Source organism: Arachis hypogaea, chromosome 12, assembly GCF_003086295.3.
Source record: "Arachis hypogaea cultivar Tifrunner chromosome 12, arahy.Tifrunner.gnm2.J5K5, whole genome shotgun sequence".
NCBI classification, from domain to species: Eukaryota; Viridiplantae; Streptophyta; class Magnoliopsida; order Fabales; family Fabaceae; genus Arachis; species Arachis hypogaea.
Genome location: NC_092047.1, coordinates 68,575,808 through 68,647,896, shown reverse-complemented (window position 1 = coordinate 68,647,896; position 72,089 = coordinate 68,575,808). Strand labels below are relative to the sequence as shown.

The 72,089-nt window shown below is 38.0% G+C and overlaps 1 protein-coding gene across 1 annotated transcript; it reads left to right on the top strand.

Annotated features, from left to right (window-relative positions):
• Nucleotides 1–27,847: 27,847 nt before the first annotated feature.
• On the top strand, nucleotides 27,848–42,048 carry LOC112727476 (protein BLISTER). The gene is made up of 13 exons (XM_025777221.3): nucleotides 27,848–28,354; nucleotides 30,363–31,092; nucleotides 31,206–31,693; nucleotides 32,849–32,968; nucleotides 33,914–33,979; nucleotides 34,885–34,995; nucleotides 36,228–36,304; nucleotides 37,238–37,305; nucleotides 38,010–38,114; nucleotides 38,548–38,705; nucleotides 38,863–38,931; nucleotides 40,759–40,914; nucleotides 41,329–42,048. Exons 1-13 carry the CDS (start codon nucleotides 28,277–28,279, stop codon nucleotides 41,407–41,409), a joined length of 2,307 nt encoding a protein of 768 aa, XP_025633006.1. The 5' UTR covers nucleotides 27,848–28,276; the 3' UTR covers nucleotides 41,410–42,048.
• Nucleotides 42,049–72,089: the final 30,041 nt, after the last annotated feature.

Genomic DNA, 72,089 nt, shown 5'->3' with positions numbered 1-72,089 from the left:
AAATAAAAATAGGGCAAAATGCTTAGAGGATTGATGCCCCATGGCTGGGTTGCCTCCCAGCAAGCGCTTCTTTATTGTCTTTAGCTGGATCTTGCTGAGCTTTTAGTCTAGCTTCAGCCTTGAGCACTCTTGCTCAACGTTGTCTTCAAGATAGTGTTTGATTCTCTGTCCATTGACAATGAACCTCTTATCAGAATCAATATCTTGAAGCTCCACATAACCATATGGTGATACACTTGTAATCACGTATGGTCCCCTCCACCGGGATTTCAATTTCCCGGGGAATAGCCTGAGTCTAGAGTTGAACAGCAGAACCTTCTGTCCTGACTCAAAGATTCTAGATGACAGCTTTCTGTCATGCAACTTTTTTATTTCTCTTTATAAAGCTTGGCATTTTCGAAAGCTGTGAATCTGAATTCCTCTAGCTCATTTAGCTGGAGCAATCTTTTTTCTCCTGCTAATTTGGCATCAAAGTTTAGGAATCTGGTTGCCCAATAGGCTTTATGTTCCAGTTCCACGGGCAGGTGACATGCCTTACCATACACAAGTTGGTATGGAGATGTCCCTATAGGGGTCTTGAATGCTGTTCTGTAAGCCCACAGAGCATCATCCAAGCTCCGTGCCCAATCCTTTCTACGGGTACTTACTGTCCGTTCTAGGATTCTCTTTAATTCTCTGTTAGAGACTTCAGCTTGCCCATTAGTTTGTGGATGATATGCAGTAGCCACCTTATGGCGAATTCCATACCGAACCATGGCAGAGTAAAGCTGTTTATTGCAGAAGTGAGTGCCCCCATCACTGATTAGTACTCTAGGGACACCAAACCTGCTAAAGATATGTTTCTGGAGGAACTTCAGCACTGTTTTAGTATCATTGGTGGGTGTGGCAATGGCCTCAACCCATTTTGATACATAGTCAACTGCCACCAGAATATAAGTGTTTGAGTATGATGATGGGAAAGGTCCCATGAAGTCAATTCCCCATACATCAAACAACTCAATTTCTAAGATTCCTTGTTGAGGCATGGCGTAACTATGAGGCAGATTACCAGTTCTTTGGCAACTGTCACAGTTACGTACAAACTCTCGGGAATCTTTATAGAGTGTGGGCCAATAGAAGCCACATTGGAGGACCTTGGTGGCTATTCGCTCACCTCCGAAATGGCCTCCATATTGAGATCCATGGCAATGCCACAGGATCCTCTGTGCTTCTTCTCTAGGCACACACCTATGGATTATTCCGTCTGCACATCTCTTAAAGAGATAAGGTTCATCCCACAAGTAGTACTTTGCATCAGTAATTAATTTCTTCTTTTGTATCCTATTATACTCCTTGGGTATGAACATTGCAGCTTTATAGTTTGCAATATCGGCAAACCATGGTGTTTCCTGAATGGCAAATAAATGCTCATCCGGAAAAGTCTCAGAGATCTCAAGAGAGGGGAGGGACATCCCTTCTACTGGCTCTATCTGGGACAGATGATCAGCCACTTGGTTTTCTGTCCCTTTTCTGTCTCTTATTTCTATATCAAACTCTTGCAGAAGCAACACCCATCTTATGAGCCTGGGTTTTGAATCCTGCTTTGTGAGTAGATATTTAAGAGCAGCATGGTCAGTATACATAATCACCTTTGATCCTACTAAGTATGATCTAAACTTGTCAATGGCATAAACCACTGCAAGCAATTCTTTTTCTGTGGTTGTGTAATTTTTCTGGGCATCATTTAGAACGCGACTAGCGTAATAAATGACGTGCAGAAGCTTGTCATGCCTCTGTCCCAACACTGCACCAATGGCGTGATCACTGGCATCACACATTAGCTCAAATGGTAATGTCCAGTCTGGTGCAGAAATAACTGGTGCTGTGACCAGCTTAGCTTTCAGCGTTTCAAACGCCTGCAGGCACTCTGTGTCAAACACAAATGGCGTGTCAGCAGCTAGCATATTTCTTAGAGGTTTTGCGATTTTTGAAAAATCCTTTATAAACCTCCTATAGAATCCTGCATGCCCTAGAAAGCTTCTGATTGCCTTAACATTGGCAGGTGGTGGTAATTTTTTAATTACCTCTATTTTTGCTTGATCCACCTCTATTCCCTTGTTTAAGATTTTATGCCCAAGAACAATCCCTTCAGTCACCATGAAGTGACATTTTTTCCAGTTTAATACTAGGTTGGTCTCTTGGCATCTTTTCAGAACAAGTTTCATGTGATCAAGACAGGAGCTGAATGAGTCTCTATATACTGAGAAGTCATCCATGAAGACTTCCAGAAATTTTTCCACCATATCAGAGAAAATAGAGAGCATGCATCTCTGGAAGGTTGCAGGCGCATTACACAGCCCAAATGGCATCCTTCTATAAGCAAACACTCCAGATGGACATGTGAATGTTGTTTTCTCTTGATCCTGAGGATCTACTGCAATCTGGTTATAGCCTGAGTAGCCGTCCAAAAAGCAGTGATAATCATGACCTGCTAGTCTTTCTAGCATCTGGTCTATGAATGGTAAAGGAAAATGATCCTTTCTGGTGGCTGTATTGAGCCTTCTGTAGTCAATACGCATGCGCCACCCTGTAACTGTTCTTGTAGGAACTAGTTCATTTTTTTCATTATGAATCACTGTCATGCCTCCTTTTTTTGGGACGACTTGGACAGGGCTCACCCAGGGGCTATCAGAAATAGGATAAATAATCCTAGCCTCTAGTAATTTGGTGACCTCTTTCTGCACCACTTCCTTCATGGCTGGATTTAGCCGCCTCTGTGGTTGAACCACTGGTTTGGCATTATCCTCCAATAAGATTTTGTGCATGCATCTAGCTGGGCTTATGCCCTTAAGGTCACCTATGGACCACCCAAGAGCTGTCTTGTGTGTCCTTAGCACTTGAATAAGTGCTTCCTCTTCCTGTGAATTTAACGCAGAGCTTATGATCACTGGAAAAGTGTCACCTTCTCCCATAAATACATATTTCAAGGATGGTGGTAATGGCTTGAGCTCGGGTTTAGGAGGTTTTTCTTCTTCCAGAAGAATTTTCAGAGGCTCTTTCATGTCCTCTGAATCCTCTAAATCAGGCTGAACATCTTTAAAGATGTTTTCCAACTCTGATTCGAGACTCTCAGCCATGTTGATCTCTTCTACCAAAGAGTCAATAAGATCAACTTTCATGCAGTCTTTTGATGTGTCAGGATGCAGCATGGCTTTGACAGCGTTCAACTTGAACTCATCATCATTGACTCTCAGGGTTATTTCCCCCTGTTGGACGTCAATGAGGGATCGTCCAGTTGTTAGGAAGGGTCTTCCTAGAATGAGAGTAGTACTCTTGTGCTCCTCCATTTCCAGCACAACAAAGTCAATGGGAAAGGCGAATGGCCTAACTCTGACAATCATGTCTTCAATCACGCCTGATGGGTATTTAGTGGAGCCATCAGCAAGTTGGAGACATATCCGGGTTGGTTTAACTTCTTCAGTTAAGCCAAGCTTTCTGATAGTGGATGCATGTATTAGGTTGATGCTTGCCCCAAGATCGCATAAAGCTGTCTTGGTGCATTGACCTTCTAATATGCATGGTATCAGAAAACTCCCAGGGTCTTTAAGCTTTTCAGGAAAGCTTTTCAGAATGACTGCACTGCATTCTTCAGTGAGGAGAACTCTTTCTGTTTCTCTCCAATCCTTTTTATGACTTAAGATCTCTTTCATGAACTTGGCATAAGAAGGTATTTGCTCAAGTGCTTCTGCAAATGGAATCTTTATTTCAAGAGTCCTGAGGTAATCTGCAAAGCGAGCAAATTGCTTATCCTGCTCCTCTTTCCGGAGTTTTTGAGGATAAGGTATCTTGGCTTTATATTCCTCAACATTAGTTGCTGTAGGTTTATTGCCTACAGAAGTGGTTGAAGAAGCCTTCTTAGAGGGGTTGTTATCAGCATTTGTGTGTGTCTGATCCCTCACTGGCAATTGAGTGCCAGGGTTAGAAGCTGGAGTGAAATTGGACGCCAGCTCCTTGTCTGTTCCTGGCGTCTGAACGCTAGAACTGTGCCCATTTTGGGCGTTCAGCGCCAGATCTTTCCCATTTTGGGCGTTCAACGCCAGATCCTTGCCTATTTTTGGCGTTGAACGCCAGTCCTACCTTGTTTTTGGTGTTGAACGCCAGTCCTGAGCATGGTCTGGGCGTTCAGCGCCAGCCTTCCACCAAATTTCTGGCGTTTTAGTTCCAGAATTACTTTTCCCTGGGCTCTTACTGTCTTCAGGTGAATTTCGGGTGGTTTGCTCATTTCTTAGCTTTTTGCTGCCTTGAGGTGGGGTATTTAATGTTTTCCCACTTCTTAATTGAACTGCTTGGCATTCTTCTGTTATTTGCCTTGACAGCTGCTGCTTTGTTTGCTTAAACTGTTCTTCTATATGTATATTAGCCATCCTTGTCTCTTGTGGTCTATCTTTGAATTCGGCTAAATGCTTTGTTAGAAAGTCCAATTGCTGATTGAATTCAGCAGCTTGTTTTACAGGACTGAGTTCAGCAGTTGCTGTTTTAACCTCTTCTTTCATGGAAGGGTTACTGCTTAGGTACAGATCTTGATTCCTGGCAACTGTATCAATGAGCTCTTGAGCCTCTTCAATTGTCTTTCTCATGTGGATAGATCCACCAGCTGAGTAATCTAGAGACATCTGAGCTCCTTCTGCAAGCCCATAATAGAAGATGTCTAACTGAACCCACTCTGAAAACATTTCAGAGGGGCATTTTCGTAGCATCTCTCTGTATCTCTCCCAGGCATCATAAAGAGATTCATTATCTCCTTGTTTAAAGCCTTGGATGTCCAGCCTTAGCTGTGTCATCCGTTTTGGAGGAAAGTATTGATTCAGGAATTTTTCTGTCAGTTGTTTCCATGTCCTTATGCTGGCCTTAGGTTGGTTATTCAACCACCTCTTAGCTTGATCTTTTACAGCAAATGGAAACAGTAATAGTCTGTAGACATCCTGATCTATTTCTCTAACATGTACTGTGTCAGCAATCTGTAGAAACTATGCCAGAAACTCTGTAGGTTCTTCCTGTGGAAGACCGGAATACTGGCAACTTTGCTGCACCATGATAATGAGCTGAGGATTCAACTCAAAGCTACTGACTCCAATGGAGGGTATGCAGATGCTACTCCCATATGAAGCAGTAGAGGGGTTAGAATATGACCCCAGAGTCCTCCTAGACTGTTCATTTCCGCTTAGGTCCATGATGGAGAAAGGGAGATGATGTAAAATAGAGAAAATATTTTTTATTTATTTATTTATTTATTTATTTCGAAAATAAAATAAATTAATAAAATAAATAAAAATAGGTGGAGATTTTCAAAAAAATGAGGGGAGAGAAAGTGGTGAGGAAGTTTTGAAAAAAGATATGATTTGGAAAAGATTTTAAATTTTGAAAAAAAAAATCTGAATTTTTTTTTTAAAAATAATTTTCGAAAATTTGTTTTAAAATTAGAGAGAAAAGATATTTTTAAATTTAGTGAGGAAAGAGAAAAACAATAAAATAGCGCAAGATTTAAAATTTTTAGATCTAATGCTCCTTGTTTTCAGAAAATTTGGAGGGAAAACACCAAGGAACACCAAACTTAAAATTTTAAGATCAAGACACAAGGAAAACTCAAGAACACTTTGAAGACTCACAAGAACACAAGAACATGAATAAGGAACACCAAACTTAAAATTTTTAGAAAACCAAAATAAAATTTTCGAAAATCAAAGGGAAGTCAACAAGAAAACACCAAACTTAAAGTTTGGCACAAAATTTAATACAGAAAATATTATTTTTGAAAAAGATTTTAAAAAGAGTGTACCAAACTGCCACGGACTTAGACCAACGCTCTAGCCAATTGGGCAGTAAATGTAACACTTGTTTTAAAGAAGGATATTTTTAACCAAGAACAATAATACGAGACTCTAAACCAAAAAGAAAAATTTTCCTAATCTAAGCAACAAAATAAACCGTCAGTTGTTCAAACTCAAACAATCCCCGGCAACGGCGCCAAAAACATGGTGCACGAATTGTGAATCACACTTTTCACAACTCGTACCACTAACCAGCAAGTGCACTGGGTCGTCCAAGTAATACCTTACATGAGTAAGGGTCGAATCCCATGGAGATTGTTGGTTTGAAGCAATCTATGGTTATCTTGCAATTCTTAGTCAGGAAGTCAATTATATTTATCAGTTGAATTGCGAATAAACAAGAGAGCATGCGTTAAAGGTTACTTGTTATGCAGTAATGGAGAATATGTTGGAGTTTTGGAGATGCTTTGTCTTCCGAATCTCTGCTTTCCTCTGTCTTATGATTCACACACGCACGTCCTTCTATGGCAAGATGTGTGTTGGTGGATCACCGTTGTCAATGGCTACCATCCATCCTTCCAGTGAAAAAGGTCCAGGTGCGCTGTCACCGCACGGCTAATCATCTGCAGGTTCTCAGTCGTACCGGAATAGGATTTACTATCTTTTTGCGTCTGTCGCTACGCCCAGCACTCGCAAGTTTGAAGTTCGTCACAGTCATCCAATCCCAGAATCCTACTCGGAATACCACAGACAAGGTTTAGACTTTCCAGATTCTCATGAATGCCGCCATCAATCTAGCTTATACCACGAAGATTCCGATTAAGAGATCTAAGAGATATTCATTCATTCTATAGTGGAACGTAAGTGGTTGTCAGGCACGCGTTCATGGAGGAATGATGATGATTGTCATGTTCATCACATTCATATTGAAGTGCAAATGAATATCTTAGATAGGAACACGCATGTTTGAATGGAAAACAGAAATACTTGCATTAATTCATCGAGACACAGCAGAGCTCCTCACCCCCAACAATGGAGTTTAGAGACTCATGCCGTCAAAGAGTACAAAGTTTTGATCTAAAATGTCATGAGATACAAAATAAGTCTCTAAAAGTTGTTTAAATACTAAACTAGTAGCCTAGGTTTACAAAAAATGAGTAAACTATGATGGGTGGTGCAGAGATTAACCCCAAAAAGCGTATAAAATATCCGCTCATCACTTCCTCCACAAATTTTCAAGAACAACTACAAAGGCCCGCTCAACCTCAGTAAGCATTTCCCATGTGTAACGTGGCACTCTTACATTCTTTTGCCACTCCAGAGAAAAAGCAGGCTCATCATTTTCATCAAGAAAAAGGGGCAAACCCCCTCAATGGCACGGACTCGGAAGAAATAGTTCTTAAAATCTTTAAACGACTCATCATACATGGCAAAAACTTTATGCCCCTGGGCCGACCTGAGAGAAACCCAGGAAGCTTTCTTTTTAGAGGAACCTCCAGGTTTGGCCGAGACAAAAAGATAAAGGAAAAGAGTTTCAGAAGGTGTTATGTCTAACTCCTGACAAAGAAGTTGAAATATTTTGATAAAACCTCAGGAGTTTGGATGAAGCTGGGACGGAGCAATATTGCAGGACCACAACAAGTCAGTTTCAAAAGCAGTAAAAGGGAAAGTAACGTTTAATTGGCTGAAGAAGTATTCATAAGCATAGAAAGGGGGACGCTCCCCCTCGACGGAAGTCGGAAAACAAACTCTCTCATCGGAATCAGGAGCAACAAGCTCATAATCCCCCTCGCGGGCACTGTTATCACAAATCCTATGGCGCTTCCTCAGCTCTGTGCAAAATTCAGCATCTACAATAGAAACACACAACAAAACAAGGGAGTCCAGCCAATCGGACATCCCCTCAGAAACTCTGGAAGACATCTCTACAATGTTATTGCGAGAGGACATGAGGCCAACTAATCCTACAAGTAAGAAAAGAAGATGGGATTACTAAAAACATCTCGGACAAGGGAGAAAACAACTCAATACGATGCAGGCGAACACACAGAAAAGGAAAACCCCAAGACTCAAACCAAAATCTTGGGGCATCCTTTGGAGGCAGTGACAAAGCAAGGTTTCTAGGAAAATCTACAGCTCCCACCCCAGCATTTTTCAAACAAGAAAAAGACTTTAAACAGCAAGTAGTGTCAAAAGAAAAAGTCATCACAATCTATCAGCAAAAGCATTCCCAAAATCAAGTACGCCAAGAAGAAACCATCAAAGGTGCGAACTTTTTCAGAATCAGGCAAAGCAACCGTCAAATAAAGCAAGAAACAGATACAGGTTTTTTCTGGATAAACGGCATCAGAACGGAAACAACAAAGAACATGCAAAACCCTAAAAGCATTAAGCAAAGGCAAAAAAGGACCATGTAGAAAATGAAAAAACTCCCAGAACGCACAACAATAGGGCATAACAAAACAAAAGATCCAAACTTTCTCTAAAGAAAGGGTCAAAATCAAAGCAAAACAAGGAGAATATATGAAACGGGACTAACCTGGAGACGATGAGAAACTTCGAGGAGAAAGACGGAAGCGCAGAAATAAAAGCTGCCCAAGAAAATCACCAAGCAACGCCGCAACGCAAAGAAGCAGAAGAACAAAATAGCGAAGAAAGCAGAGAAAGAAGTTACGAAAAGGGCGAAGGAGAGAAACCGTTTTTGGGGTTTTCAAAATCAAAATGAAAGAGCCAAAGGGAAACGAGGCAATTAATGACAAAATTAATGAAAGCATTAAACCCTTGCACGTTCCCAAAGCTCCGATATAAAAGCGCGCGCTTTTAGAGGAAACGTTCTACATTCAAAAGCTGTTTCAAAGGAATCGACAAAATGCTTGAGTTCGGCCCCACTAGACCAAAGTCAAAGAACTCAACCTCAAAAGAAGACCGAGCTCAAGCAGGGGCACTGTTCATACCATGGGTCGAGCTATCCGACCCGGGATGATCGGCGACACAGCGACCGACTTCTTCAGGTCAGACTACCCGACCTCTTCTAAAAGAGCTCGGCCAAATCGACAGGAAAGCCCAATAAAGGGCCCAAATAGAGGAACACGACCCAAATCCAAAGGCAATCTCAGCCTATAGAGATAAAGGCGGTTCTCTTGAAGATAAGTTGACTTCATCCAAAATAAGATAAGATAAGATAAGATAACTAACTTATCTTATCAGAAAGGTCAGCCCACACTACTATAAATACACTGGAGCACCCAGGTATAACTCATACTCTGATTCTACAAAAAAACCTGTTTAATACCCATGCTAACTTAAGCATCGGAGTCTCTTGCAGGTACCCCCCACCCTCCGGTGGCCAAGGATCAGCAGTGCAGCAAGTCCAACAAGTCGGACACAACAACTCCGGCCGCCACCAGCCAGCCGGATACGTCATCTCCGACCAGTATAGAAGATCTCATCCGAGATCGACCTCCAGTTTCAGGTAACCCTCGGAACAGTTATAAAACAGAACAAATGGGGATTAAAAGGCTCAAAGTGGATGACAAGGGTGATTTAAAGGGTAGGCTTTATTTGGGATAAGTGAGCTAAAATCAAACAATGGCCTCAATCATATGCAAGCATGTAACACATTAAACATTGGACATATAGAATGGAACAAAGCAAAGATTGCAATTATAGTCATAGAGAAGAAAACACACAAGAATAAAAATTTATGGTTAAATAATGTAACCATGTAAATAAGCTCAAAATCTCACAGGTTGTGTGTTCTTTAGCTCAAAAACCATGTTCCAATATACAACTTCCAAACAAGTTTAACACAAAAAATTTTTAAATTAGTGAAATACTATAAAAATTTCTTGAAAAAGAAAATATTACTTCAACCAAGTAGTAACTAAATGTATAAAATCAAACAAATATGCAATTAAATATGAAAATGCAGCAATTTAATAAAGAAATTAAAATATTGGTATTGATAAGAAAATACTAACCCATGGAGATCGGTATCGACCTCCCCACACTTAAAGATTGCACCGTCCTCGGTGCATGCTAAGATGTACAAGTGGACAGGCTGCTCCAACTGATGTCTTTCTCTATAGATTGTGCAGATGGACTTGTCTTGTTTCCCCTTTTAGAAGTTTCTCCCTTTTTCCGTCTTTGGTGGCCAGCCTGAAAGAAGAGAAAAAGAAGAACAGTAATACCCAGAAGTAAAGATAAGAAAATAAATGAAGTATGGGTGGGTTAATACCAAATGATAAGGGTCTCATTTACATGGAAGCTTCAACATATACGTGAGAAAACAATAGAAGCCATGGAATACCAGTGGTACAAAATTTGTAACATAGGAGAGGAGTGTGGGTAATGGAAGTATCAATACAAGCTCATGTTAATGCAGATGGAATGTAAGTATCATAAAATATTGGCATTGATTTAAATAATGTTACCCAATCAGAATAAAACAAGTCATAAGCACTAAGATAATACCAGAAAAGATATAACAATTGAATAAGAACATTTGAACACCAAAGGAAAAATAATGAATTTAGAAAAGAAAATAAAAATATACAAAATTAAGATGCAATGAATAAAATATGCAAATAAATTAAGTAAAATAGAATGAAGGTGAAAAGGAATGAGAAGTGAAAGAAATAAAGTAAGAAAGAAGGAAAAAAGAATAAGAAAAGATAGAAAAATTATGATTAGAGAAGAAAAGATAAGATAATTGACACTAATCTGGATAAGTTGTGCGGCGCAGGCGACGCGGTCGCGTGGGTGACGCAGTCGCGTGGTGCGCGATAAGGTTGGGTGACGCGGATGCGTGGGGACGCGATCGCGTGACTCGATTTGTGCTAGTGGCGTGAGTGCAGCCTCGCAGTCGCACAACTCTCTGTTCAAACTCTTATTGCGCCAAATGTTGGGTGACGCGATCGCGTGGTTGATGCGATCGTGTGGATAGTCTTTCTTTTAAAATGACGCGGCCGCGTGGGGCACGCGGTCGCGTGGTAGGGCTTGGGCTTCCAGCACGAGTCCAGCCCAATTCCAGCTCAACTCTCGGCCATACACCCTTTTTACGTCGATTTACAAGGCCACGCGGTCGCGTGGGTGACACGGACACGTGGGGAAGCTATTTTTCAAATGACGCGGTCGCGTCGGCGACGCGGTCGCGTGGGTCAAATTATGCTAAAGGCAGGCCTCCAGCCACGCTCTCGCATGACTCTCTGTTCAATTCTTTTCTTCCCAACGCACTAGTGACGCGAACGCGTCAGCAACGCTGCCGTGTCGCGTGCGTGTTTTTTTTTATATGTAATTATGCATTATGCAATGCTAATGTAGATGCTATGAATAATTCCAGGTTCAATTAAAATAAAATAAAAACAAACAACATGAAATAAAATTGAAAAAGAAATAATCATACCATGGTGAGCTCCCTGTTATGGTGGCTTATGCTTGTATTCATCCAGGAATCTGCACCAATGTTTGTGATTCCAATGGCCTCCAGGGTCCCAAACTAGGCGCAAAAAGCCTTCAAGTAAGTTAAAGCAAGTGACAAGGCCCCAAGAGTGTTGATTTTTAGACTGAATTCCGGGGTCCTAAATCTTGCTTTTGCACCCGTCTTCTTGTTGAGCAATATTGTTTCATCCGGGTGGTTCAGCTTTAGAATTCTCACTGAAGCGTCCAAACAACTTCCTAGACCCATCCAATTGAGCTTTACACCAACCTTTGCGTTTAAACTTAAAGCTTCCAACCATAATGAACCTTGTAGGACAATTCTTACCACTGGCCATCTTCCTCTTACTCTTAATGCCACAAATAGCTCTAAGTTGACCATCCGTCTCCAGTAGCCCATATTCAAGTGGGATTAGAAAGCTAAGGGATATGAATTTTACCCACTTGAATGTTGTGAAGGATGATGGCAACTTAGGGGGAGGTATTTTTAACGATTTTGCAAGCTCCATTCCCTTGTGCTCTTCTCTGACAACTTCCACCTCTTTGCAAGTTTCTTCAATATCAACCTCTTCCTCTTGGTAGCTTTCTTCCAATTCAATCAATTTTTCATTGCTCACCAAGGGCATGGGAGGTTGTGCTTCTTCTTCTTTAATCTCCATCTCTTGATCGACCTCTTCCAAGTCCTTAGTCATGATATGCATTAGAGGTTGTACACCCTCCTCAACATCAATTGCAACCGTCTTGAAAGGAGGTTCTATGTCTTGACTTTCCCATGGAGGTTCAGCATCTCCTAAGTCTTCAACCACTTCTTCCTCTACAACTATTATGGCTTCCTCCACTTGTTCCAATACAAAGCCATGTTCCTCATTGTCCACCGAAGTTTCTAGTGTCTCCTTCATGCTTTGCTCTTCTTTTGATTCTCCACATGTAGCCATGGGAGTTCTTTGAGTGCTCAGATATTGGGAAGCTATTATATTTACGAACTCGCCTAAGGCGGCCGCGAAATTTAGCACACTCTTATTCATCCTTTCTTGCCTTTGAAGAATAACACGAAGTCTGTCATCCATTGGAGGTTGGGGTGGATATGAGGATTCATTGGTTGGGAGAGAAGGTTCATAATAGGAATGTGGTTCATCTTGATAATGATATGGAGATGGTGAATATTGAGGTGGTGGTTCATGAGAGTAGTTGTGTTGAAATGGTGGTGGTTCTGTGTATGGTTCATTTGGCTCATAAGGTGGTTGGTATGGTGGATGTGGGTTAGGGTCATATGGAGGTGATTGGCGGAAAGGGGCTTGTGAGTATGGTGGTCCAAAGTCATGTTGAGGAGAGGGTTTATAGGCATATGGTGGTGGTTGTTGATAGTCCATTGGAGGTGGTTGTTGCCATGAGGGTTGATCAAATCCTTGTGGCTCCTCCCATCTTTGATTGTTCCAACCTTGATGCCTGTTCTCATTGTAATTTCTTCTTCCTGCAACATAATTATAACCAGACTCATAGCCAAAGGGGTGAGAGTTCATAGTATCAAATAAAAATTAAAAATGAAAATAAAAATAATTTTTAAATTAAAAGGTTATTTAAATTTTGAATTTGAAAATTAAATTTTGAAATTTGAAATTTGAAAATTTTTAAAATTTGAATTTTGAAATTTGAATTTTAAATTTTTGAAATTTGAATTTTGAATTTTGAAATTGATTTTTAAATTTTGAATTTTTTTGAATTTAATAAGGAAAGAGAAAAATAATAAAATGACAACAAACTTAAAAATTTTTAGATCAAAACGAAGAAAACAACTAAGAACAACTTGAAGGTCAAGATGAACACGAAGAACAACTTGAAGATCAAGATGAACACCAAAAACAAATTTTTGAAAAATTTTTAATAACTAAATAAAAACCAATAACCTCTTAATTTACGAAAAAAGCAAAAATAAAAACAAAAATAAAAACAATAAAACAGGTAAAAAGCAAATATTTACAATAACCAATAATAAGGCACACGTTTGCAATTCCCCAGCAACGGCGCCATTTTGGTGAAAGGAACCTTTGCGTGGTCTAGAAATTTGCGGATAAATCCTCGTTACAAGTATAGTTTCTAAACCTTCAAAAGTCCTTTCATACAAACGTTTTGGTTGTCACAAGTAACAAACCCCTTTTAAAATTGATAACCGAGTATTTAAACCTCGGGTCGTCTTCTCAAGTAATTGCAGGGAGGTATGTTCTTATTATTAGTTATGAGTCTTGTAAATTAGGGGTTTTAGAAAGTGAAGAAGCAGTATGTTGAATGATAATAAAAATAAAATAATAATAATAAAATAAACTCTTGGCAAGGTATTATAACTGGAAGTCCTATCCTGGTTATCCTTATCAATTGTGATGAGAATTGAATTTTTCTCCCACTTTGTTAACCTCTAACTATGAAGGTAAGTTAAGTGGATGAATTAATTTTTATTCCTCAGGTTCTAGTCTTTCCTTGGGAAAGGCTAGAGTTATTGGAACTCGAATCAATTCTTGAAGAATTCCAATTTTCAATCAACAATGAGTTTGATAACTCAAGTGTCACTACAAAAAAAAAAGGCCTATGGTCACGATAGCTAGTAAAAACGGTGACCATAGATCTATGGTCACGGTTTTGGACCTATGGTCACGGTTTTTTGCCGTGGCCTATTCTCTCGTGGCCATAGGTCTATGGTCACGGTTTCAATTTTCAAATTCTGACACTTTAGGCTACGTTTTTTTACTGTGACCATAGCCTTATCTATGGTCACGGTTTTCACCGTGACCATAGCCTCTATGGTCACCCCTCCTTAAAACTGTGACCATAGCCTTATCTATGGTCACGGTTTTCACCGTGACCATAGACTCTATGGTCATCCCTCCTTAAAACCGTGACCATAGCCTTATCTATGGTCACGGTTTTTGCCGTGACCATAGCCTCTATGGTCACCCCACTCAAAACCGTGACCATAGCCCTATCTATGGCCACGGTTTTCACTGTGACCATAGCCTCTATGGTTACCCCTCCTTAAAACCGTGACTATAGCCCTATCTATGGTCACGGTTTGCCGTGACCATAGCTTCTATGGTCACCCTATCTTAAAACCGTGACCATAGCCTTATCTATGGTCACGGTTTTCACCGTGGCCAAAGCTTATCTATGGTCACCCCCTCCTTAAAACCGTGACCATAGCCTATCTATGGTCACGGTTTTTTGCCGTGGCCATAACTTATCTATGGTCACAGTTTTTACCGTGACCATAGCTTATCTATAGTCACCCTATTTTTAAATGGTGACTATAACCTATTTTGTTTTATGAAATTTAATTTTTTTTAAAAGCATAATCACATTCCAAAATGATGATAATCACAAAATAAATCTAAGAATGAAAAATTCAATAAATGTAAATCATAAAAGTTTCATTAAAACCATGACCATAGAGCCCTTTAGGTCACCCGCCAAAACCGTGACCATAGACCCTTTTAGGTCACCCTTTTTTGAAAAACCGTGACCATAGCCCCTTTTTGGTCACTGTAAAAAACTGTTTCCGTAGACCCTTTAGGTCTCCCCCAAAACCGTGACCATAGACCCTTTTAGGCCACCCCCCAAATCCGTGACCATAGACCCCTTTAGGCCCCCCAAAACCGTGACCATAGACCCTTTTAGGTCACCCTTTTTTGAAAAACCGTGACCATAGACCCTTTTTGGTCACTGTAAAAAACCGTGACCATAGACCCCCTTAGGTCACCCCTCAAAACCGTGACCATAGACCCTTTTAGGCCACCCTTTTTTAGAAAACCGTGACCATAGGTACTCTATGGTCACCCTTTCTAAAAAAACCGTGACTATAGCTTTTTTTTTGGTCACCCTAAAAAACCGTGACCATAGACCCTCTATGGTCACGGTTTTTTACCGTGACCAAAAAAACCGTGGCCATAGACCCAAAATGTTGTAGTGTGTCTCCAATGACTCACCCAAAGCCAAAAGGGAAGAAAGTCTACTTGAATGAAAATAATTTGGATAAACAGAGAACATTAATAAATTAAAGAGAGCAATCATAAGTCTGAAATACCTCAAATTATATTAAATAAAGAAATCAATTCTAACATGGATATTCATAAATTAAATTGAGAAAGTAAATAAAAAGAACATTGAACCTGGGATTGAGAGTCACTCCTAAAACTAAGAGAAATCCTAAATCCTAATCCTAAGAGAGAGGAGAGAACCTCTCTCTCTAAAAATTACATCTACTCCTAAAATTGTGAATTGTGAAAGCTTGTTTTTTTGAATGGATGCAATTCCTCTACTTTATAGCCTCTAATCTATGTTTTCTGGGTCGAGAACTGGGTCAGAAACAGCCCAGAATTCGTTGGTTGCGAATTCAAACACGTTGATTTTCGTCACTGCGACGCATCCGCATGGATCACGCGATCGCATCGCCTATCGTCATGGCAACTATGGCATATTATATATCAAATCGAAGCCCCGGACATTAGCTTTCCAACGCAACTGGAACCGCATCATTTGGACCTCTATAGCTGAAGTTATAGTCGTTTGAGTGCGAAGAGGTCAGGCTGGACAGCTTAGCAATTTCTCCAACTTCTTGTATTCCTCCTACTTTTGCATGCTTCCTTTCCATCCTCCAAGCCATTCCTGCCCTGTAATCTCAAAAAACACTTAACACACATATCAAAGCATCGAATGGTAATAAGAGAGGATTAATATTAGCAAATATAAGGTCAAAGAAGCATGTTTTCAATCATAGCACAAAATCAGGAAGGAGAATGTAAACTCATGCAAATAGTATGAATAAGTGGGTAAAGAGTTGATAAAATCCACTCAATTGAGCACAAGACAAACCATAAAATAGTGGTTTATCAGTGAGCATAAAACCCTAAGAACTTGCCTGCTTTTACTGCAAAAGTGCATTTTGCGGGATTGAGGCGCATGTCATGCTTCCTTATAGTGTCGAACACTTGGGCCAGGTCAGACAATAATGTCTCTTCACTTTGTGTCTTTATTAACATGTCGTCCACATAGACTTCCATGATTTTTCCGATATGATCTGAAAAGACTTTATTCATTAGCCTTTGATACGTAGCTCCCGCATTCTTGAGACCGAAAGGCATTACAATGTAGCAGTAATTTGCTTTTGGCATAAAAAACGAGGTCTTTTCTTGATCTGGTGGATACATGGGGATTTGGTTGTATCCGGAATATGCATCTATAAATGAGAGGTATCTATATCCTGATGAAGCATCTACCAGAGCGTCGATACTTGGGAGTGGGTAAGGATCTTTTGGGCAGGCTTTGTTGAGGTCGGTGTAGTCGGTGCACATTCGCCATTTCCCATTTGATTTTTTCACCAAGACGACGTTAGCTAGCCATAGTGGGTACTTGACTTCTCTTATGAATCCTGCCTCCAGTAGTGCTTGTACCTGTTCTTCCACAGCTTGGGATCGTTCTGGCCCAAGTTTTCTTCGTCTCTGATGTACCGGCCGAGATCCTGGATAGACCGCCAACTTGTGACTCATTAGCTTGGGGTCTATGCCTGGCATGTCTGCAGCTTTCCATGCGAAGAGATCGACATTATCTTGTAAGAACTGTACTAGTAATTCTTTTGCATCTCCCTTCAGGATCATGCCAATATTAGTTGTTTTGTCCGAGGTATCCCCGATCTGAACTTTCTCTATTTCTCTTTCGGGTTGTGGACGGAGTTCTTCACGTCTCTGAACTCCACCGAGCTCAATTGTATGGAACTCTTCTCCTCTGCCTCTGAGGTTTAGACTTTCGTTATAACAGCGACGTGCCATCTTTTGATCTGCTTTTATTGTAGCTATCCCTTCTATAGTTGGGAATTTCATGCATAGGTGTGGAGTTAAGACTATTGCGCCGAGTTGATTTAGTGTTGTCCGACCTATTAGGGCATTGTAGGCTGAACTCACGTCGACCACGATGTAGTCTATCTTGAGTGTTCTGGATTGGTTCCCTTTTCCGAAGGTTGTATGTAGTGACACGTATCCCAGCGGTTGTACTGGGGTATCTCCCAGTCCGAACAGGCTGTTAGGGTATGCTTTAAGCTCCTTTTCTTCTAAGCCGAGCTTGTCGAAGGCAGTTTTGAATAAGATGTCGGCAGAGCTCCCTTGGTCTATTAATGTGCGGTCGAGATTGGCGTTTGCCAGTATGATGGTGATGACCATGGGGTCGTCGTGTCCTGAGATGATACCGGATGCATCTTCTTTGGTGAATGTGATTGCAGGGATGTCGGGAGCTTCCTCCTTTCCTTCAACATGATATACTTCTTTGAGATATCTTTTGCGGGATGATTTGGAGATTCCTCCTCCGGCAAATCCTCCGTGTATCATATGGACATGTCTTTCTGGCGTACGAGGTGATCGCTCGGTTCGTCCGACATCTTCATCCCTTCTTCTCTTTCTTTGATCATCATCTCGGGTGGCCAGAAACTGATCTAGTTTTCCTTCTCTTACTAATTTTTCTATGATGTTTTTTAAGTCGAAGCATTCGTTAGTGGAATGCCCTCGGACTCAGTGATATTCACAGTATTCGTTCCGAATTTCCTCCTCCTCTTTTACCTTTGAGTGGTCGAGCTGGGGGTATCTTTTCCGTATGGCAGACTTCTTTGTAGACATCTACCAGTGATACCCTAAGAGGGGTGTAATTATGATATTTTTTAATTTTCTCCCCTTGTCGATCTTCCTTCTTTTTGGATTCTTTATCTTTGTCTCGGTAGGAGAATCCGGATTTTGAGGTTTCTCCCAACCGAGAATTTTCTTCCATGTTGATATATTTTTCCGCTCGCTCCTGCACCTCATCCAGAGATGTGGGATATTTTTTCGATATAGATTGGCTGAAAGGTCCCACTCGTAGGCCATTGATGAGGCCCATGATGGCGGCCTCTGTTGGCAAGCTTTGTATGTCTAGGCATGTTTTGTTGAATCTCTCCATGTAGTTGCGAAGACTTTCCCGATCTCCTTGCCTGATTCCTAGTAGACTGGGGGCGTGCTTGGCCTTGTCTTTTTGGATGGAGAATCTGGCCAGGAATTTTTTGGCTAGGTCGTCAAAGCTTGAGATGGACTTAGGAGGTAAGTTGTCGAACCATCTAATTGCTGTCTTCGTGAGGGTCGTTGGAAAAGCTTTGCAGCGAACAGCGTCCGAGGCGTCGGTGAGGTACATTCTGCTTCTGAAGTTGCTGAGGTGATGGTTGGGATCTGTAGTGCCATCATACAGAGTCATATCCGGGAGTTTGAAGTCCTTAGGAATTTTAGTTTTCATGATGCCTGATGAGTATTTTGGAGGAAAAATAAATCTCTCCCAAAATACATAAATCTAACCGGCAAGTGTACCGGGTCGTATCAAGTAATAAAAACTCACGGGAATGAGGTCGATCCCACAAGGATTGAAGGATTGAGCAATTTTAGCTTAGTGGTTAATTTAGTCAAGCGAATCAAGATTTGGTTGATGGTTTTGTGGCTTACAGAATTAAATTGCATTGAAGTAAAGAGAACAAGAAATAAATTGCTGAAACGTAAAGGACAAGAAATTAAATAGCAGAAACTTAAAGTGCAAGAAATGTAAATTACGGAATCTTAAAGTACAAGAAATATAAATTGCTTGAAATGTAAAGGGGATTGGGGAATGGATTTGCAGAATTTAAACAAAGAAAAGTTAAATTGCATTAAACAGAAGAGGGAAAGGGAATTGAGATTGAACCGGATATGAAGCAGAAAAGTAAATGAACATAAAAAGGAAAGAAACAGAATGTAAATTGGGGATTTAGATCTCAGGACCCAGAGACTAGAAAATCAAGTCTAGATCTCAATGCCTTCCTAGATCCAACAAGAACAATTGCAAAGAAGATGTAAATTGCAAAGAAAAGAGATGAAGAGCAAGTAACAGAAACGGAAATGAAATTCAATTAACAGTAAAGAAACAGAGAGATCCAAGATTGAGATTGAAACAGAATTTCTTCAATTCTCCAATCCAAGATCCAAGACAAATGTAAAATGAAATTGAAAGCAATGAAAACAAGAAATTAAAGTTCACTCAAGTTCAAAAGCTCTCCGAAAACTATTATGAAAATTCTAAAAGGAAAGCTCCCCGAAGAACTTGAATTCTATCCTATTTATACACTTTCTTCAAATGATCTTCAAGCCTTGAGTTGGGCCTTTGCTCTTGGTGGAATTGGGTTGAAAGAGGCCTTGGTTGATTGCTCTTGAAGTTTGGAGAAGAACTGAAGTGAACCAATTGAACCGGTTTTGAGGTTAGCAAAAGTTGGACCAAAAGTTTGAGCCAAAGTTAGGGGTCTAACTTTGGCTCCAACTTTTCATATCAGCTTAGCATATTCTGCTGGTATGGACGTTGGTGCCAACGTTAGGGGTCTAACTTTGACCCTAACGTTGGCAATGCCTTATATGCTAGTGGCGCCAACGTTAGCCTCCAAGTTAGGGGGCTAACGTTGGCGCAAACGTTGGCTCCTTCCCCATTGTAATTCATGTGCCAACGTTAGCCTCCAAGTTAGGGGGCTAACGTTGGCGCAAACGTTGGTGCCCAGGGGAGAAACTCTCAAGTTCCAACGTTAGCCTCCAAGTTAGGGGGCTAACGTTGGGGCTAACTTTTGCCTCTTCCTTGAATATTCATGTGCCAACGTTAGCCTCCAAGTTAGGGGGCTAACGTTGGCGCAAACGTTGGCCCTTCTCCCTTATGTTTTCATGTGCCAACGTTAGCCTCCAAGTTAGGGGGCTAACGTTGGGGCTAACTTCTTGCTTCCTGGTTCAATTTCACTTATTCCATTGTCCTCTCTTCACTCCTAGCCATTCCTCTTTGCTTCAACCTTTCTCCAAGCTTTCTTCACCTATCATTAATCAACCAAACTCATCAAAGCTATGCTCAAAATCATGAGATATTCATTCTTTCATAATATGCAACAAATATAGCATAAAACCTCATGAAATGGCATAAATTCATATATGGTTGGTTCAATCAAGGGAAACATGAAAATCTACTCAATTAGCTTGCTTGTAGCTCAAGAAAGTGCATAATTCTAATGAAAACAAAAGAAAAAGACTAGTTAAAATAGGCTAGGATGACTTGTCATCAATGCCCCTAATGAATGGATCTTGATCTTTGCGTGAATTGTCCTCAGGGGTGGTCTGGGTAGCCTTTGCTTTGAGATCGGCTTCGAGTTGTAGGATTTTATCTTCTAGCTCTCGACGTCTCCTTACTTCTCTTTGTAGATCCTTGCCAACTTCTCGTTGATGCTGGCTTTCTTTTTCAAGTTGCTTTAGATGATCTTGAAGCGCTTCTATTACTCCCGGATGTGATGAGTTTTTGTCTCCGTTAGATTCCGGAGTATCTTTTAGTGTAGCGTCCGCGTTTTTGTGCGGCGTTCTGTCCTCTAGATCTAAATCATGGTCGTTGTCATGGTTGTCTGCCATAATGATGGGATGACTTCCAGGTTCCCCGGCAACGGCGCCAATGTTCCGAGGGTTACCTGAAACTGTAGGCCGATCTCGGATGAGATCTTCTTGTACTGGTCGGAGATGACGTGTCTGGCTGGCTGGTGGCGGCCGGAGCTTTTGTGTCTGACTTGTTGGACTGGCTTCACTTCTGATCCTTGGTCACCGAAGGGTGGGGGGTACCTGCAAGAGACTCCGATGCTTAAGTTAGCACGGGTATTAAGCAGGTTTATTGTAGAATCAGAGTATGAGTTATACCTGGGTGCTCTAGTGTATTTATAGTGGTTGTAGAGTGACCTTTCTAGATAAGATAAGTTAGTTATCTTATCTTATCTTTATCTTTGAGTTGAGGTCAGCTTATCTTCAAGGGAACCGCCCTTATCTCTATAGGCTTGGACGGCCTGTGGATTTGGGTCGTATTCCTTGGGTTGGGCCCTTTCTTGGGCTTTCCCGTCGATTTGGCCGAGCTCTTTTAGGAAGAGGTCGGATAGTCTGACCTGAAGAGGTCAGTCGTTTTGTCGCCCATCATCCCAGGTCGGATAGCTCGACCCAGGGTATGAAGAGTATCCATTCTGGCATTTAACGCCCAAAATACTACTTTTTTGGGCGTTTAACCTGGCTGGCGTTTAAACGCTAGTTTTCCTTCCTCACTGGGCGTTTTGAATGCCCAGCTTTTTCTATGTAATTCCTCTGCTGCATGTTCTGAATCTTCAATTCTTTGTATTATTGACTTGAAAAGACATAATTTTGAAAATTTTTTTGAATTTTTAATGATGAGAAAAATCAAACTGTAGCTAATCATGGAAAACTAAGATTAAACAAACAATGTATGCAAGACACCAAACTTAAAAATTTTCATATTAGAGACACTAACAAATTGAGAATGCATATGAAAAATAACAAAACACACAAGACAAGAGAATTTAAAGATCAGAGCAAGGAAATCATCAAGAATAACTTGAAGATCAATGAAGAACATAATGCATGTAATTTTCGAAAATTAGAAGAATGAAGACATGCAATTGACACCAAACTTAAAATTAGACACTAGACTAAAAAAACATAAAATATTTTTGATTTTAAGATTTTATAAAATTTTTTGTGATTTTTCGAAAATTATATGGAAAAGAAAATAAAGAGATTCAAAATTTTTAATAAGAATTCCAAGAATCATGCAATGTTAGTATAAAACTCCGGTCCAGGAATTAAACATGGCTTACTAGCCAGCCAAGCTTTCAGTGAAAGCTTCGGTCCAAAACACTAGATATGGCCAATGGCCAGCCAAGCTTTAGCAGATCATTACGTTCAACAGCAAGATTGATAGAAATTAACAAGCCCTTGTGATGATAAGTTGAAACCTCGGTCCAAAAGATTAGACATGGCTTCACAGCCAGCCAGACTTCAACAAATCATCATGAAACTCTAGAATTCATTCTTAAAAAAACTCTGAAGAACAGAATAGAAATATTATTTTTTTTGAAATTTTTCGAAAAATAAAAAGTAAAAAGCTTAAACATAAAATAAAATTACCTAATCTGAGCAACAAGATGAACCGTCAGTTGTCCAAACTCGAACAATCCCTGGCAACGGCGCCAAAAACTTGGTGCACAAAATTGTGATCATCAATGGCGCCAACAACTTGGTACGCACAATTGTAATCTCAACTCCTTGTCACAACTCCGCACAACTAACCAGCAAGTGTACTGGGTCGTCCAAGTAATAAACCTTACGTGAGTAAGGGTCGATCCTACGGAGACTGTCGGCTTGAAGCAAGCTATGGTCATCTTGTAAATCTCAGTCAGGTGGATTCAAATGGTTATGGAGAATTGATAATTAAAGATGAATAAAATATAAAATAGGATAGAGATACTTATGTAGTTCATTGGTGAGAATTTCAGATAAGCGTATGAAGATGCTTTGTTCCTTCTGAATCTCTGCTTTCCTATTGCCTTCTTCCAATCATTCATACTCCTTTCCATGGCAAGCTTATGTTGGGTTTCACCGTTGTCAATGGCTACCTCCCGTCCTCTTAGTAAAAATGGTCCAAATGCACTGTCACCGCACGGCTAATCAGCTGTTGGTTCTCGATCATGTTGGAACAGGATCCATTGATCCTTTTGCGTTTGTCACTACGCCCAACACTCGCGAGTTTGAAGCTCGTCACAATCATCCCTTCCCAGATCTTACTCGGAATACCACAAACAAGATTTAGACTTTCCGGATTTCAAGAATGCTGCCAATTGATTCTCGCCTATACCACGAAGACTCTGATCTCATGGAATGGAAGGCTCGGTTGTCAGGCGAGGCAACCATGCATCATGAACCAGGAGGCTAAGAGATACGCACTCAAGCTATTGCAAGTAGAACGGAAGTGGTTGTCAGGCACGCGTTCATAGGTGAGAATGATGATGAGTGTCACAGATCATCACATTCGTCAGATTGAAGAACGAGTGGTTATCTTTGAGAAGAAATAGGCTTGAATTGAATAGAAAAACAATAATACTTTGCATTAATTCATGAGGAACAGCAGAGCTCCACACCTTAATCTATGGGGTGTAGAAACTCCACCGTTGAAAATACATAAGAACAAAAGGTCTAGGCATGGCCGAATGGCCAACCTCCCAAAGAGGGTTCAATCATCAAAATATGATTAAAGATTGATTGAAAGATGAAAATACAATAGCAAAAGGTCCTATTTATAGAAAACTAGTAGCCTAGGGTTACGGAAATAGGTAATTAATGCAGAAATCTTCTTCTGGGCCCACTTGGTGTGTGCTTGGGCTGAGCATCGAAGCTTTCACATGTAGAGACTTTTCTTGGAGTTAAACGCCATCTTTTGTGCCAGTTTAGGCGTTTAACTCCAGCTTTTATGCCAGTTCTGGCGTTTTGATGCCAGGATTTCTATGCTGACTTAGAACACCGGTTTGGGCCATCAAATCTCGGGCAAAGTATGAACTATTATATATTTCTGAAAAGCCCAGGATGTCTTCTTTCCAAAGCAATTGAGAGCGCGCCAATTGGGCCTTTGTAGCTCCAGAAAATCCACTTCGAGTGCAGGGAGGTCAGAATCCAACAGTATCTGCAGTCCTTTTTCAGCCTCTGAATCAAATTTTTGCTCAGGTCCCTCAATTTCAGCCAGAAAATACCTGAAATTACAGAAAAACACACAAATTCATAGTAAAGTCCAGAAAATATGATTTTGATTTAAAAACTAACAAAAACATAATAAAAACTAACTAAAATATACTAAAAACATACTGAAAATAATGCCAAAAAGCGTATAAATTATCCGCTCATCAGCATGTATATCAAGTAATTCAATAAGCATTTAGGCAGGTTAAACACTTAGGCAAACAATACAAGTCGGCAAAACAAAAAAAACAGATAGAATATGCACATGATGAATGCCTGTCTTATTGGGTTGTGATATCACATTGTTGGTTCAACTGCCAACCCGACACATCTCCATGGAGATGTCGCCTTTCGGTCATGAATAAAAAGTGGGATCCCCCTACGAATATAGTATCGGGTACACTACCCACGGATATAGTGCCGGGCACACTCTTGTGATCCGAAAGGATGTGAGTGGGATACTCTGCCTCAGATCTCACATTTCAACGTAAGCGGGATAAACCAACCGTCTTTACGCCGCCGCTGCAACCTTGACAAGCGGGATTAACCAACCGTCCTTACCAGGCGCATAACGTCTCATCAATCTCAGTATAAACAGTAATTCAATGGTTTTCAAAAATCATTTTATTCAGTACTCAGTAGTTCACCACTTCCACTATTCGTATTAATAATCATCAACACAATACTTCGCCCTCTCACTCAACTAAATCCGTCCTCAGTACTCCAGAAACCTAAGTCTCCGTTTTCTAAACTTTTGCAAGAAAATACCTAATTGAATCCACCTAGAGCCTTCTCTATGTTTTGACACCTAAAAACAAGCTAAAGAGTCTTAGATAAGTGTCACGGAAGTTTACAAGCTTGTTGAGAAGATAAAATAGTTGAAAACAAGATTTTTATTGAAAAACAGGGCAGTGTGCGTACGCACTCCCTAAAGAGTTTTCTAAAAGTATGTGTACGCATAGAGGTATGCGTACGCACAGTAAGTAAAAGTTTCTATTCTTCGTACACGCACAGATACGTGCAGACACCCTCAACAGAATGTACCTCCCAGCATGTGCGTGCGCACGAGGTTGTGCGTATGCACAGCTTGCAAATTTTGCAGGGTGTGTGTGCGCACCAGAGTGTGCGATCGCCTTCAACAGAATGCATGTCCCTGTGTGTGTGCGCACCAGTGTGTGCATACGCACGTTTTCAAAAATGCACAGGTTGTGCGTGTGCACAAAGGTGTGCGTATACACAAGTCATGACATTGCCCCTGCTCCGAGCACGCGCACAGCAGTGTGCGTGCGCACATAAATCAAAACTCATAATTTCTGCAACCATCACAGAAATCAGATTTTTGACACAAACTTTCAACGATCATATCTTCCTCTATAAAATTCGGATTTCTACAAAATCTATATCGTTTTAAAGCTCTTTAAATTATCTTTAATTTGATATAAAATTCATTCAATTTCAATAACCATAGCAAAAGATATGATGCGTCATAGTTCACCCAAAAGCTAGTTGTCATGAAAGTTCACAAGTTCTCAACACCTTAAAGTTCACAACCAAATCAAAATAAAAGCCTATTACATCACATCATCAAACACTACCAAATATTATACTTTACCTTTCCATCACATTTCAACCATTTCAACACCTATATCAATCAATTCCACCTCTATAACCCAACAAATTCCAAAATTTGCACATCAATGTTCAATATTAACAACTTGCACCGAATCTCACTACTCATAAGCTTCATTTATCATACCTCATCATAATTCTCATCTCAACACATCAAAACCATCACAATCATTAACATCATCACACACTATCAATTTAACAACATCATCATGCATTATCAAATCCAATAATAAATTCAATCAAACCTATCCTGTGGGTCACTAGCCTAAGTGTCTAGAAATATTATATATTACATAGAAAAAAATGAAACCATACCTTGGCCAATTCTCAATATGCCAAAATCCCAAAATTGAGTCCAGCTCAAGCCTCCAATCACCAACAATCAATCCAAAGCTCCAAATAAATGCCAACAATCACAACTTCAAGCTATATATACACATAATTTATAACCAATTAACCTAGGGTTCATCATAATCACAATTTCATAAGGTAAAGAGTTTCTTTACCTTTTTTGATGGTGTTTGGAGCACAAACCACTAATAGCCCAACCTTAGAGACCACTTAATCAATCAAAACGCAAAAATTCACTCAAAATCAACACCCAAAATTTCAAATTTCTTAGGGCTGCTAGAAAGAGAGGAAATTTCGAAATTTTACCTATAAAAGTTAGATGAGAGTAACGGGCTCGGCAAGAGCTTTGTGTAGCCGCTGACGGCACGCGAATCGGAGCACAGTAGCTCGAGATATGGTCGATTGAAGTTGTATGTGAATAGTAACTTTTCTCTCTTCTTCTCCTCCTCATTTCTGCAGGTGTATGTTGTGTTTGGTGGTGAATGAGATGAATGGGGCTCATTTAGTGAACTTATATATGTGGCCTTGGCCCCAACTTGGGCTCGGTCTAATCCATTAAAGTTTTTGGCCCGTTTGGCCCAATTTTGGGCCAAACTTTTAAAATTAATGCCCGATTTTTAATTCTAAATATTTTTCCAAGGTTTTCTACTATTTTTATTATTCTTGCTCAGTATCGGACCGATTTAAGCCGATATTGCCGGTTAATTTATTGGTTCACGATTTTATGCGATTTTTCGCAGAAAATTACATTTTTTAACTTAGAAAAATCTACTGTCTAAATATCATATTTAAATTTCCTAATTAATATTCTAAATTTTTGGATCCTATTTTTGGCAGTTAATTTAATTTAATTAAGCGGTTAATTAGTCGCGGTTCTTACATGCAAAGCTTCAGCAGTCTTGCTACTAAGCCAGACTTACTTCTTTGACTTTAATAGGCTAATAATAAAATATATAATAACAAAGTTCACATGAAAATGCTATAAACCTATAACCATTAGGGGTGGCAAAGCGGGTCGGTCCGCCCCAACCTGTCCCACCGCCTCATAAACGGGGCGGGCCGGTCCGCCCGCCAACTAAAATGGTTTAAAATGCTAGCCTGCCCCACTTTGTGGCAGATTGGCGGGTTGGCGGGCTAGCCCGCTTCTTTTTTTTTTAAAAAATAAAATTCATTAAAATTAACCAAAAAATAATAATTAAAAAATCAAATATAAATAAAAAATAGTCAAATTATAATATAATTTTTTATTATTTTTTTTAATTTTTAACTTCAATAAAATTGTTCAAAATAATATTTGTCAATAGAATCATCTTTATTTTAAAAAATAAGTCACATAATTTGAGCATATATACGAAATTGTAAAATAAAATAAATAAAGTTAATAACTAAAAGAAGAATAAAAACAAAAAATGAAAAAAAGTGTTTAAAACTTCTATAATTATTAATTTTATATTAGTAATCACTCTTTTATTTAATAAAAAAAAGAAAAATAAAAATCTTTGGCCCCGCGGACCGGTCCGCCCCGCTCTGCCAAAATCCGCCAATTTGGCGGTGCAGGTTTGGCGGGCTCCAAATCCTAGTCCGACCCGCCTTTTTAGCAGGTTTAGCGGATCGGCCCGACGGGCTCGACCCGTTTTGCCATCCCTAATAACCATACACTAATTCATATGTGTAACGTTAATTTTATTTATATGTAATTTTTTTTAGTTTTTTTTAGATTAGACCCATTAAATTAAAGGCTAATAATTTATATAAATTATATATCATATTAAAGTAATGAGTTAATGAAATTTATATATAATCTATTTAAATTTAAATAATATAAAATATTAAACAATAATTTTTATTTTTTAATAAATATTATACTATAATTTTATATATTTATTTAATTATCATCGAGTTAAACGGTTCGACCAATGACCCATCGATTGAATCAATAATCCAGTCATCTAATAAGTTTATCGGGTCGATAATAACTATAAAATTAACTGCCCATATTAATGGACATCCATTTTGATCTTATCAAAATAATAATAATAATAATAATAATAATAATAATAATGTTGTTAATAAAGAAAACCGAGAACACAGAACAGCAGCTAGAGAGAGAGAAAAGGAAGTGCCCTTTTATAATTTGATTTGATTTGCCCCAACAAATCTCTCTCTCTCTCTCTCTGATCAGATCGGACGCCCTCTGTCTGAAAAACTCCCGAATTCGACCCCTTTGTACCTCCCAACGTCTCAAATGTTCAAAATTCCCTATTATTTAAAAATATTCAGAATTCGATCCTGTTGCTAATTTGAATTCGGCATCGTGTCGTTTTCCTGCCCATTTGCTGTGATCTGCGTCGGCTCGTTCAGGTAGGATACATCGCCAATTTGAGAAGGGGAATGTTGATTCGAGAGATTTTAGTTACGCTCTCTCTGTAGATCGCACGTGAGTCTCACATGGCGTCGGCACAGGTGCTGCCGAACTCCGCCTCTTCGTCGCGGAAGCAAGAACATCTGGAAGCTGGCAAGCGTCGTGTACGTATTTATATGTATTTTTTAAAAATTGTTTTTTCTTTTGCCTTTTTTTTAAAAAATTATCTTGAGCTTGCTTTATTTTATTCTATTTCTATTGATTTTGGGTTTGGTGGAAGTTATGTTATTGCTGTGCGTTTGTCTCTGTGATGCTAATGTGCTCATTGTTTTCCCGGAAAAATGTGATGGTGATGGGATAGAGATTAAATTTTGTGTATATATGTGTTTGCTATTTTTTTTTTTAAAACATTACCATGTTATTATCCTTGAATTGATTGGGATTTTGGGTTGGGTAAACTTGAAAGGAAAATGGGAAAGTGTAAATGGAAGGTAATTTGAAGGGAGAGAATTCTGCAATTTTCATATTTTTCTAGAAGAAAAAATTTGCAGATTTTCGTCCCGTAGTTGTGTTTAATCATTTATGATTGAAGATCTGGGGGTAAAATTGGGATTCTTCTTTCTAAGAATTCAAGAGAAATCTATCTGTTGTTGGAAGGAGTTAGGTCATTGAGTTGGTATTTGCATGAGGGGGTCAGGTTCCTTATTTAAAGATAAATCTATCTGTTGTTTTCCTTGTTCACTTCATTTCCTAATGAACACGTCTGGTATAAGTTTAAATTTTGATGGATTGTTTATGTTTATGAGCTTGGTATCTGAGGTGCTAAATTCTGAGAAGGCACAAGCAATCAAGTTTTATATCCACCAAGGCAGGGTTAGTTGCATGAATTAGTTAATCTCATTTAGGTTTATCTATGTAAAAGCTTTTTTTTTTTAATTTTGTTTTCTGCATCATAAAACCAGTTAGTTTTCTTAGGTTATTCCCTATGGTTTTATCAGACATGGATTCCTTTGGTTTACATTTCTTATTAAAGGCTTAATTGGTTTTCTTCTTACATGACTATATAGCTTAAGCTTTGTTTTCATCATCATTCCCTAAATAAGTTTTACTCCAAGTCTCCAACTTTCTTCTGGATGCCATGCAATTCTTCTTAATCTCTTTTTTTCTATTCCCACCTATATATTCCAGCATTCGTCTCTGCTAAATCGTTTTTCTAGTTGCCATTATGTTGGATTTCATTACCCAACAACATGCATTTGCTGCTCTGATAATTTCCTGTTATGTACCCTTACCCGTTATCTATTTGGCACACCATTTGCGACTTACATCATACGATTGAGGAAGACAATAACCTGTTGAACAAATATTTGCAGCTTATCTCACAAGGATCGAATTCCTATGTCAATAAGAAATATGAATCAAACTGCTACTAAGCCCATAATTAAGACATGATGATTAAAAGTAGACTCAGTAATGCTGAAAAACATAATTTCATGCCTTTACAAATCTGTTTCAATTGCTGCAAAATTTGTGAAATTCTGATGTCAACCAAAATTATTCAATGAATTACTTTATTTCAGTCCATTATATGTGATGAGGCATGTTTGTACAGAACCAAGTGCTGAATATTTGGAAGTTATACTCTTTTTGTGACTATGAGATGCTTCTTGCATATGTTACCCTCATTTGGTTTTTCAGTTTTGGTCACTTTGTCTGAATAGATTAGACATGCCAGGTTTTATAGCATATGCCCCTTCATATTTATTGATGACGGGGATTATGGGTTTGAAGAGTGTTAGTCAAGAAGACATATGGGTGTTGGTTATGTCTCCTTCACCTCATAGAATTCTTAGTTATATTACCATCAGAGATGAGGGAGTCTCTTTTAAATAAGAAAAGAATGGTGTTTCTCATTCTTAGTTAAAAGCTGTATGCTTTTTGCACAATCCAGTGCTTTTGTTATTCATCATGTGTAAAATATCATAGTGCTGACAATAATTTAGTAAGTTGTTTCAATGAAACATTGGCTGCTTATAAGAAATTGATTTCGTAAATTTTTCAATGCAATCTTACGTATTGCACTATTATGTGCTGCACTTCTTTTCAAAGTACAAATCATTAGTCTTTTCCTTGCTTTTGTTAAACTAAAAATAATTTTATTTTTGTTTGCAGCTTGAGGAGTTTCGTAAAAAGAAAGCCGCAGAGCGAGCCAAGAAGGCTGCATCCTCTAGCAATGCTCAGAGCTCTGATGCTAGCTTGAAACAAAACCGAGCTTCTGAAGTTGAGAATGTACGAGTTGATCAGTCAGATGGAGTTACCACATCTGATGGTATTGGAAGAGATGTCATTGAGCCATCAACTTCAGGGACAAGTAATGATAAAAGTACGAGTTTAATTAGCCAAAGTACTAGTAGTAAGCAAGAGTCTCTGCCTGATATAAAAGGTTTTGCGAGGAATGATCTCAATACAAAGTCCACCAGCCTGGTTGAGACATATTCTGATATTGCTGAAGCTAAGGGATACAATGCTTCTGCTATTACTGCATCTGCTGATGTAAGTCAATGCAACGAGGCAGATAAGGTGAAAGATACCTTTGGAATTCATACCAGTGGTCCTGTTGGATTCCCTTATGGGTCAACAAACAACCAAAGCATTCTTCTACACTCGCAAGGAAGTCAAGATTTTGATAGCAATATTACTCAATCTAGTCTTCAAGATATTAATGAAAACTATTCAAATAAGAGTAATGGTCCATCGAAGGATTATGTGGTCACTGATCATGGCTCTTCTTATTTTTCTTCAAAAATCTCACCTCAAAACTCTGTTAATACACTACTGCAAAATAACTCAACAAATTCCAGCAATTTAAACAGTGATTACTCCCATGGCTCATTTTCTGGTGGTAATGTGTTATTTTTTCCGCACCTGTACTCTGAGATTTTTATAATATCTTTTTCTTCCATTTTCATACATCTCGATGTAGTACTATTTGCTGAATTTTTTCTTAATATGCAGGCTTCGGTGATTCTTTCAGTTCTAAGTTTCCAGAGACCCATACTAACATTGATAAAAATTTGTCCAGTCTTAATGAATCAATGCCAAAATTCGATTTGACAAGTTATGATGGCAGCAACTCCTTTAACCATACTCCAATACATTCAGTTTCAGTGGAATCTAGTTCTAGGAGGACTCGTCCATCTTTTCTTGATTCTCTTAATGTCAATAGAAATTCTTTGGGTTCTCCATTTCGGCAGCCCGAGCAAGATTCCTCATTGTTCAATCATTTAGAATCAACCAGCAATAATGTGTCAGGATCTATCTATTTGCGCAAGCCACCCGAAGAGACCAAAACTGTGGCACCTCTCCCAAATTTTACAGCTGCAGGTTTCGATAATAGTAGTCAAAATGCATTGATGATAAGTGATAGTGAAAATGGTATGGAGAAGAAGCATGATTATTATGCACCTCCTTCAAAAAATGAGGACTTTGCTGCTTTAGAACAGGTGTATTATGCTGGTCTTGATCTTGGCATTTCTTTTTCCCTCCTAATGAGTGTTGGCTGTTGTTGAAGTGCTTTATTGCCTGTTCTTTTGATGAATTGGCATCAGAAAATGATGTATTTGATGCTACTGTCTTGTGCTTGACTTATTTGGTAGATTAGGGTTTATAACTAACGAAAGCATTTGATTTGATTATTGGGAGTATCTAATCTATGATATACCAGATTTAAGCTAATGCTGAAATGTATTTGTAGTTATGCGGACCTTTTTGACAGCATCATTTTGTGCATTTATTATACAGTAAGATCAATCGAATGGAATGATCTCAATTTGATTATACATTTTATTATGATTGTTTTAGTTTAATCCAATGAAAATTGTTCATGGTATTCTTTTGCCAGTTATAGGCACAGAAGATTAGCATATGTTATGCACAAAGAATGTAATGTTATTATTCAGGGCAAAAAATATTGATCTTTTTCTAGTATATAATACATTTCTTCCATTTGACAATTATCAAAGGTGATTCTTTCTCTGAATTTGTGGGAGTACAAAAATTTATAGGTCAGTCTGTAATGAATTTATGACTTTGGCAACTGGTTTTTACAAACTTAATAATGTTTCTCTTCAATCCCTCCTTCCCTCCCCCCCCCCCCTTCTCTCTCTCTCTCTCTCTCTCTCTCTCTCTATATGAATCATTGGATAACCATTGCGCATATGTTTAGTAATGAAAATGATACCCAATTTAAGTTATACTTTCAACTTGAAAAGGTTTTAAGTTTGTGGGTGTAGCAGTTTATTTTCTTCTATTAATTATTTATATTTTTTTATTTTTCCATAAAAATGACAGGGAGGACTATCAGTGTGCTTGTGATGTGATGAGCGATTCACCTTATCTTTAATACATGTTTTGGCATCCCTTTTTTTGTATGCTCATGGTCTATTTATTGGTCTTTCTTTATCTATCATATAATCTGAATGACATGCTTTATTGAATGGTTTATCCACTTAGTATTTAGTTGTTCATTGTGGTTTCTCTGTGTTGTGCATTATGCTCCTTTGATTTCCTTTTCTCTCAATCTCTGCCTATAAAATTTTCTATGAGAAGTTATTATTTATATTTTCATTTCCCCCTGTTTCCTTGTTATTTCTCTGCAGCATATTGAAGATTTGACACAAGAAAAGTTTTCTTTGCAACGTGCTCTTGAGGCTTCTCAAGTGTTAGCAGAATCACTAGCTGCAGAAAATTCATCTTTGACTGATAATTATAATCAGCAGGTTAGCTTGTGGGTTTAGTGTTATTTTCAGATATCAATCTTGGGAACTGTTGTAGTTTTTTATTTTAGTTGCACACTTATATATAATGTTTCGTGGTCAACTAGATGTCCTAATTATAGTTCTTACCAAATATTTTTAATACATGTTTCAGTGTTTCAGAATTCAGTATCCAATTCCATTCAGCATGTTATGTTGGCTGATGTTGAGATCTTCAATAGTTAATTTGAAGACTATCATTTCTGTGATTGTAAAATCAACGCTAGTTATGACACTAAGGTCAAATACTTTGTAAAATAGTAACATTTTGCAGGTTAAAAGGCCACATATGGTTATTTCTTAGGATGTGTGTGTTCTGTGTGGTTGAATTCTGAACCAATATCACAGTTGTTTTTGCATCGTAATAGAATGCATATTTAGCTTATGTGATATGAAGGGCAGCCTTTTATCAACAGTTGAATTGTCTTTTGTGCGACCTCAAGGTCATAGGTTGAAGCCATGGAATTAGCCACTGATGCATGCATTAGGTTAGAGTGTGACCCTTTCCCAAACTTGGGTAACACGAGATGCTTTGGACGCTTTGTTTTCCCCTATTTTTTAGTATGTTTGATGTATGTCACTTGATTTTGGGTCTGCTTGTGCTCCCTTGGCAAGAGATCTGCATTTAGAATATTGTTGAACTCTGTTGTGTGGGTATAGAAAAGGACCTGAACATGTTTTAAAGTGATAGCAATTGTGCAAATGTCTCAAGTAGCAGATTAGTTTACTCCTGGGTTATTGCTTTTGATAGAACTGCTTTGTTCCATACTGTTTGGGTCATTACTAAGAATCAGAATTTCAACTAAAATTGCTATATTGCCTCTACTTTAGACGTAGAATAGTTGCCCATGAGAATAAGTAATAATATCTTCTAATTTGTTTTAATGAATTTCATTCATGTTTTTGTAGCGAAGTGTTGTCAATCAATTAAAATTGGACATGGAGAAGTTACAAGAAGATATCAAAGTGCACCTGGTTTGTATAAGATTCCATACCTAAATGTGTAATTGTATTGGCTGTGCTCGTGTTCTATTATATGCATTCATAGTCTTGTTTTGCATGTTCATGCGCACATATGTCATTTATGATACTGAATCTCATAATGAAAATTAATTTTAAATTTTCGTTTAGATTTGCAAATTTACAAATTTTAACATTGTTATGAGTTGCAAATGTCCTAAATGATTGATCAAGGTGGATTACAATTTTGATCTGATAGCACGGTGTTTGAGCTGACCTCCAACTATATAATTGGATTTTGTATCAAACTTGATGTAGCCAAGCCTATTGAACTTGTTACATTGAACATCAAAGTAGAATGTAAAAAGATTTTGGTTATATACATGGGATGGATCTTAATATCTTTTTGCCAAGATATCTTATTCTGGCATTCTGGAAGTGGTTTTACAGTTTACATCTGATTTAGTCATTGCCTTTTAAATCAACTGATGTTTGATACCATTGATTTGAAATGTATAACTAAGGGCATTATATACTTACCAGAATTCTTAGAGAAGGTGTGAAACCAACGCAATTTGTTATTTTATTTGTGATAATCTAAAAAACTTGTATCTTTCTTGAAATCCACATAATCTTTTTTTGTTTGTGATCATCCCATCATCATTGTGGTTTACTATTTGGGAACCTGCCCATGTTCTCATGTTTCCAATGGTAACTTAGATTGTCATGGTCATGTTTTTGAGTTCAAAATATTGGTGTAATTAGATGACTTTTGAATAAGTTAGACATTCTATATATTTGATTCTGAATTCTCTCCTTGATTGGAATGGACTGATTTTTTCATATCTCTGTAAAATGCTTTCTGGTGCTGCATTCTTCTTTCTGGTATTGGTGCCACTGTGTGACCCTTCATGCAACAGGTTGAGCTTGAGTCTGTCAAGAGTGAATACGCAAATGCACAACTGGAGTGTAATGCTGCTGATGAGCGTGCAAAGTTATTGGCATCTGAAGTTATTGGCTTAGAGGAGAAGGTACTAAACTTTCTTGATATGTTGTGTGATTGTTATTTACTTTTAAGAATAAAAAATATTTTCCCCTTTTTTTAGTTAAGTCTTTCAACTGAAATTACTTTTGAACTGTCATTCAAGATGACAACATTTTTTTGGGCATGTAACTACTCTACATCTCTCTCCAATTAGGTTACAACTACAGTGAGTATTTTAAATAAACGGAAAAATTTAAGATAATAAAGAGGATTTAATTAACTCTTACAATCCTTTTCTTAGAAAATGTTGAAATAGAAAAATCACCTGCGCTGTTATAGGTAAAGTTGACCTGGGGAATTTCCATTCTTGATGCCTAATGGCCAAAGGAGTTAAGTTCGTTGAAGAAGGGAGTGGGAAAGGTGATAAAATACATCCACTATCTTTTATTTACAGCTGGTGAGATAAGAAAAAGAGAACCGAGGGAGAGAATCAAGTGGGATCAGCAGTGTAACAAATAGGATAGCTGGCATAAGGGAGGGGAGGATTCATGCAAAGTGAGGAATTCTGTTAGAAGAAAGAGAGGATTGAAAGTGTTTATAAGTGATAGCAGGGGAATTAGAGGAGATCTATTGAGGATTTGGATAGAACAGGACCCTTAGGAGAGTGGTGGCCTCTTGACTGCCACCTCTATGCTCGTTTCTGCATTTTCTATCTTCAATAACACCTTCACAAGAAAAGAATGATATCATACTGATTTCATTATGCTCTTCTGCTTCTACATTCATTCTTCTGTTTTATTTCTCTACTGTATTCTCTTGTTCCACCTATTTCTTGTATATATTCTGCTACTGCTGTTCTCTTACAACTGAATTGTTAGGGACTTGGGTAACTATGGGGTGTTCAAAGTCCCACATTGAGTAGTATTGGATGTTTGATGTTGTATTTCAGGTGAGTGGTCTCTCTCCCCCCCCCCCCCCCCCTCAAAAAAAACCCTTATCAACTAGCTTTTAAGGCGTGGTTCCCCACTTCCCTTACGTACCTGACAATGTGACGACACATTTCACTATTCTAATATGAATTGATTTGGTTAGACTATGTTAGAGATGGGTAGAATGGGGTCCTTGATGTTACGAAGGAGAGTGGTTCTTCCCCTTTAATAGCTATCCTTTAAATTGTGGTTTCCCACTTTCATTTGGTACTTTCTAAGCTATTGTGTACGGATTTGGGATATCAATTAGATTCCAAAGTTAATTTCTTGTGTTGAATAACCTTTTTAGGCACTCAGATTGAGATCTAATGAGCTAAAGCTTGAGAAGCAGTTGGAAAATGCGGAAGCAGAGATTTCTTCATACAGGTATTCTTGAGGTTTTAAATTTCAAGCAAAAGAACCACATATTCAATGATTGAAATTTGTTAAATATTTGACGATAGTGCTGCCTGAATTGTTGGCGTTCCTGTGAAGATAATCCATTTTCAAATGTCTGCTTTAGCCTCGATTTCAAATTGTAGATGGATTTGATAAAAGTTCTATCTTTACTGAAATCATTTCTCCTTTGGATATTGTTTTGTATACTATTCTAAAGCATCAAACACTGCAAATCCCTGGATTTGACATTTTAACCTAAAGAGTGAAAAGAAAAAGGGAAATTAAATAGGGAATCTTTCGTGCACTACTAGTCCTTTACATTTGTTTGTCATATTAGGAGTTTAAATTGAAGTACTTAACTTCCTCAATAAAATTCCTCCTTAATCTAAACGGAAGTAGATGGCTGCTTTCCTCTCCCCAACTTTATTTTCTTCTGGTGGAACATACCTTATTTTCCCTAATGAAAGTATTTATTATTGTCTGAGAAAAAATTATCAAACTTCAATCTGCTTTTGAATAAATGGCACTTAATTTTTCGCAATATTCAAATAACTTCCATGATTGATATAGAGACGGTATTTTAATTTTATTTTATTTTTTAATTAAAGAAGAAATTCATTAAGATGAAGATAAGAATAATACAAGATAGAAGATAAGAGTTCCTCTATACAAGAGCAAAACAACCAAAAGATCTATCTAAGAAAGCATAGCTTTCCAATCTCTCAAGTCTCAACATGTTTAAGAGGGAAAGTCCTCTATAAAGATCATGAGCTCTACACCAAATGTTATTGCCATCTTTTCTTTTTAATTTTTAAATTTAATACTTTAGCTCCCCAATGATGAAAGGTGATTTCATGTTTGTTTTCATTGTTCATTTTGCTTAATTTGTTTATATAAGGATTTTCTTAATAAATGTTGCAGAAAGAAAATGTCAAGCCTAGACAAAGACTGCCATGATATGCGGACGACCATTGAAGCACTTCAAGAGGGTAAACAGATTTTAACTGTAAATTATCCCTACTCATGTAATTTTCTATTTGCTTGCATCTGTGTAATACTTTTGTAAGGCTGGTGCTTTCACTTATTTGACGCTTATAAGAGGAAGGAACAAGCATTAAGAAGGAATATTGATGTGCAATGGTTATAACCAAAATTGGCAAAACAAGCTGTATATTCGTTAGGGTCATTTTTCATCTGAATGTATCTTTTTTGGTGATTTCTCAAACTAATTCCTATTTGGAATGCTACCTTGCGAATGAATATGCATATATAGGTGTATGCATAGATGGGGAATGGGATGGAACACAACCTTTAATTATTCCCAATAGTTTAAGGTGTTAGTTAGAAGCTAATAAATGAATTTATATTCTAGCACACCCTTTGAAATTCATTCATTTGTATTCATAAGAATGTCACTGGAACGAAACCATTGAACCATGTCAAGAACCATACCTTCCAAATGTTTAAGCTATTGATGGAGGCAAATCAATGGATTTATGCTTTCACAAGAACAATGTTCAGACATGCTTAACAAAAAATGCTAACCAACTGATAATTTTGTCCACTAACTTTTGAATATATATGTTGAGATGACAAAAAAGCACTGACCTTTCAAATTTGATGACAAATTTTACGTGAATTTAGTCATATATGAACTCAGTTGATGTTCATTCTCTTCCATTCATTGATACAGAGAAGAAAGTGTTGCTTTCTAAGCTGCGAAAGGCGTCAGGCATTGGAAAGTCAATTGAGAGTCATGTTTTGAAAAAGGATATTTCTACATCCACCCAGGATTTAGGTATGTATGCCTCGGTTGTGGTTGTTACTTTGTATATTCTAAATAAGCATAATGGTTATGGTCTATATGTGGATGTCCAATCAAGCAAGTGTTCATGCTAATTTCAAGTCAAATTAAGCCTGTTTTCATGGTTCTGTAGTTTTTTTTTTTTAAGGAATAACAGAAGTAATTGGTTTAATAAAAAAATTCTTAACATGAAAATGAGAATTCAATTATTCAAAAATGAGAGGGAAATGGACTTGTTTTGGCAAACAAAATTTTTACCATTTGCCCTTTTTCTCTTTTGATAGAACATCATTTATCCTATTTCAGTTTGTCTCCCCTTGCATATACTACAAAAAAATGAATAGATGATGATGATACATTGTTTTCTTAATCCATGTTTTTTACTAGTTTAATATCTCTGCTTATTTTTTTATATTATGCTGTGCAGCAAGCGAAGATGGTGATGCAGAAAACAGGGGTGCTCATGATGCTGAAGCATCTAGTTTATCCACAGTTCCTGATACTCCACACTCAACTTCTGGAGTTTCTCCTGTTCCTCGTGATCAGATGAGAGTGATAGAGAACATTAATGCGCTTATTTCTGAGGTAGCTTGGTCTATTGGAAACTCAGTGCCAACCTCTCATTGCTCATTACTGTTTTTATTTATTGGTTTTTTCCCCTGTCCTGCGCCATATGTTTGTTCCAAGTATTCTTGTAATTAAATAGGCTTGGCATATTCATGTGTCTACCTTTCTTATGTAGTTGGCACAGGAGAAAGAAGATTTGATGAAAGCCTTGACACTTGAGTCATCTGAATGTTCCAGGATGAGGGTAAGTCAGTCAGGGCCATGTTTTTTTTTATGTTTGAACGAGGAGCTTTTTTGTTATTTTTATTTTTGTTCTTAATCATTTTGGCATAACTTACTATTGTTTCTACCATGGAAGAGAGCACTTCATTGAAAGCAAGTTTGATGTGTTTGCTATTAGGGGATGAATTAATTAAGACAAAACAATAACAGCCAAGCTTTGTTCTACTTAGTTGAGTTAACTTCAAGGATTATATAATGCCAGTGTTATGTCATGAATTATGTGAATATTTAAACTATTGAAATCTGAATCTTTTAAGAATGGTTAAGCAAATTGTTGGGTCTCCCTCTATCTCTATTTATTAGGCTACTCTCCATTTCTACCATTTTTCCCTTAATAAATGCTACTATAACTTTCTCCGCATTGCATTCCCTAAATGTTATTTCACTGTCCAATATTCGAATGATAAGAATTTAGGTGCTTTACATAATATCAGACATTTTCTTATACTGTTACACCTATAATAGTCCTTGCTTTGGTTGAAGTTTGTGCAGTTTTCTAATATTTATTTTTTCAAATGAAAGACCTCCGATGAAGGCAACAACAACAAAGCTGTCCCACTAGGTGGGGTCGGCTACATGAATCAAACGACGCCATTGTGCTCTGTCATGTATCATGTCTATAGAGAAATCGTCTACATGTAGATCTCGTTTGACCACCTCATGGATGGTCTTCTTAGGTCTTCCTCTACCTTTCACCTCTTATCCATCTTCCATCTCATCCACCCTCCTGATTGGGTGTTCTGTCGGTCTTCTTCTCACATGTCCAAACCACCTGAGACGCGATTCAACCATCTTTTCCACAATAGGTGCTACTCCAACTCTCCCTTATATCTTCGTTCCTTATTTTATCCAATCGCGTATGACCACTCATCCATTTCAACAAAGACCTCCGATGAAGGCGCCACTGAAAAACAAATACTGCCCAAAATATAAACCAAAAGAAAAGTTTGGATTGTTTATGGTGTTTGTCCAAGGTATTGAATTCTTATAAGGTGACTTTGGAAGCAAAAAAAAAGTGCTATTGAAGAGAAGCAATTGGTGCTTCTTTTAAGAAGGGAAAGAAACACACTTTTGGTTTTGGAGCAACATTCAATCTGTTTTCTTATTATTATTGTACCCGTTTATCTGTTAATTTTAGTCGGAGGATGCAGACCACAGATTTTTCTTGTGTGTTTTCATATAAACCATTTCATCACTTTTCAACTCACTCTCCAAGTCCATCTAGGTTCCTCCTTGATCAACTCAATTGGAATTGGAAAGCTCAGCCTAAGTTCAATATTGTTTTGGACAATGATACTAGATAGGGTTAATACAAATAACTTGTTGCATATTTGTAGTCCTTACTATAGGGAAGCGATTCCGTGAATCGATATTTCCAGGTATTCTTGGGTGACAGTGTACCATACGTAGCTTAATGAAAGAGGCAAAGAGCTCTTATATCAGATGGTGTGTTTAGGAAGCATTGAAGCCATTCACAAGTCGTCTTCATCTAGGCGATTTTGCTTTTAGCATAGTTGATCCTTGATACAAACATCCACATGTTTAGATTAGATTGCTTTGATCTCTGATCTTTTCTTTTCTCCTTTAGCTAATAATATACTGTACCCAAATTAACTAGACACTGTAGTATGTCTAACTAATGCCCAATTAATGTGTTGGTATGCAATTTGTAAAAAAGCTCTTTGTCGGATCTTATAAACTTTGTTTTATAATTCTGGTCTATAGTTCCATTCCAGTTCACTGTTAGTCTTAACTGTGCTATTTCTTCTGTTTGCTTTCCTGTTTGAAGGAGATAAACAAGGAATTATCATGGAAACTTGAGCTCCAGACTCAAAGATTAGAGCTGTTGACTTCTCAAAGCATGGTCAATGAGAATATTTCAGGAAAACAACCAGAATTTACTCCTATGTACGAGAACACCCCCTATGCAGATGAGGGTGATGAGGTAACTTTTATGTGTTCAATTTGCTTTATTGGGTTATATGAACTTCATATTATCTTGAGTTATGACTAGAGCATATCCTTTATACTTCTATGAATCCTTGCCTCTTGTTTACAATATCCCCATCTCAAAATATCTGTCAATTTCGGCATAGTGACTAAAAAATCAATGTATTTCGAACACTCCTTTGTCTAGAATATGTGTTTCACAGTACCACTATAAAATTTATATATCTTTATTGAATTTGTAAGGATTCCATGGGTGTTGGTTGAAAATTGAAACCTTGATTATATTATTAGGAGTGAAGATAGTTGACCTGTAACCGTTAGTGGTTGTTAAGACTTGAGAACAACGGTTGGAAAACTAGAAATCTAAAGAAAAGAAAATAGGAATTGATTTCTGTTTCTTTCTTACTAGGTGGTGGAGAGAGTGTTAGGATGGATTATGCAGCTGTTTCCTGGTGGGCCTTCGAAGCGAAGAACTAGCAAACTTCGTTGATTGGATATACATTGAATTTTTAATTGTTGTGATCAAACTCTACAAAGCTACCGGGATGGATTGTTATACCATTTCCCAGTAATGCCACCAAGGAAAAGGAACATCAAATTTCAACCCAGATCCACAAGTAACGTGTCGACAGAGTTTCTACCAATTTGCTTTTTTGTTGCTTTTCACCTCCTCAACACTGGAGGCCGTGATCTGTATATTTTGAGTGAACCACAGCGAATTCTTGAAAAAGAAATGAGCTGCTTTTCGGAGCTGCTTATTGATTGTCAAATCCGGCTGCAATTATTTTGGAAGATGGCAATAAAATCTGTTATGCGGTTTAATCTCTTGACTGAGTTCCAAATTTTTGTGCTAATAGTATCTGGATATGAAAGACTGCCCAACCAGAAGCTTGGTGGGGGATGATGGAACCATCTGGTCAACAAAAGACTTAGAAGTGGTAATGTGAATGTATTGAATGTACTAGTGCAAAACGTGATATATAATGGAAGTCTGTGTTTTTCAATCACATAGATATATCTTTTAAGTTTGCACTAACATTATATCGCTTATGGACGTTATGCCCTGAAGCTTACTATATATAGTGAAAACAGCATTCCCCAGCTAATGAAACCTTTAGCATTTGAAACATTTTGCTAATGAGTGGTATGTGATCTATTTTCCATAGTAGTAAATGACACGTTGCTATCAAAAGGTTGTCAGATACCTGTTACATTGACACCCCCGAAGTCTTTGTACTCTTCGCTTCGTTATTTCTTGTTTGAACTGCTGTTAAAATACAATGTGATTTACTATAGTTTATAAAGAGTAAACTACAAAAATGCTCGAATAATTAAATCGCTAATAAAAGTATCTTTAATTTAGTTAACAAAATTAACTTCAAAATTTTTTTCACAAAAATACTCAATCGTCAAAGTAGACAAATTCGTTCACCCGGATGGCTGGTGTGGCGCCGTTGTTATAACTCCATTCTGTTGCACCTCAAACCTTAAGGCAGCGTTTGGTGCACTTCACACAGACACAGAGACATGGATACGTCAAAATAATTAAATCGCTAATAAAAGTATCATATGTTTGTTTGTTAAGACACAAATTTTTTATGGACACGTTAGTACAAAAGTATACACAAAATACATGTATTTAGTATACTTTTAAAATAATGAGACATAGAGACAATCAATTAGATACAATTTTTTACTCATTTACCCCTTATTAATTTCTTAATCCTAGTTTTTTTTCTCTTTCTCCTTCTCCATCCACGTGACCATTCTCCTTCCTCCCTCCTCCCTCTTTCCGCCGTCGCATCCCGTCGTCCAGATTCGCTGTCAGCGTTGCATCTCTTCGTCCAAATCCACCGCCGCCGCCGCCACATCTCCCCCTTCGCCCAGATTCGCGTGCCGCCGCCGCTGCGTCTCCCACTTCGTCCAGATCTGAGCGCTGCCCTGTGTCTCCTCCTCCGTCCAGATCCGCGCGCCGCCACTCGTGTCCTCTTTCGTTCAGATCCGCCGTCGCCGCTACGTCTCCTTCTTCGTCCAGATTTGCGGCTGTCGCCTCTCCTCCCTCTTCACAACGGCCGCCTCTCCTTCTTCCTCTTCGAGTTTGCCATTGCCGCCTCTTCCTCTACATTGATTCTTCTCTTTTCACAGTTTGCTCTTTAGTTACCTTCTCCTCCCTTTTTGTTTTTCTGTTGAAAAATAAAAATTTTTGTTGATTCTTATAAATTTTTTGCTGATTGATTTGTGGTGAATTGTGTGTGATGATGAATCTGTAGTGGTGGAGATGGTGGATGATAGTGGTAGCAACGGTGGCTGATATTCTTTTTTTTTTTTTTTTATAAGGATACTATGAACTTTTTGTAATTTTATTGTGTCTTGTTCAATGTTTACCAAACACAGTGCATAAACACTAATAATTTGTGTCCATGTCTTTAATATCTATGTCTCTGTGTCTCTGTCTCAAAAGATACATAAACCAAACGCTGCCTAATATTCACCACATTTTCTTCTCTCCCAAGTTGATCTTTCTTTTTGTGTTCCTCCACCTTGTGTGCTTCACCATTTGCCCTTCTCCCTCTTCCTTCTAGTGTTGTCTTTTCACTTCCTCTTTAGTTATGTCATCCTCTTCCGCTTTTTACCCTCAGCCCATCACCCTTTATCCTATGTTGCTTACCCTTCAGTCCTCTACCCTTTACTTTAGTCTTCTCCTTTTTCTCTTGTAGCTTCTAGATATGTGTTGGGGTGTTTCTGTCATTTGCACTTTACTCTCTTCACTGGCCTAACAAACATATGATATTATTAGCCATAGGGCAAGCATGCATCACATGCATATGTGTGTTTTGTTTGATTGTGTATTAATTGTGTTTGCCTATGTGATTATTATGCTTACTTACTATATTTGCTACATGCTGTATTTGTATTCTACTTGTGTTTGCTTTGTTTGTATTGTTTGTCTGTGCACCAGAATTTTGGAGGACTGGAGGAAGGCGAAAATTAGGGCTTAAATTAGAAAGTAATTAGAAATAAGAACCTTAGATAACCTACCCTGTTTATGGCTTTCAATTTATAAACTTTAATATTTAAATCTGAGTGTCAGAGTTCTAGGATCGCCTCTGACTTTTCCAGGACCTTATATATTATATATGTGGGTACCTCTACTATGCTGAGAACCCCCGTTCTCATCTCATATAAATGTTATTTTTAGATGCAGGTCGAGAGGCACCTCGCTAGGCATCTGGAGTTTCGATCGCAACAGAGTTGGGGCTTTTTGGCTTTTGTCTTTTGATATGATATATGTATACTTATATATGTGCTAGTCTTCTCCTATATGTATGTTTTATTTTTCGGCCTCATAGAGGCTTGATGGAGACATAGGGTCTGTTTTGGAGTATTTTGGATGTTGGGATTGTATATATGTATATAAATATTCTCTAGCCAGTCTTAACTTTGCAGGTTGAGCCCGGAGCTTGACTATTTTGTATCCTTAGCACTCCGATCCTATTATATATATATATATATATTCTTTGTACGCAAGTAATCGTTACCTTAAGCGTTGAGCTTTTATTTTTCACGTTTTTGCTTAACCAACTTTCAAGACTCCTTGAATATTATATTTTTTCAATTATGTTATGTATGTATATTTTATTTTACAAGTCGTAATATCACACTACCTCTGTTTTACGGCTTAAGCGTAAAGTTTTGTGTAGTAGGGTGTTACCCTTTCTAAGTTGAATGTTTGATTGGGTCCCGCAAACTACAGATGGTAGAAAGATCATCTAGAGTTAGAGGTCTTCATGTTGTTAACACCAATGATGATGATGACAACCATGCTGACATTCATGATGATTTGTTGATGCCAATGTAATGGCGGTGGACAAAACCTTTCATTGAGAGGGATGAAAGTAGTGTTGCTGATGAAAGGAGATAGATGTTCATAAATGTTAAGCCCAACTACTCCTTAGCCCCCAAGAAACGGTCGTCTAGATTGACCCATGAAGTCAAGTCCGGATACACCCAACAAATCAACCTACCCAACCTTCGCTAGTCTCAAGTTCCATGACCTGAGTCCAACCCGACTTAGGGAACAAATTTGAAACCCCCTACTTCAATTGTAGTGGCATAATTATCCACTCAACTGCAACCTCCATCACAATAGGGAGATAACTTTCTACTACGATTTGATAAAGATCATATTGTTGAAGGCCATATCCATGAACCCACTTTATAAATACTCTAACACTCATATATTTTATTCATTCATTTTACACTTACCATTCTTAAACCTTTCTTGACTTAAGTATCAGAGTTCATTATATGTACCTTGAATTGTCGTTCTAAAGCTGACATGAAGGAACTTCAGGCGAATTCACCACCATAAGGTCTCGAAAAATTATAAAAAAATAATTGAATAATTAATCATTAAATTAAAATAGTTAAAATGCGTCTGGAAGGGTTCAAAAATTAAAACTTAAGAATTTAAAAATTTAACGATGATGATTGAATTCAAAGAATTTTTTCAAGTGGAAAATTGTAATTTATTTCGGAAAAAAGTGAAAACACGCGTATTGGTAATTTAAGCGGCTGTACCGGCTTAAATTTGCCTGGTACTGTGAGGGAGAATTAATTAGGAGTGAATGAGCTTAAGAAATTAAAATTCATAATTTGGGGAAGAAAAAATAATTAGAATACAAATTAAAATACTAATCTTAAAAGTTTTAACCTAGAATTGGACCAACGGGCTAAAATGAGTGAACCGAACCCAAATTGGACCTAAACCCACACTTTATAAAGCCCAATTTTAGCACAAAACAATCAATTCTCCCCTATTTCTTTGAGAGATACATGGTTAGAGAAGAGAGACGAAAACTCAAAATCCTAACTCCATAAACTTCAATCCTCCATAACTTTTAATCCAGAGCTCCGATCGCCACACTGTTTTCAGCCACGCGAAGCCCATCTCCTCCTCTACAATTTTATTCAAAAATTTTGGTAAGCATCTCCCTAACTAAACTGTAGTTTCGTTGTCCCCATGAGAATTACGTTTTTGGCTAGTGTGTTCATGAAACTTAGTGATTCTTGTATTTAGGGAAAACTCTAGCTTGAGTTCTAACTAGGTTCCAACTAATTTTAATGGGTAAAAGTAAGAGCCACTTTTTCCATGTGTTCATAAAACTTTATAAAATCCTAGTGATTGAATATTGTGTATGTTATGTGAAAATAGTGTAGATTGGTATTAGAAGCATTAAGTTGATCATTGGTGATATTTGAGTTTGGTGGAGGTAAACTTGGAGCCTAAACTTAGTGAAATTCAAGAATTGAAGGTTTGATCTTGGCTTCTTAGAGGTATGGTTTAAGTTTCATTTAAATACCATGTAATATGACATGAAGTCCTAGGCTAGATGCCCATAGGAATAGAATTGAATTATGTGAATTGATGGAATTGAATGTTGTTGATTAATTGTTGAATTTGATTTTGGTTGGTGTGGTTGCTTGTTGTGGGTTTAGTGTTAATGTTATGATGGAATGGATGTTAATGATTGAGATTGTGATTTGATCTATTATCTATAACAATATATAATGCTAAAACAAATTTTGGTGTCCAAATTTTTTTTCAATTTTATCCTTTCTTATCTATTCCACTATATGTCAGTTATTCCACGTTAAAAAACTACCACTACCTCATCTTTTTTCTTATGACATACATATCAGTCAGATTCTCTCCTATTTCAAACATCTACGTAACTATTATAATTATTTCTTTCTCTCCTTATTATCTCTCACCTCACATTACGGTTTCTGCATAATTAAAAAACTTCCTTCATTTTTTATGCATTTTTTCATGCCTCTTTCTCATTTCACCTAAATAATATTGTCCTAAATTTAAGTTTCAATATTATTCTAAATGAGAGAAATTTATTATTAAAAAGAAGTTTTTTATATAACCGTCAAGTTACTTTAAATAAAAAATTTTTCGTCTATTTTAAACAGCAATTCATTAAAAAATTTCTATTGGATATAAATCATTGTTGCAATTTTTTAAACAATAAAAGTAAAATAGTTTAAATAGGATAATTTTTTTTAAATAAATGTACAAAGAATAATTTTTCTCTTTAAATTATAATTATTATCGTACTATCTAATATACTCTTAATATTTATACAGTATATGATGACAATTGGTGTCTAAATTTAAGTTCCAATATTATTCCTAAAGAAAGATTTATTATTAAAAATTATTTCATCAATTATGTTAAATAAAAAAATTTCTACCATTGACGATGGCCAAATTGCATAGGTTAGGAATTTTCCATCAAAATAGAATTGACGTTGCAAGTATAGTCCTAACCGACAATTGACCATCCATGAAAAGAATAGTCACAATCAACACAATATTATAAACCGAGAGTATTTAACTCCCAGATCGTTCTCCCTAGGAGTTGCAATTGAAATGTCATATCATTGGCTATGAGATATTTTTGGAGTTTTGATTATAAGAGGCAAGAAATTAAAATAGCAATAAATTAAATGAACATGCAAGAAGACTCTTGGTGAGAATTGGGGAATTAAGGATTCCTATCCTAGTTGTGAACCACAAACATGGTAATTGTGTGTGAACTAATCCCAAATAGTCTATCCTAACATCGAGGATAAGTCAAAAGGGGCATAATTGATTCCAATCCCTAAGTCCTAGTCAACATTAGTGGGTCACTTAGAGTCAAGAGAAACCAAACCAATTAACAATCCTCACACAATGTGGAATGGACACCCACAACTCAATTTCACCCAAACACCCAATTTTTCAACCAAGAGTGTGAAAACTAAACATGCAAAAATTAAACATCAAAGCAATAAAATGATCATGCAAAGAATTAAAAGTCAAAGCAATTAAATGCAAGGAAAGGAAACTTCAAATGCAAGAAACCTCTTGGTGTGGATTGGGAGCTAAGGTTACCTATCCTAATCATTGACCACAAACACATGATGATTATGAAGAGTTAATCTTACTTAGTCAACCCTACATCAAGGATAAGTTAAATAGGCATAGTTGATTCCAATCCCTAAGTCCTAAGTTAATACAATTGGGTCATATAGAGTCAAGGAAGACCAAATCAACTAACTACTCTAATGTATCAAACAAGAATGGACATCAATGACTCAAGGGTCACCAAAGTCATCAATTTCAAGCCAAGAATGAAGAAAAACTAAGTAAAAACCCAACCAAGCATTTTGTCAAACACTTGGTGTGCATGAAAATAAAGCATGATAAAATGAGAAGAAATAATAAATGCTACAACTACCAAGCAAGAAAAGTAAAGATAGCAACTCAATAAAGCAATAAATGACATGAAAACATAAATTGCATTAAATGTAAATAAAATTAACAAAGAGTGTTCATAACATAAAAATGACAAAATAAAGGAAATAACAAAGGAAATGAAGAAGAATAAAGATGAAATAACAATAAATGACAAGGAAAAGTAAATGAAAATAAAAATTAAAAGTAGAAATTACAAGAAATTAAACTAAGAAACCCTAATTCTAGAGAGAAGGGAGAGCTTCTCTCTCTAGAAAACAACCTACATAATGCTAAACTAACCCTAATTTCTCTCCCCTTCACATTGAGTGAGGTCTTCTTTGATATAGGTAAAATTAGCTTTAGAAAGTCCAAAAACTGGGCTCTGGAGGCCCAAAAATTGCCCCAGCGATTTCCAATAAGTGAGTCGCGTGCTGGGACGTGTGCGTACGCATAGTTGTGTGCGTACGCACACCTGCTAATTTTCTTCTTGTGCACACTGATAAACCACTATTTTATGGTTTATCTTGTGCTCAATTGAATGGATTTTATCAATCTTTCATACACTTGTTCATACAAAATGCATGTTTTACATTCTCCTTCCTGATTTTGTGCTATGATTGAAAACATGCTTCTTTGGCCTTATATTTGCTAATATTAATATTCTCTTATTACCATTCGATGCCGTGATATGTGTGTTAAGTGATTTCAGAGATTACAGGGCAGGAATGGCTGAGAGGATGGAAAGGAAGCATGCAAAAGTGGAAGGAATACAAGAAGTTGAAGAAATTGTTAAGCTGTCCAGCCTGACCTCTTTGCACTCAAACGGTCATAAATTGAGCTACAGAGGTCCAAATGATGCGGTTCCAGTTGCGTTGAAAAGCTAACATCTGGGGATTCTAAATAAAATATAATTTGCCATAGTTTCTTTGAGGATAAGTGATGCAAACGTGTGGATCACGCGGACGCATCACATCTGCGAAAATCAGCATGTTTGAATTCACAACCAGCAAATTCTGGGTTGTTTCTGGCCCAGTTTTCGGCCCAGAAAACACAGATTAGAGGCTATAAAGTGGGAGAATCCATTCATTCATTAATCAAGCTTTAATATACACAATTTTAGGATTAGATGTAGTTTTTAGAGAGAGAGGTTCTCTCTTCTCTCTTAGGATTAGGATTTAGGATTTCTATTATGTTTAGGCTACTTCTTTTCAATCACAGGTTCAATGTTCCTTTAATTTATTTTCTACTTTTATTTATTCTATTACTTTAATTGTTATTTATCTTTTCAATTTGGCTTATGAACTTCATGTTAGATTTTAATTTCTATTTAATGCAATTTGAGAAATTTTAGATTTAAGATTTCTTTCTTTTATTTGTTACTGCTGCTTCCCATCTGAAGGCATTTTTATTCAAGTAGATTTTCTCCCTTTTGACTTTGGTTAAGTAATTGGTAACACTTGAGTTATCAAACTCAGCTGTTGATTGAAATTGGAATTCTTTGCTGATTAATTTGTACTCCAATAACTCTAGTCTTTCCATAGGAGTTGACTAGGACCTGAGGATCAAATCAATTTGTCCACTTGACTTTCCTTTGTTTAGCAAGGGTTAATTAAAGTGGAAGCAGAATCCAATTCTCATCACACCTGATAAGGATAACTAGGATAGGACCTCAATTTCTTATACCTTGCCAAGAGATTTTATTATTATTAATTTATTTTTCTCGTCATTTAAATTACTTGTTCCCTATATTTCAAAAAACCCAAAAATACACTTTTACTCATAACCAATAATAAATCATACCTCCCTGCAATTCCTTGAGAAGACGACCCGATGTTTAAATACTTCAGTTATTTATTTTTATTGGGTTTGCTTAAGTGACAAACAAAACTTTTGTACGAAAGGAATTCTTGTTGGTCTAGAAGCTATATTTGCAACGCGATTATATTTTTGTGAAAATTCTAGATCGCGCGAGAATTTCGTTCGTCAAAATGGCGCCGTTGCCGGGAAATTACAAACGTGTGCCTTATTATTGGTTATTGTAAATATTTTCTTTTTAATTAATTTTTTCGAAAATTACAAAAAAAATTTCAGATTTTTATTTTAAAACTTTTATTTTGTTTGTTTATTTGATTTTATTTTTGTTTTTAATTTTTATTAGTTGCTATGAGTTCTCACCCCCATCGCTTTGAGTTTGGTTCCAATGTTGTTGCAAGGAATGGAAATTATAACAGGAACATGCATCAAGGTCAAAACAATCAGAGATGGAAGGAGCCACGAGAATTTGATCAGCCCTTTCGGCAATAACACCTTCCACAGTACCACAGACAAAGACCATTCCACAATGCATGCCGAGACAATAGTTATGGTGGACCCTTTCGTGATAACCAACCTCCACCAAATTACTATAGTCAACAGCCATTCCAGGGAGCGTACCAAGATGATGGATATGGTGGACCCCATTGTAGTTACCAACAAGGCCCACCATATGATTATGAACCGCCTCCTCAACACAACTCTGGACCACCATACTCACAAGCCCCCTACTACCAAACATCATCACATGATTCTAACCTTTATCCACCATATCAACCACCCTATGAGCCATATGAGCCATACATAGATCCACCCCAATTCCGACCCTGTTACTCTCAAGGACCACCACCTCCATATACAGCACATCCATATCCATCAATCCAAGAGCCTTATGATCCTACTTATGATATCCGAGCAGAACAAGAGTTAAGGGATCGTCTCAAAGAAACAATGGATCAATTTCAAGCAACCCAGCGTCAATTGGACCGAGCGATAAACCAAACAGCACCCGAAGCTTTCATGGCTAAGGAATCTCAATTTGAGAGAAAGGAATTGAAGTGTGCTGTGCAACAAGTGGAAAAGATGGAGAGTGATGAACCACCCTCTTATCATGAACCTTTCCTCCCAAATAATGAGCCCTCACATCCACCTCAACCTTCAATGCATGATACTATTGGTGTTCTTCTTCAAGGGCAAAGAGAGATGAAACGAGGAGTACTAGAATTCGTGACTGCCTTTACCGAGGTAGTAAATCGATTAGCTTCTCAACATCTGAGCACTCAAAGTACTCCCATGGCTACATGTGGAGAATCAAAAGAAGAGCGTAGCATGAAAGAGACACTAGAAACTCCGGTGGACAATGAGGAACATGGCTTTGTATTGGAACAAGTGGAGGAAGCCATAACAGTTGCAGAGGAAGAAGTGGTTGAAGATTTAGGAGATGCTGAACCTCCATGGGAATCTAGAATTGTAGAGTACCCCTCTAATAAGATTGAAATTGATGTCAAGAAGGCCAGTGCACAACCTCCATGGCATATTACTTATGAAGACTTGGATGGGATAGATCAAGAAGTAAGTTTCCTCGGTGATGAGAATCATGCATTAAGTCCTCTTGGTGATAAATCTATGATGAGCGGATATTTTATACGCTTTTTGGGGTTAATTTCATATAGTTTTTAGTATGTTTTAGTTAGTTTTTAGTTTATTTTCATTAGTTTCTAGGAAAAATTCATATTTCTGGACTTTACTATGAGTTTATGTGTTTTTCTGTAATTTCAGGTATTTTCTGGCTGAAATTGAGGGAGCTGAGCAAAAATCTGATTCAGGCTGAAAAAGAACTGCTGATGCTGTTGGATCCTGACCTCTCTGCACTCGGAATGGAATTTATGGAGCTACAGAAGTCCAATTGACGCGCTTCCAATTCCGTTGGAAATTAGACATCCAGGGATTTCCAGAAATATATAATAGTCCATACTTTGCTCAAGGATAGACGACGTAAACTGGCGTTCAACGCCAGTTCCATGTTGCAGTCTGGCGTCCAGCGCCAGAAACAGGTTATAAGTTGGAGTTCAATGCCAGAAACAGGTTACAACCTGGCGTTGAACGCCCAAAACAGCCCAGGCACGTGAGAAGCTTTAGTCTCAGCCCCAGCACACACCAAGTGGAACCCAGAAGTGGATTTCTGCACTATCTATCATAGTTTACTCATTTTCTGTAAACCTAGGTTACTAGTTTAGTATTTAAACAACTTTTAGAGATTTATTTTGTATCTCATGACATTTTAGATCTGAACTTTGTAATCTCTGACGGCATGAGTCTCTAAACTCCATTGTTGGGGTGAGGAGCTCTGCTGTGTTTTGATGAATTAATGCAACTATTTCTGTTTTCCATTCACACATGTGTGTTCCTATCTAAGATATTCATTCGCGCTTAAATATAGAGAAGGTGATGATCCATGACACTCATCACCTTCCTCAATCTATAAACGTGTGTCTGACAACCACCTCCGTTCTACATCAGATTGAATGAGTATCTCTTAGATTCCTTAATCAGAATCTCTGTGGTATAAGCTAGAATCCATTGGCAGCATCCTTGAGAATCCGGAAAGTCTAAACCTTGTCTGTGGTATTCCGAGTAGGATTCTGGGATTGGATGACTGTGACGAGCTTCAAACTCGCGAGTGCTGGGCGTAGTGACAGACGCAAAAGGATAGTAAATCCTATTCTGGTATGATCAAGAACCTATAGATGATTAGCCGTGCGGTGACAGCGCACCTGGACCATTTTCACTGAGAGGAAGGATGGTAGCCATTGACAACAGTAATCCACCAACACACAGCTTGCCATAGGAGGGACGTGCGTGCGTGAAGAATAAAATAGGGAGAAATCAGAGATTCAAAAGACAAAGCATCTCCAAAACTCCAACATATTCTCATTTACTGCATAACAAGTATTTATTTCATGCTCTTTTATTCCTCGTAATTCAATTTGATAAGTGAATTATTTTCCTGACTAAGAGTTACAAGGTAACCAGAGATTGCTTCAAGCCAACAATCTCCGTGGGATTCGACCCTTACTCACGTAAGGTATTACTTGGACGACCCAGTGCACTTGCTGGTTAGTTGTGCGGAATTACATAGTGTGAAGTAATTTTCGTGCACCAAGTTTTTGGCGCCGTTGCCGGGGATTGTTCATGTTTGGAGAACTGACGGTTTGTTTTGTTGCTTAGATTAGGAAAAAATTTTTCCTTTTGGTTTAGAGTCTTCTATTATTATTTTTGGTTGAAATTTTCTTTTTAAAATCCTTATTTTCTTTTTTTTTTAATTTTTAAAAATTTTTTTCTTAGTTATTAAAATTACTTCTTCAAAACAAGTGTTACATTTGCTGCCCAATTGGCTAGAGCATTGGTCTATGTTCTTGGTAATTGGGTATATTCTTTTCAAAATCTTCTTTTTCAAAAATAATTTTTCTATTAAATCTTGTGCCAAACTTTAAGTTTGGTGTTTTCTTGTTGATTTTTCTTTGGTTTTCGAAAATTTTAGTTTGGTTTTCTAAAAATTTTAAGTTTGATGTTCTATCTTCATGTTCTTGTTGTTCTTGTGAGTCTTCAAGGTGTTCTTGACTTTTCCTTGTGTCTTGATCTTAAAATTTTTAAGTTTGGTGTTCCTTGGTGTTTTCCCTCCAAAATTTTCGAAAACAAGGAGCATTAGATCTAAAAATTTTAAATCTTGTGCTATTTTATTGTTTTTCTCTCTCCTTATCAAATTCAAAAAAAAAATATTTTCTCTCCATTTTAAAGCAAATTTTCGAAATTTGCTCTTAAAATCCAGATTTTTATTTCAAAATTTAAAACATTTTTCAAAAATCATATCTTTTTCAAAACTTTCTGAACCACTCTTTTCATTTTTCGAAAATCTTCAACCATTTTTATTCATTTTATTTTAATTTATTTTATTTTCGAAATAAATAAATAAATAAATAAAATTTTTTTTTTCATCTCCCTTTCTCCATCATGGATCTAAGTGGAAATGAACAGTCCAGAAGGACTCTGGGGTCATATGCTAACCCCACTACTGCTTCAAATGGGAGTAGTATCAGTATACCCTCCATTGGAGTCAGTAGCTTTGAGTTGAATCCTCAGCTCATTATCATGGTGCAGCAAAGTTGCCAGTATTCCGGTCTTCCACAGGAAGAACCTACAGAGTTTCTGGCACAGTTTTTACAAATTGCTGACACAGTACATGATAAGGAAGTAGATCAGGATGTCTACAGATTATTACTGTTCCCATTTGCTGTAAAAGACCAAGCTAAGAGGTGGTTAAATAACCAACCTAAGGCTAGCATAAAGACATGGAAACAGCTGACAGAAAAATTCTTGAATCAATACTTTCCTCCAAAATGGATGACACAGCTAAGGCTGGACATCCAAGGCTTTAAACAAGGAGATAATGAATCTCTTTATGATGCCTGGGAGAGATACAGAGAGATGCTAAGAAAATGCCCCTCTGAAATGTTTTTAGAGTGGGTTCAGCTAGACATCTTCTATTATGGGCTTACAGAAAGGGCTCAGATTTCTCTAGATTACTCAGCTGGTGGATCTATCCACATGAGAAAGACAATTGAAGAAGCTCAAGAGCTCATTGATACAGTTGCCAGAAATCAGCATCTGTACCTAAGCAGTGACCCTTCCATGAAAGAAGAGGCTAAAACAGTAACTGCTGAACTCAGCCCTGTAGAACAAGCTGCTGAATTCAATCAGCAATTGGATTTTCTAACACAGCAGTTAGCCGAATTCAAGGATAGACTACAAGAGACAAGGATGGCTAATATAAATATGGAAGTACAATTAAAGCAAACAAAGCAGCACCTGTCAAAACAAATAATATAAGAATGCCAAGCAGTTTAATTAAGAAGTGGGAAGACATTAAATACCCCACCTCAAGGTAGTAGGAAGCCAAGAAATGAGCAAACTACCCAAAATCCATCTGAGGACTGTAAGAGCCCGGAGAGAAATAATTCTGGCGCTAAAACGCCAGAGATTGAGTGGAAGACCGGCGCTGAACGCCCAAACCATGCTCAGGACTGGCGTTCAACGCCAGAAACAAGCAAGGAACTGGCGTTGAACGCCCAAAGGAAGCACAGTTCTGGCGTTCAGCCGCCAGGAGCAGATGAGGAGTTGGCGTCTAACGTCACTCCAGCTTCCAACCCTGGCACTCAAATGCCAGTGAGGGATTAGACACACACAAGTACTGATGACAACCCCTCCAAAAAGGCTTCTTCAACCACTTCTGTAGGAAATAAACCTGCAGCAACCAAGGTTGAGGAATATAAAGCCAAGATACCTTATCCTCAAAAACTCCGCCAAGAGGAGCAGGATAAGCAATTTGCTCGCTTTGCAGATTATCTCAGGACTCTTGAAATAAAGATTCTGTTTGCAGAGGCACTTGAGCAAATACCTTCTTATGCCAAGTTTATGAAAGAAATCTTAAGTCATAAGAAGGATTGGAGAGAAACTGAAAGAGTTCTCCTCACTGAAGAATGCAGTGCAGTCATTCTGAAAAGCTTTCCTGAAAAGCTTAAAGATCCCAGAAGCTTTCTAATACCATGCATATTAGAGGGTAACTGCACCAAGACAGCCTTATGTGATCTTGGGGCAAGCATCAACCTAATACCTGCATCCACCATCAGAAAGCTTGGTTTAACTGAAGAAGTTAAACCAACCCGGATATGTCTCCAACTTGCTGATGGCTCCATTAAATACCCATCAGGCGTGATTGAGGACATGATTATCAGGGTTGGGCCATTCGCCTTTCCTACTGACTTTGTTGTGCTGGAAATGGAGGAGCACAAGAGTGCTACTCTCATTCTAGGAAGACCTTTCCTAGCAACTGGACGAACTCTCATTGACGTCCAACAGGGGGAAATAACCCTGAGAGTCAATGAGGATGAGTTTAAGTTGAATGCTTTCAATGCCATGCAGCATCCAGACACACCAAAAGACTGCATGAAAGTTGATCTTATTGACTCTCTGGTGGAGGAGATCAACATGGCTGAGAGTCTCGAATCAGAGCTGGAAAACATTTTTAAAGATGTTCTGCCTGATCTAGAGGATTCAGAGGAATTAAAAGAGCCTCTGAAATTTCCTTAGGGAGAGGAAAAACCTCCTAAACCCGAGCTCAAACCATTACCACTATCCCTGAAATATGCATTTATGGGAGAAGATGATACTTTTCCAGTGATCATAAGCTCTACTTTAAATCCACAGGAAGAGGAAGCACTAATCCAAGTGCTAAGGACACACAAGACAGCTCTTGGGTGGTCCATAAGTGACCTTAGGGGCATAAGCCCAGCTAGATGCATGTACAAAATCCTATTGGAGGATGATGCTAAGCTAGTGGTTCAACCACAGAGGCGGCTAAATCCAGCCATGAAGGAAGTGATGCAGAAAGAGGTCACTAAATTACTAGAGGCTGGGATTATTTATCCTATTTCTGATAGCCCCTGGGTGAGTCCTGTTCAAGTTGTCCCTAAAAAGGGATGCATGACAGTGGTTCATAATGAAAAAAATAAACTGGTTCCTACAAGAACAGTTATAGGGTGGCGCATGTGTATTGATTACAGAAGGCTCAATACAGCCACCAGAAAGGATCATTTTCCTTTACCATTCATAGACCAAATGTTGGAAAGACTAGCAGGTCATAATTATTACTGCTTTTTGGATGGCTATTCAGGCTATAACCAAATTGCAGTAGATCCCCAGGATCAAGAGAAAACAGCATTCACATGTCCATCTGGAGTATTTGCTTACAGAAGGATGCCTTTTGGGCTGTGTAATGCGCCTGCAACCTTTCAGAGATGCATGCTCTCTATTTTCTCTGATATGGTGGAAAAATTTCTGGAAGTCTTCATGGATGACTTCTCAGTATATGGAGACTCATTCAGCTCTTGTCTTGATCACCTGACACTGGTTTTGAAAAGATGTCAAGAGACCAACCTGGTTTTAAACTGGGAAAAATGTCACTTTATGGTGACTGAATGGATTGTCCTTGGGCATAAAATTTCAAACAAGGGAATAGAGGTGGATCAAGCTAAAATAGAGGTAATTGAAAAATTACCACCACCTGCCAATGTTAAGGCAATCAGAAGCTTCCTGGGGCATGCAGGATTCTATAGGAGGTTTATAAAGGATTTTTCAAAAATTGCAAAACCTCTAAGCAACCTGCTAGCTGCGGACACGCCATTTTTGTTTGACACAGAGTGCCTGCAAGCGTTTGAAACTCTGAAAGCTAAGCTGGTCACAGCACCAGTTATCTCTGCACCAGACTGGACATTACCATTTAAATTAATGTGTGATGCCAGTGATCACGCCATTGGTGCAGTACTGGGGCAGAGGCATGACAAACTTCTGCATGTCATTTATTACGCTAGCCGTGTTTTAAATGATGCCCAAAAAAATTACACAACCACAGAAAAGGAATTGCTTGCAGTGGTCTATGCCATTGACAAGTTTAGATCATACTTAGTAGGATCAAAAGTGATTGTGTACACTGACCATGCTGCTCTTAAATATCTACTTACAAAGCAGGATTCAAAACCCAGGCTTATAAGATGGGTATTGCTTCTGTAAGAGTTTGATATAGAAATAAGAGACAGAAAAGGTACAGAAAACCAAGTGGCTGATCATCTATCCCGAATAGAGCCAGTAGAAGGGGCGTCCTCTCCCTCTATTGAGATCTCTGAAACCTTTCCGGATGAGCATTTGTTCGCCGTTCAGGAAACACCATGGTTTGCAGACATTGCAAACTATAAAGCTGCAATGTTCATACCCAAGGAGTACAGCAGGCAACAAAAGAAAAAATTAATTACTGATGCAAAGTACTACTTGTGGGATGAACTCTATCTCTTTAAGAGATGTGCAGACAGAATAATCCGTAGGTGTGTGCCTAGAGAAGAAGCACAGAGCATCTTATGGCATTGCCATGGGTCACAATATGGAGGTCATTTCGGAGGTAAGCGAACAACCACCAAGGTCCTCCAATGTGGTTTCTACTGGCTTACACTCTACAGAGACTCCCGAGAGTTTGTACGTAACTGTGACAGTTGCCAGAGAGCTGGTAATTTGCCTCACAGTTACGCCATGCCTCAACAAGGAATCTTGGAGATTGAGTTGTTTGATGTATGGAGAATTGATTTCATGGGGCCTTTCCCACCATCATACTCAAACACTTATATTCTGGTGGCAGTTGACTATGTATCAAAATGGGTAGAGGCCATTGCCACACCCGCCAATGATACTAAAACAGTACTGAAGTTCCTCCAGAAACATATATTCAGCAGGTTTGGTGTCCCTAGGGTACTAATTAGTGATGGGGGCACTCACTTCTGCAACAAACAGCTTTACTCTGCCATGGTCCGGTATGGAATTCGCCATAAGATGGCGATCCCATATCATCCACAGACAAATGGGCAAGCTGAAGTTTCTAACAGAGAACTAAAAAGAATCCTGGAACGGACTGTAAGTACCCGTAGAAAGGATTGGGCACGAAGCTTGGATGATGCTCTGTGGGCTTACAGAACAGCATTCAAGACTCCTATAGGGACCTCTCCGTACCAACTTGTGTATGGTAAGGCTTGTCACCTGCCCGTGGAACTGGAACATAAGGCCTACTGGGAAACCAGATTCCTAAATTTTGATGCCAAACTAGCTGGAGAAAAAAGATTGCTCCAACTGAATGAGTTAGAGGAATTCAGATTCACTGCTTTCGAAAATGCCAAGCTTTATAAAGAGAAATAAAAAAGATGGCATGACAGAAAGCTATCTTCTAGAATCTTTGAACCAGGACAAAAGGTTATGTTGTTTAACTCTAGGCTCAGTCTATTCCCCGGGAAACTGAAGTCCCGGTGGAGGGGACCACATGTGATTACAAGTGTATCACCATATGGTTATGTGGAGCTTCAAGACATTGACTCTGATAGGAAGTTCATTGTTAATGGACAGAGAATCAAGCACTATCTTGAAGGTAATGTTGAGCAAGAATGCTCAAGGCTGAGGCTAGATTAAAAAGCTCAGCAAGGTCCAGCTAAAGACAATAAAGAAGCGCTTGCTGGGAGGCAACCCAGCCATTGGCATCACTTCCTCTAGCATTTTGCCCTATTCTTGATTTTATTTGTTTATATAAAGTTCATTGATACTAAGGTAAAGAGTCAATTGCATAAGTTTACAGGGTTACAGAAGGATTCAGCACACAAAACAGAGAAAAAGAGCTCACTGGCAAGAAAACGCTAGTAAAAGGCACAATTGGGCGTTCAACGCCCAAAAGAAGCATCCACTGGGCGTTGAACGCTAGTAAGGATAGCTATCTGGGTGTTAAACGCCAAAAAGAAGCTCCTTCTGGGCGTTTAACGCCAGATTTACAGCGTCCTGGGCGTTCAGAAAAACGCCCAGTGACAAAGGAGTGCCTGGCGTTCAACGCCAGAAAGAAGCAGCAGCTGGGCGTTGAACGCCCAGGAGAAGCAGCAATTGGGTGTTAAACGGCCAAAACATGTAGCATTTGGGCGTTTAATGCCAGAATGGTGGGGAGGAGGTACATTCGTTTTTACTTTATATTTTTCATTTTAATTTTAATTCTCATGTTTCAATTCATGATTTCTTGCATAAACATGTTACAAACCCTGATTTCTAAAATCCCTAATTTCTAAAAACCCTACTTTAAAAATATCAAATGTATCTTAATCCATAACCACAAATTCTTTTTCAATCCAATCCAACACTCTTTTTTTTTTCAAATTTCCCAAAACAAATCTATCTCTTTTCCCTCTAAAATCTTTTCAACTCATCAATATCTTTTTCAAATCTCCACATCATCTTTTTCAAAATCCAAATCTATCTTTTTCAAATATCTTTCATATCTTTTCAATTTTAAATCACATCTTTTGATATCATATTTTTTAAATCATATCCTCTATCTTATCTTTTCAATATTTTCGAAAATCCCACCCTCCCTTTTTAAAACCACATTCGGCCCCCCTTCTCATCCACCATTCGACACAAGCTCTCCTTCTACCCATCCCCTTTCTGTTCTTTTGCTTGAGGACAAGCAAACCTCTAAGTTTGATGTGTTTATCCGTGATCACTAAACCATACCCACTAAGATCATGGCTCCTAAAGGAAAACAACCCACTCCAAGAGGCAAGAAAGAGAGTATTCCAAAACCACTTTGGAATCAAGGGAGGTTCTTAACCAAAGAACATTCAGACCATTACCACAAAATAATGGGTCTAAGATCAGTGATCCCGGAAGTCAAGTTCAATCTGAAAGAAGATGAATATCCGGAGATCCAAGAGCAGATTCGAAACAGGAACTGGAAATTCCTAGCTAATCCTGAAACGAAAGTGGGAAGGAATATGGTTCAGGAATTCTATGCTAATCTGTGGCAAACAGACATGCAGAGAATATCTGGAACTGCCCTCTATGACTATCGAACTTTGGTCAGAGGAAAGATTGTTCACATCCACCCAGACAAAATTAGGGAGATCTTTAAGCTACCTCAGCTGAAAGATGATCCAGACTCCTTCAATAGGAGAATGATGAGAACAAACAAGGGCCTGGATAAGATTCTAGAGGATATATGCATCCCTGGAGCCAGGTGGACCACCAGCAGCAAGGGTGTCCCAAATCAACTCAAGAGAGAAGATCTCAAACCAGTCGCCAGAGGTTGGCTGGACTTCATTGGGCGTTCTATATTGCCCACAAGTAACCGTTCTGAAGCCACTGTTAAAAGAGCAGTGATGATCCATTGCATTATGTTGGGAAAAGAAGTAGAAGTTCATCAACTGATCCCATCTGAATTTTACATACTTGCTAACAAGAACTCCAAGGATGCCAGGTTGGCTTATCCAAGCTTAATCTTTATGCTCTGCGAAGATGCTGGAGTAAAGATGGGAATAACAGAGTATATCTCAGTGGAGCAACTGCAGGATGACCCCACCAAGAGGAGGGCGCAAGAATTCCTCCCAGAAGTCCCTCAATTTGAATATTAGGAGCAGCTTGAAGTATCTGTTACCAAGTTGCAAGAATCTATGGACCAAATAAAGGAAGAATAGCAAAATTAAAACAGTATGCTCTGCAAACTGCTCAGGGAACAAGAAGAGCAAGGGCATGACTTAAAGGAACTGAAGCGTCAAAAGTTATTGATGTGCATAAACTTGATATGCTACGATTTAGGAAATTGCACGATCGGCAAAATTCCTTCCGGCAAGTGCACCGGTTATCGTCAAGTAAAAACTCACAATAGAGTGAGGTCGAATCCCACAAGGATTGGTTGAGTGAGCAATTCGGATTAGAAGTATGTTCTAGTTGAGCGGAATCAAGATTTAGATGAAAATTTCGGAATGTAAAATTGCATGAATTAAAGAGCGAGAAGCTAAATTGCTGAAATTAAAAGGGATGGGGGGTGATTGCATGAATTTAATTGCAGAATGTAAAGAGAAAGTGGTAAATCAGAAATGGGGAGTTCATTGGGTGTTAGGAGATATTGAGATCTCCGAATCAAAACAACTTTTATCCCTTCCTCAACCAATGCATTCATTGAATTTTGCTTGGCAATCTTATATGATTGGATCCCAATCCCTTGGCTCACCAATTCTCTCTAAAAACAAACAAATTCCCAATCCCTTGGTTTAAATGTTCATAAGAAGAGATGATGCTCGATCACTGATTATACCACACAGTTTCATGAACCACAATTTGGTAGGATTACATGTCACAATATCCATCCAAACCCCAATCCAATCCACTGTGAGAAAGCTTCTCTAGCATGAATCCTCCATTCCTTTCCCAAGGTTCCGAAGGATTCCAATTATGGGTAGTTTCTTTCCCAAGACAACTACCCAATGGAATTAGATCGAGAAGCTTTCTAACAAAATTCAAGAGAAAAGATTGAAGAAGAAGATAAAACTATTATTGATTCATTGAATTACAATAGAGCTCCCTAACCCAATGAAAGGGGTTTAGTGAGTCATAGCTCTGAATTCAATTACAAAACTAAAAAAAAATGATCCAAAGTTCTCTCCGTGTCCAAAAAAAAAGTTCTAACTAACTTAAATTCTATCCTATTTATACACTTTCTAAATTGAGCTTCTGTTGTGTTTCTTGGGCTTTGAGGCCTTTCCCTGATTTCCTTTTGCTTTGGGTTTATGGTCCATAATCCTGATGAGGCTGTGATCCAATTCTGTAACATTCATTGAGCAAACTTAGTGATAAACAAGTAATGACACAAGACTCAACAAATTGAAGCTCCAGACTCATCAATTCTTCAGGCCCAATCCCATAAACATGATATTCAATTGGGTTTCATACCATAATACGTTTAAGTTAATGTTTGTGCTCAAATGCTAACTTAAACTTCAATATATTTGGCCCAGAAACCCCTTTCAAAAAGTGGCGTTTAAGTTGAAGTTGAAGTTTTAGTTTAAGGTTAAACTGAAACTTAAACGTGGAAATGGAAGAAAGCAACCCAGGAGTGTGAAATGTCGAACACGTTTAAGCTTCAGTTTAAGGTTAAACTGAAGCTTAAACGTGGAAATGAAGAAAGCAACCCTGGAGGAGCAATTGGGTCGAACACGTTTAAGCTTCAGTTTAAGGTTAAACTGAAGCTTAAACGTGGAAATGAGAAAGCAACCCTGGAGGAGAGAAATAGTCGAACACGTTTAAGCTCCAGTTTAAGGTTAAACTGGAGCTTAAACGTGGAAATGCTCCTGGTGCCTTTCTTACTTCTGGCGTTTAACCTCCAGTTTAAGGTTAAACTGGAGGTTAAACGTGGAAATGCTTCCTGGTGAGAGATTGTGTCGAACACGTTTAAGCTCCAGTTTAAGGTTAAACTGGAGCTTAAACGTGGAAATGCTCCCTTGGTGAAATTCTCATTCTGGCGTTTAACTTCCAGTTTAAGGTTAAACTGGAGGTTAAACGCCAGTTCCAGCATTTCTTAGCCTTCATGATTCTGGCGTTTAAGCTCCAGTTTAGGCTTAAACTGGAACTTAAACTCCACATGTGATATTCAAGCTTCCTTTATTGATTTTGTTGCTTCCTTGCCTAGCCTCTTCTTCCCTGAAATCATCCAAACAATTGCATCAAAGTCTTGCAAAATTTCATGAGAAATCTTCCATTCATAGCATTCAAGTAATATAACTAAAAACTCATGGAATTTGCATCAAAATCATACTGTTTGGATGGTTCATTGCTTTGTTATTCATTTAACCATTCTTGGTTACTTTAAGCTCAAGAAAATGCATAAAACAACTAAAACTAACAAAAAAATGCTAGTGAAACTAGCCTAAGATGCCTTGGCATCAGTTATCTCTTGAAGGACCAAGCACTCCACAGACTAGAGGAACATCCACATCCCAAACTCAAGGTTGTTGAGCCCTAATCTTAGCATTAACTCTGTGATAATTGTTCTTATTTGAGTTCTACCTTAGTAGTTATAGTAGTAATTAGTAGTTATTTTATCTCCAAATAAGCTATAATTTATTTTTCTCATCATCATTAAACATGAATAAAATAGAAGATTTTCTTTAGGATAAGGAGGTAATATTTTTCGAGTTTTTAATACAAGAAATTCTGATTAATTACATGTGGTGGCAATGCTTTCTGCCTTCTGAATGAATGCTTGAACAGTGCATATGTCTTTGGAATTTGATGTTCTTGAATGTTAAATATGTTGGCTCTTGAAAGAATGATGAACATGAGACATGTTATTGGTAATCTGAAAAATCATAAAAATGATTCTTGAAGCAAGAAAAAGCAGTGAATACAAAGCTTGCAAAAAAAAAAGGAGCAAGCAGAAAAAGCCAATAGCCCTTAAAACCAAAAGGCTAGGGTAATAAAAGGGATCCAAGGCTTTGAGCATCAGTGGATAGGAGGGCCTAAGGGAATCAAATCCTGGTCTAAGCGGCTAAACCAAGCTGTCTCTAACCATGTGCTTGTGGCGTGAAGGTGTCAAGTGAAAACTTGAGACTGAGCGGTTAAAATCAAGGTCCAAAGCAAAAAGAAGAGTGTGCTTAAGAACCCTGGACACCTCTAATTGGAGACTTTAGCAAAGCTGAGTCAATCTGAAAAGGTTCACCCAATTTTGTGTCTGTGGCATTTATGTATCCGGTGGTAATACTGGAAAACAAAGTGCTTAGGGCCACGGCCAAGACTCATAAAAGTAGCTGTGTTCAAGAATCAACATACTAAACTAGGAGAATTAATAACACTATCTGAATTCTAAGTTCCTATAGATGCCAATCATTCTGAGCTTCAATGGATAAAGTGAGATGCCAAAACTGTTCGGAAGCAAAAAGCTACTAGTCCCGCTCATTTAATTAGAATCTGAGCTTCACTCAAAAACTCTGGGATACTATTGCTTCTTGACTTATTTGTATTCTATTTTATTTGTCTAGTTGCTTGGAGACAAGCAACAGTTTAAGTTTGGTGTTGTGATGAGCGGATATTTTATACGCTTTTTGGGGTTAATTTCATATAGTTTTTAGTATGTTTTAGTTAGTTTTTAGTTTATTTTCATTAGTTTCTAGGCAAAATTCATATTTCTGGACTTTACTATGAGTTTGTGTGTTTTTCTATAATTTCAGGTATTTTCTGGCTGAAATTGAGGGAGTTGAGCAAAAATCTGATTCAGGCTGAAAAAGGACTGCTGATGCTGTTGGATCCTGACCTCTCTGCACTCGGAATGGAATTTCTGGAGCTACAGAAGTCCAATCGATGCGCTTCTAATTGCGTTGGAAATTAGACATCCAGGGATTTCCAGAAATATATAATAGTCCATACTTTGCTCAAGGATAGACAACGTAAACTGGCGTTCAACGCCAGTTCCATGTTGCAGTCTGGCGTCCAGCGCCAGAAACAGGTTATAAGTTGGAGTTCAATGCCAGAAACAGGTTACAACCTGGCGTTGAATGCCCAAAACAGCCCAGGCACGTGAGAAGCTTTAGTCTCAGCCCCAGCACATACCAAGTGGAACCCAGAAGTGGATTTCTGCACTATCTATCATAGTTTACTCATTTTCTGTAAACCTAGGTTACTAGTTTAGTATTTAAACAACTTTTAGAGATTTATTTTGTATCTCATGATATTTTAGATCTGAACTTTGTAATCTCTGACGGCATGAGTCTCTAAACTCCATTGTTGGGGGTGAGGAGCTCTGCTGTGTTTTGATGAATTAATGCAACTATTTATGTTTTCCATTCACACATGCGTGTTCCTATCTAAGATATTCATTCGCGCTTAATTATAGAGAAGGTGATGATCCGTGACACTCATCACGTTCCTCAATCCATGAACGTGTGTCTGACAACCACCTCCGTTCTACATCAGATTGAATGAGTATCTCTTAGATTCCTTAATCAGAATCTCCATGGTATAAGCTAGAATCCATTGGCAGCATCCTTGAGAATCTGGAAAGTCTAAACCTTGTCTGTGGTATTCCGAGTAGGATTCTGGGATTGGATAACTGTGACGAGCTTCAAACTCGCGAGTGCTGGGCGTAGTGACAGACGCAAAAGGATAGTAAATCCTATTCTGGTATGATCAAGAACCTATAGATGATTAGCCGTGCGGTGACAGCGCACCTGGACCATTTTCATTGAGAGGAAGGATGGTAGCCATTGACAACAGTAATCCACCAACACACAGCTTGCCATAGGAGGGACGTGCGTGTGTGAAGAATAAAATAGGGAGAAGGCAGAGATTCAAAAGACAAAGCATCTCCAAAACTCCAACATATTCTCATTTACTGCATAACAAGTTTTTATTTCATGCTCTTTTATTCCTCGTAATTCAATTTGATAAGTGAATTATTTTCCTGACTAAGAGTTACAAGGTAACCAGAGATTGCTTCAAGCTAACAATCTCCGTGGGATTCGACCCTTACTCACGTAAGGTATTACATGGACGACCCAGTGTACTTGCTGGTTAGTTGTGCGGAATTACATAGTGTGAAGTAATTTTCGTGCACCAATCTACATCCGCAAACGAACTCCTTGAGTACGAAGACTCTTCTCTGATTGAGTCTGCAAATGATGTGGAAGAAGAAGCCCTTCAAAAAGGTTGGATGGGAGTTGAGTACGCTTTGTCAAGAACGTTGGAGGCTTCTCCACCTAGGTTGTCATCTACTCCTTCACTTGAGTGGGTAAAACTTATCTCTGTTCCTCTTCCTATCCCACTTGAGTATGGTATTCTTGAAACGGACGGCCAACTTAGGAACCTTTGTGGCATTCAGCGTAAGAGTAGAATGTTTAGTGGTTGGAGTTACAAATCAAGGCTTATCAAGGTTGATACTTTAAGAGAAAGATGTAAGGGCTCAACTGGTGATAATTTGGTTAGATCCAAAAGAAGAGTTTGGTACTCCGTAGAGAATTCAGAGTGCTTGCCACCCGGATGGAACCATGATGATCAACTTGAAGACGGGTGCAGAAATAAGATTTGGGATCCAGGCATATATGAGAATCAAATTTGGGAGCTCAAAACTTGTGACAAACTCCATCAAAGCTTGAGAAATTTACTTGGTATTGATAGAGCTTATTGGAGTCCAAGCATTGGTGGAAGTTTCAGTATGAGTTCAAGCACAAGCCGCCATGACAAGGAGCTCACCAAATGTCCAACTTAAGGACTTTAACTAAAAGTGCTAGGTGGGAGACAACCCACCATGGTATGATCGTTCCTTTTCTTCAATTTTAATTTTATTTCGTTTTGTTTGTTTTTAAGTTTTATTTTATTCCATTTTATTGAACCTGGAATTATTCATAACATCCATATCAACACTGCATTTGCATCTGCATATTGCATAAAAAAAATTTTGCACACGACGCATCGCTGACGCGTCCGCGTCGTAGGTGCTTTCGCAACAAGAAGAAAAGAAGCAGAGGGTCATGCGAAAGCGTCGCTGGAGGCGTGCTTTAGGCACAATCATGTCCACGCGACCGTGTCGCTGACGCGGATGCGTCATTTTGAAAAATAGCCTCCCACGCATCCGCGTCACCCACGCGAACGCGTGCCCCTAAAAATCGACGTAAAAGAGGTGTATGGTAGCAAGTTATGATGGAATGGGGCTGGAATGATGCTGGACGCACAAGCCCTACCACGCGACCGCGTGCCCCACGCAGCTGCGTCGTTTTACAAAATGAGGCCATTCACACGATCGCATCAATCACGTGAACGCGTCACCCAGATTTTTGGCACACTGCATTTAAAACAGAGAGTTACGCGAACGCACGACTGCACTCGTGCCAATAGCACAAATCAGGCCACGCGATCGTGTGACCCACGCGTTCGCGTCAGCTGAACTTATCACACACCACGCGACCGCGTGCCTCACGCGTCTGCGTCGCCTGCGCCGCACAGTTTATCAAGATCAGCGCCAGATATCTTATCTTTTCTTCCCTAATCCTAATTCTTTCTTATCCCTTCTTATTATTTCTTCCTTCTTTCTTACTTACTTCTTCTTCATCTCTTTAACTTCTCATCCTTCTTTTCTTTCATTCTATTTTACTTAATTTATCTGCATACTTTCATTCATTGCATTTTAATTTTGTGCATATTTTTATTTTCTTTTCTAAATTTATTATTTTTCCGTTGGTGTCAAATTTTCTTATTTAACTGTTGCATCTTCTCTTGAATTATCCTGGTGCTTCATGACATGTTTTATTCTGATTGGGTAATATTATTTAAATCAATGCTAATCTTTTATGATATTTGTACTTCTCTTGCATTGATATGAACTTATACTATCTTTCATTACCCACAATCTTTCCTTTTGTTGCAAATTTTGCACCACTGGTATGCCATGTGCTTCTATTGTTTTCTCATTTGCATGTTGTAGTTACCATGTAATTGAGACCCCCATTATTTGGCATTAACCCACCCATATTGTATTTATTTTCTTATCTTTATTTTTAGGTTACTTTTTTTCTTTTCCTCTTCTTTCAGGATGGCCACCAAAGAAGGGAAAGGGAAAGCTTCTAAATGGGGAGACAAACAAGTCCATCAACACAATCTTTAGAGAAAAGCATTAGTTGAAGCAACCCTTCCACTTGCACATCTTAGCATACACCGAGGACGGTGCAATCTTTAAGTGTGGGAAGGTCAATACTGATTTCCATGGGTTAGTTATTTTCCTCTCAACACCAATGTCTTATTTTCTTTATTAGTTTATTGTTGCATCTGCATATTTGATTACATGTTTTCTTGATTTTATGCATTTAGTTACTACTTGGTTGAAGTAATATTTTCTTTTTCAAGAAATTTTTATAGTATTTCACTAATTTAAATTGAAAAATTTTTTCTGTTAAAACTTGTTTGAAGTTGTATTTGGAACATAGTTTAAAAAGCTAAGAACACACAACCTGTGAGATTTTGAGCTTATTTATATGGTTACATTGTTTAACCATAAATTTTTATTCTTGTGTGTTTTCTTCCCTATGATTGCAATCTTTGCTTTGTTCTATTCTATATGTCCACTATTTAGTATATTTACATGCTTGCATATGATTGAGGCCATTAATTGTTTAGCTCACTTATCCTAAATAAGCCTACCCTTTTATGTCACCCTTGTTAGCCACTTTGAGCCTTTTAATCCCATTTATTCTATATTTTACCACATTACTAGCCTTAAGCGGAAAAACAATTAAATATCCTAATTGAATCTTTGGTTAGCTTAAGATAGAAATTGTGTGTTAATTAAGTATGGGAGAATTGTGGAATAAGGGTTAATAAGGAAATGTGTCATGACAAAATAATGGGAATTTGGGTACCTACTCATGTGAAACTAGAAAAATTAAAAATCCATGTGCATTGATAAGCTATGTTTATTTCTTTAGTTTTAATATATATATATATATATATATATATATATATATATATATATATATATATATATAAAACCAAAAAAAAAAAGAGAAAAATCCAAAAATATTCAATAAATAAGTAAATAAATAAGGGGACAAAATTATCCCAATGCAAGGTTAAGTTAATAAAAAGATCAATGCATATGTGATAAAATTAAAATAAAGGTTGATGCATGAGTATGTAATGCAAAAGTGGGAATTTTGGATAGTTAGGCATGAATTTAAAAGTATATAGAGTGTGTGTATAGGTGAGAGCTTAGGTTAGTCAAAGATTCATATTATAGCTCACTTGGCCATACATATATCCTCACCCTTACCTTAGCCCCATTACAACCTTGAAAAGACCTCATGATGTTTGCATTGGTACACTAAATTTTTGTTAATTGGGTAGATGAAGAACAAAGTTTAGAAAGCATGACTAGAGAAGAGTAGAGTGATTAACCCTAGACACTTGAGAGATTAGAGTGATATACACTACCAGTGAGGATTCAATGCTTGATTCTATGTTCCCTGCTTTCATGAGCTATCTTCTTACAAGTTTACTTGTCTTTTATTGTATAATTTGAATTAGTGAAATCTGATTTATGTTTGTCTTGAAGAGCTTATTTACTTTTAACCACGTAGATAGAAACATCTTAGCATGTAGTTTCATTCATATAGATAGGTTACATTTCATACATTCTACCATTCCTCTTCACTCCCTTATAGCTTCTCTTGATCTTAGCATGAGGACATGCTATTGTTTAAGTGTGGGGAGGTTGATAAACCACTATTTTATGGTTTATCTTGTACTCAATTGAGTGGATTTTATCAATCTTTCATACACTTGTTCATACAAAATGCATGTTTTACATTCTCCTTCCTGATTTTGTGCTATGATTGAGCGAATCCAGAATTTAGGTTGAGAGTTGCAGAAAATAAAATGGCGGGAATGTAAATAACAGAAAAGTAAATGCTAAAATTAAAGGACTGGAAGTAAATGACTGAAAATAAATTGCAGAATTGTAAATGGGAATGGGGGATTTGCTCATAAAAGTAAATAGCAGAAATTAAAGAGAATGGGTAGATCAAAGATGGGGAGTTCATTGGGCTTAGGAGATGTTGCAATCCTCCGGATCATGTTCATTCTCATCTCTTCCTCAATCAATGCACTCATTGATCTCCTTGGCAATCTTAAGTGATTGAATTACAATTTCTTGTAATTCAATCTCTCAAATCTTGATCAATAGCCAATTCCTTGGTCAATTGCTCGTGAGAAGAGATAAAGTATGGTCACTGATTATACCACATGCATTTTCCAAATCAAGTGTTGAGAGGATTATAGTCACATATCCATCCAAATCCAATTTGGTCCAGCATGAGAAAGCATTTCTAGCTTGATCTCTTCATTCCTCTTTCAAGGTTCAAAAGAGATCCAAGTTTGAATAGCTTCTCTTCCAAGATAACTACTCAATTGGATGAAGATCGAAAGCTTTCAAGTAAAATCAAGAGAAAAGATAGAAGAAGAATACTGAAAATTAGTATTGATCCATCAAATTACAACAGAGCTCCCTAACCCAATGAAAGGGGTTTAGTTGTTCATAGCTCTAGAAAATGAAAATAAAGATGGAGAATACATCATAGAACTAGAAATTGCAGAGAAAGTAAAATACAGAGAGTAATTCTCTTTTTCCAACTTCCAGAACTCTTTTATCAATTCAAAGCTACTCCTATATATACTACTCTTCTCAGCTTCTAGTTTGCTCTTCAAGTCTTGGGCCTTTGGATCTTGAGTTTGAAGCAGTTCTTTTCTTCATTTGGGCTTGGCTTTACTTGCAGAGAGAAAGTGCTAAGTGGGCAGAGACTTTAGCTCAGGGCGTTAGGGGTGTTAACATTTAGTGAAAGTATAAGTTCGAGAACGTTAGTGACACTTAACATTTTCACTAACGTTCCAATGTACCCCTTTGCCTCATGTTAGAGCCCACGTTAACTAAGTTAACGTGGCTTCTAACGTGGCCTTGCCAAACTTCGAGAACGTTAGTGACACTCAACATTGTCACTAACGTTCCAGTGTGCCCCTATTTGCTTCACGTTAAAGCCCACGTTAACTAGGTTAACGTGGCTTCTAACGTGGCCTTGCCAAACTTCGAGAACGTTAGTGATACTCAACATTGTCACTAACGTTCCAATGTGCCCCTAGATCTCACGTTAGAGTCCACGTTAACTAGGTTAACGTGGCTTCTAACGTGGCCATTCTTAGCCATCCCAACGTTAGTGACAATGTTGAGTGTCACTAACGTTGGCTCATCATTCATTCCTCATCGTTAGCTTCCACGTTAACTAAGTTAACGTGGAAGTTAACGTGGCTCCTTGGGGGGGTTGTGTGGTTGCTTCCAACATTAGTGACGATGTTGAGTGTCACTAACGTTGTCGACAACTCTCACTTCTTACGTTAGCTCCCACGTTAACGAAGTTAACGTGGGAGTTAACGTGGTGTGTTGCATCCTTAGGCCAACGTTAGTGACAATGTTGAATGTCACTAACGTTGGCTTCTCTTCCCCCTTTAACGTTAGAGGCCACGTTAACTAGGTTAACGTGGGCTCTAACGTGGCCCTCATGAGTGTTTGCCAACGTTAGTGACAATGTTAAGTGTCACTAACGTTGGCTCAACTTCCCTTCTCCACGTTAGAGTGCACGTTAACTTAGTTAACATGACTCTTAACGTGGGCAATGATGGCTTTGAGAGTGTTATTGGCAATCACTTTTCTCATTAACCTTGCAAGTTACCTCCCTTTCCTTGCTTCCTTTGGTCCTGAAATCAAGCAACAGAGTGCATCAAAGTTCTAGTCGAAGTCATGGGTAATGCAGCATACAATTTGTCGCTAAATTCATGCAAAATCCTCATGAAATAATGTAAAATGCACAATGTATGCTTGAATCAAGGTGTAGGTGAATATCTCCCCAAAACTAGCTTATTTCCTAAAGAAATGCATGAAACTACGCTAAAAACAGTAAAGAAAAGGTCAGTGAAACTGGCCAAGATGCCCTGGCATCACAACACCAAACTTAAAGCTTGCTTGTCCCTAAGCCAGTACTGGAACAAGAGAATGATGAATGGAATATCCAGAGGAATGAGTCATTCTTGTGGAAGTCATATTACTGATTTTATGGTGGTTTCATGCATAGCAAC

What these genes read in the sequence shown, in the direction of transcription:
- LOC112727476 (XM_025777221.3), top strand. Translation starts at nt 28,277, where the DNA reads ATGGCGTCGGCACAGGTGCTGCCGAACTCCGCCTCTTCGTCGCGGAAG. An exon ending in CATTGAAGCACTTCAAGAGG is followed by an intron (nt 37,306 to 38,009) that starts GTAAACAGATTT and finishes TCATTGATACAG; the next exon opens with AGAAGAAAGTGTTGCTTTCT. An exon ending in TTAATGCGCTTATTTCTGAG is followed by an intron (nt 38,706 to 38,862) that starts GTAGCTTGGTCT and finishes TTTCTTATGTAG; the next exon opens with TTGGCACAGGAGAAAGAAGA.